This window comes from Sminthopsis crassicaudata, chromosome 2 (genome assembly GCF_048593235.1).
Source record: "Sminthopsis crassicaudata isolate SCR6 chromosome 2, ASM4859323v1, whole genome shotgun sequence".
NCBI classification, from domain to species: domain Eukaryota; kingdom Metazoa; phylum Chordata; class Mammalia; order Dasyuromorphia; family Dasyuridae; genus Sminthopsis; species Sminthopsis crassicaudata.
In genome coordinates, this window is record NC_133618.1 from 565784853 (window position 1) to 565856941 (window position 72089).

A 72089-nucleotide genomic window follows, 5' to 3' on the forward strand; every position below is an offset into this window, starting at 1 on the left:
TGGATCTAATTCTGTTTTGACACCAGTTCTAATCACTGCCCTCTTGCCCTCACCCTGGTCAGCTTGTTTCCTCTGTTTTAATTCCACAGATTGAAAGGAGCATTGTGTGAGTTTTGTAAAGAAGGCCAGAGGCTGGAGCTGAGCCTGTGTGTGGTTCATGTATAGAGGGCATAGGCAGGCAGAAGTTTTGAATAGGAAAGGAGTCTTTCTAGGGGCCTCTCTGCCCTCTCTGTATTGTCCCTCCCTATTCCATCAGAAAGTCTCCGTAATGCTTTGTTTTGATCCTAGATTCCTCCCAACCCTGGCCTCCCTCCCCCCACTTGCTCAATAGGTAGGAAAATAGATGGTTAGAGGAGAGGAGAGAAAAGGAAGAAGAGGAGAAAAAGGTTTGGAAAGAGGAGGAAAAGGGAGAAAAAGGGGAGGGAGAGGAAGAGAAAGGGAGAGGGTGAAGGAGAGGAAAAAAGAGAGGGAGTCCTATGAGCAAGAGGAGGGAAAGGAGGAGGAAAGAGATAAGGGAAGAAGGGAGAGAAGAGAGAGGAAAGTGAGAGGGAGGGGAAAGAGAGACAGAGGCAGAGAGAAAATTATGAGAATTATAGCAGATCAGAGAGAGAAAATTATAGGAGCCCAGAGGGAGAACTATCAGTAGCAAGGTTATTATCAAAGGCCAGAAAAAATGGAATGCAATGATTAGGATAATAGGATTTCAAGCTGGAAGTGATTATCTGGTCCAACTGGCTCATTTTACAAATAAGAAAACTAGGTTCATAGATATTGTAGGTGCTCTGACTCTGCTTGCAGACTCTGTAGACAGAAGCCAAGAGGCTCCCTTAGTGACCTTAGTGATAACTAAAGTCAGAGAGGAATTCTTCAGATCTGTGAGGTCCACAGGGCTAGGTGATTTAGTGAAAAGACAGATGCCCTGGGAGTTAAAAAAACAATACCATTCTGGCCACTTTGGCACCAAGGACAAGTCACTGGATGTCACCAAGTCTCAGTGCCTGAAAAATGAGGGTAATAGTATTTGTGTCATCGTCTCACAGGGTTCTAAGGAAATTACTTTGTGAGGCTCTTTAAAGTATATATAAATACAAACTATTAACTGAAGATAATAGTCACTGAAAAAAAATAAACTCAATGAATTGATTTGAAAAACTGATGGATGGCTTGGATGGGCCCTCTAAGAGTGGCCAAGGTAAACTTGCTGCTTCCTTTTTTTGAAATGGAAAATTATTAAATTATGATATCTATCAATTCCTTCGGCTGCATAATTTTTCTTGGCTGTTTCTGTTTTGAGAGAGTCCAATAGTCTAAACTTCCCTCCCTGGAAAAATTTCAGATCCAGTTACCCCAAGACAGACTAAAGGTCATCTCTACAGATCCCTTCTACAATATCCCTTAGATATCATTGTTGCATGAGTTTTATTAAGTCCTATGATTCGGTCAATCATTTATTAATGTACGGGGCACTGTGCCTAATAAATGCTGGGTCAGTCACCAGAGCCTGGACCTATGTTCACCCATAGACTGAAGGTGCTCAGCTGAAGCTTGTTGTTCATCCTTCCTTCTCGAAGAGGACAATGGCATCCCAAGGGTGATGACTTGACTTGCATGTGCACTGGATTTTAGACCTCCCAAAGAAGTCAGCCTCACTCACTCAGCCAATGAAATGAAGGCAGAGGATCATCAATTCAGGGATAAAGAACCTAGAAGTATCTGGTTCACCTCTCCTCTCAAGATGAAGTCACTGAAGGCGGAAGAGCACAAGTGATTTGCCCAAATTCACACGGATAACAAGTAGAAGTCCTGGGATTTTCACTCTGGGTCCAAACGGCTGCACACTAAGCTTTGAGGCTCCAGGTTCAAATGCTAACCCGGCTTCTTAATATCTATGGGACACTAACTTCTCCAGTTCCCAATGTCCTCATACATGAAATGAGAGGGCAGAACCAGATGATTTCTAAAGTCCCTTCCAGCATTAATCCTATTCATCTTTCGACAACCGGTCCACCCAGTCTGTCTTGCCCAGAAATGGCTCTCTTCTCATCCCAAAAGACACCTTTAAGATGCGAAGCTGGATCTGTATCCACTAATGGTTTCCTCTAGGCATTTTGTGGTGGGAATGCAGAACATGCTCAAGATCACTCAGAATAATATGAATGAAATTCATGATTCTTTCCTGGCAGCAAGCCATCCAAGTTGACTATGTGTTAGCATCCCCATTTGACATTTGTGGAAACTGAGGTACCATCAAGTTAAGTAAGCTGTCCAGGGTCAAACAGTTATTAAGTTCCTGAGATTGGATTTGAACCATCTTCCTGATTCTACTTGATATTTGAGGAAACTGAGGTTAAAAGATTGTGTTAAGGCTTTCCCAAGCCAGTGTTATTTCTGCAATGAGCCATTAATCTAGGACTGGAAGAAGTTCAACTAACGTATTTTACAGACAAGCTCACTCATCTCAAAGTGACTTGCCTAAAGTCACATGGGAACACCTGTGAGGTGTTGATTTGAAGCCAGGTCCTTCAACTCCAGAACTGTTTATACTGTGTTTCCTGAAGATACTGAAGGCAAATTGGTGTGGCAAAAGAAGCCCATTCTCAGAGACTCACAAGAACTATGAACTATTCCCCACCCTCTCCCATTTAGTCCCAGACATTTTATAATTTTGGGGACAGGAAAAACTGGTCAGGTTAATTTGTCTAGGCCTTTAATAACTGTCGTTACCCCAAACTTGTTGATTAGGCTTCAGATCCCAAGGGAAATGGAAGTTCTCAGAAGTTTAAAAAAAAATCTGGTATGCCAGGTATTCTAGGAACTAGTATCACCTCATGGGCTTGGAATGAAGGCATGCAAGGCAGGTGGTATAAAGTGGTTAGGGAGATCTGAGCCTATTCCTTAACCCTCTCCTTGACAGGGAAAATCTTAATCTCCAAGGGTCCTCCTTTACAACAGGAATCTACCTGCTGCCTGCCCAAGGGAGGAATTGGGGGCAGGTAAGAGAATGGCTATGAGGTAGGTAGAAAGCCTGCCAAGAAAATCTTTAGCATGCAAGCCAAAGTCCTGGGCTCCCCTCCAGGCAACAAGTGGGAGACAAAGCGGGTGATATGCCAAGATCTGGAACCAGTTACATGAAGGAAAAAAAAAATTTACACAATCATTTTCTTGTATATTTGAAAGGAATAGCAATTGTGCATTATAGAGTTGCAGTTTCATATGCAATCATCTTTTATTGTACTGTTATTGAAATGCTTGTTTTAATCCATAAATTAAAAATAAAAATTTTTTAAAGTATCTAGCATTTATATAGTACTTTTAAGGTTTGCAAAGCACTTTACAAATACTATCTCATTTTATTCTCATAACAATGCTAGGATATAGATGCTATTATTCTCTCCATTTTTATAGATGAGGAAATTGAGGCAGTTAAGGGACTTCTGCAGGGCCACGCAGCTAATAAGTATCTCTCAATCTAGCATTCTATCATCTGCACGGGCCCTTAGAATCTCTTGCTCTCTTCCAGGCAATTCATATGCTACATCTTCCTGGAAGGTTTTTCTGATTGCTACATACACATACCTCCCTCCCCCTCCTCCTTCCTTCAAACCACAATCTAAATACTTGGACCTTTCCATAGGTAGCTCCCCCAGTAGAAAATAAGCTGAGTTATGGCTTTTGTGGTTGTGTCTCTAGTGCCCACAGTGCCTGGCCCAGGATAAGCAGGTGAGTGCTGGGTGGGAGTGAGGCAGGGACTCTCAGCTCTGGAGTATTAGAGCTGTGCACAGAGAACAAAAAAATGGCAAAACCTGTGGTCCGGGCAAGCAGCTGGTTTATGGGAGGGGGCGATTCCTTTCTCCCTCCTACACAAGGCAGCAGATTGGGGAGACCACCCTTCCAATGAGACATGGCACCAGAAAACAGAGGAGTTGGTAAGTATAAATATAATATATTTTAGAAATTGCCCACCCTGTGTTACACTCATGGGGGTAAGGAGAAGGCGTCAGTCCCTGCATCCACCTGATCCTTCCTGATCACTTTTTAGGGTAACAGACTAATCCTTTGGCCCCAAGTGATGTTCCTCAGACTCTTTTCCTAAGCCCTATAGCAATGTCCCCACTCTCAACCCAGCTCCTTCTTGAGATTTTTTTTTTTTTTTTTAATATCCCCTTCTCCTGAGAATCAAAGCAGAGGCCTGAAAGGAAACGGGAGAGTCTGTAGGAGATAAAGGGGTGGGGGCAACTGTCAGCCTGTTGGAGGACTCCTCCCCCTCCTGTCACTCAGAACGCACAAGTGACAGAGAGGGAGAGGCCGGACCCCTGCCAGGGGTTATCAGTACAGAAAGTCACTGCGGATAATTTTTCCCTAGAGAGCTGGAGGAAGGACGGCAGGAGGATAGTGGGAACTCGAAGGGAAAAGGGGGCCTTTCTACCATCAGCTCTCCCTACATTTCTGGCTCTAAAAACAAGCCTTAGAGGGTAAAGAGAAAGGTAGAGGGGGGACACAGAAGTGGGCACAGTATACACACACACACACACACACACACACACACACACACACACACACACTCACACACACACTCTCCCATTCTCCACAGCAATTTATTACACACAAACTGTACTACTTATACATGTACTTGTACATATTATCCATTCCCACACACATAAACAAAAACTTTTTACATACCAATCATACCCCTCTACGCAGGGCTCTTTAAGATTTCTGAAAATGATTGAAACTAAACAAATCTGGAATAATTCCCAATGTAGGAGTTACAGACTCAAATCCCCAGTGTGCAACAGCTGTGGAGGCCACAGCAGCGTGAGCGTGAGGGTGAGGGTCACCCTAGGCCAAGCCTGGCCCCTACTGAAAAAACAAGGGGCCTGAAGCCCCTCCCACCCCCCACCCCATTCCCACTACAATCAGGCGGTGAGCCTCCGCCGCTCATCCGGTGCCCAGGCAGGGACCCGTCGGTGGAGGCGAGGGAGGCCGAGGCTGGAGGCAGGGGGGGCAGGAAGGAGGCCGGGCCTTGGACCCCACACCCGCTGCGGCCCCCGGCCCCCCAAGGCTGGGGCTCTACTCCTCACAGCCCAGCAGCTCCACCCTCAGCGTGATGCGCCCGTGCCAGGCCACAGGCAGGATCCGGACAAACCGCGAGTAGAAAGGGGTCTTAAATATGTTCTTCTGGTGGGAGTAGTTGTCTGAATTTCCTAAAAAGACCTGTGGGAGTGAAAAGCAGACGGTGAACACTGGGACTAGTCCAGGGGCTGAGCCCTCCTCCCGCTCCAGGATCGGCCACCTGTGTCACCCCCTTCCATATAACCCCCCTCACATGGGCACACAGTCACACACACACACACACACACACACACACCTCCTCCCTTTAGAAAGGAGCAAGTTTTCAGACTCCAGCCAACATCACTACCCTGGGGCAGGCCCCGCTGGCCCTGCCCCCACAGCCGGAGGGTTTCTGACCCAAGGGCCCCAGAAGACAAACCTTGTTGCTGTTTGTTCTGCTGTCCCTGTACACAGTCCAGGATTTTCCATCATTACTGTAGGCCACTTTGTATGCTGACACATACTGGATATTACCAAAGTCCCGGGCTCCTTGAGTGATGATACCCGTCACCTTCTTCGGGGTGCCCAAGTCAATCTGCAGGAAAAAACAACAAATATATCTTTCTGCTAGCAAAAGTGGAAAACCACTGGATTTGGATCTGGGGTGCTGGGTTCAAATCCTTCTCTGCCACTCACTACCCATGTGACCCTGGTTTTTCTGAAATGCCCTTCCTAAAGTCAAACAATAAAAAAGTCAGCAGAATCAGTGGGGAGCTTATTTCTTAAGGAAAAGATAAATTATTTCCAGCTAGTTCAATGAGAGGACTTGGAAAGTTAGAGAGAGATTAGGACAAACCTGCAGCCACTCAGTGTCCTCCTTGCTCTGAGCTGTCCAGGCATTGAATTTGCCTTGTTTGTCCAATCGAGCATAATAGGGGTGCCAGCTAAAAGCATCCAGGCCAAAAGTCTTGAAGGTGCTGGAGGCGGTGATCTTGCTGTCAGGGATGATCTCAGACTTCATCCCCAGAGGCTCAGAACAACCTGCAAAGTGAATACAGGGCATGACCCAACAGCATGCACCCGGAGCTTGGGGAGGGCAGGTGGGGAGAGAGGACCAGGGGAGGGAAAGAGCAGAGGGAGACCAGTAACAAGCTCACTCTAGGGAAGGGAGGGGCAATGAGCAGTTAGGAAAAGCACTAGCTCCTGCGACTTTTCCTTCATTTTCTCAACCAAACCTTGTGGTTTCCCATTTATCCCAACACCATCATGTGGTTTCTTCCCAACCTTCTCTACATCCACCACTGTACACAAGCAGTGCTCTGCAAAGCCGCCGGTGATTTTCTAACCACCAAGTCCAGTGGCCTTTTCTCAGTTCTTGACCTCTACAGCATGTGACAGTGCTAATCACCACTGAAAACTCTTCTCAGCTTCTGTGACCTGGCCCTATATAGAAAGCCAGGTTTTCCTTCTGCCCTTCTGACTGCTCCCCCTTCATTAACTCTTCATTCCTTCGCTGGCCAAGAGTGGGGATCTGAACAAGGTCCTCTGCTCTCTCTTCACACGTTAATTTCTTTAAAGATTTACACCATCATTTCCTGATAACAAGTCCTCCCTACTATCTTCTAGTGATCTCTTCTTGGATGATCTCCAGGTTGTCTATTTCTTCCCTTTGTTATAATCTCTTTTTAAAAAAAAATGCTTATTGATGGATTCAACTGCGGCTTGTACAATGGAAATCTGTATTCCAAAGGGAGACTGACAGAGGTATTTATAGAAGAATTAATGTTTCAATACACTATTAGCATTGAGGCAGCCACGCCATGATCTCCACAGATGCATGTCCATGTCCTCTCTATTGGGCTCCATGTACCTCTCCAACCTTCACCGCCATTATTTGCTCTGTGAACTCCAGGCTAATCCAACCAGCTGTCTTGTGATCTTGCGCTTTTGCTCAGGCTCTATTTTCTCGATCCCTCTATCTAGGCTTTGGGACACAGGCTGAAAGCCACAATGCTTCTTGGATCCCCCTGCAGGAAGTAGGATCCCCCGACCTCCTACAGCTCCTTGTACCCGTTATGTAGCATTTGTCCCATACTGCCTCTTACTGATATCGCTCGTACCTTTCATCCTACCCTACGGGACTATAGAAATCTCAAAGAAAGGAATTTTATATGTTCCTTTCTGAATCCCCAAAGACTAAAATAGCAACTGCCCCTTCAGGAAATGTTAGATAAATGAAGAGGTAAGTAATTATGAACTAGTCCACCAAAACAAGAGATTATTATCAATCCCAGAGCATTATTATACCTACAGTTAAAAGACGCAGCTTTTGCTCTTTAATTATTTCCTATTTATTCTCAATTTGACTTGCTTTGTCAATATTTGTTTGCATGTTGTCTACCCCCAATAGGTTGTAAGCGTCTTGAGAGCAGGAATTGTCTTTTGCTTCTTTTTTCTATCCCTAGGGCTTAGCACAGTGTCTGGAAAATGGTAAGTGCTTAATGATGTTTATCAAACTGAACTTCAGTATTTTCATTTAAAAAATTTAAAAACTGGTTAAATCAAACAGCTAGAATTTGTTGGACACAAGATTCAAACCCAGGAATGAGTAGTAGAGGAGTGAAAGGGGAAAGGAGAATAGAGAGTTGGAGAGGTGGTCAAGAAGATACATCCCACGCTGAGTGAAACCAGCAGAACCAGGAGATCACTATACACTTCAATAACAATGCTGTATGAGGATGTATTCTGATGGAAGTGGATATCTTCAACATAGAGAAGAGCTAATCCAATTCCAGTTGATCAATGATGGACAGAATCAGCTACACTCAGAAAAGGAACACTGGGAAATGAGTGTGTAAACTGTGAGCATTGTTTTTTTTGTTTTGTTTTGTTTTGTTTTGTTTTGTTTTGTTTTGTTTCTCTTCCCAGATTATTTTTACCTTGTGAATACAATCCTTCCTTTGCAACAACAACAACAACAACAACAAAAGAAGAAGATAAGACAAGAAGGCACAAGAAGAAGGAAAGGAATGAAAGCAATCGTGACTTCATGGAAAGAAGCCCAGTGTTACAAATCAGGGAACAGATTGCAGTTCTACTAGTGGCCATGAGGTGTCAGTGTGTCCACCAAGGGAGGAAAATGATTTTATTCTAACTTGGAGATGAACTCTAGAAAGAAATGAGGATGGAGGGAGTTAGCCTTTACTCAACTTCTTAGAGAAGAACCTGACTATTAAATGGCCTGGAGATATTCCAGAAGCCTCCAAATTGGCTCTCTCTATTTGTTGATTGAGAAAAGCCTTAGGTAAACCAAGTCTCCTTAGTTATTTTAGAAACCTTTAACCCCTCAGGCTTAATGGATTACTTATCTCTAAATAAATCTCCTAATTGTGAGGGATTATATGGTTTCTCATAAAATCATTAACTAAGGTAGATTGAACCTATAACCTAAATTTTAGTTTTCGGAAGGTCTGAAGGGTTTGGGAAAACTGAAATCCTTTGTATAAACATTACAAATGAGTGCTCATATCACTCAAGCAAGCATGAGCAAACACTGTAATAAGTCAGCCACAATAAATTTAGGCAAACACCTGCAAAAAGTCAACTATATCAGCTTGACTAGAATTTAGCAAACCTTTGCTACCTCCACTGGAGCAAGCATTGAGCAGGCAGTGAAAATTAACCAGATAAGGGAAGGGGGTCATGGGCATAGTCTACTATTTAATCGACTTTAACTGTAACATCGGCCTCCTTTCTTTGAACACTCAGGGAATAGACCGGTCATTTCTGGTGAAATTCTAATAAAACTTCTAATCTTCACTTTGAGTAATCTCTGAGTAGTCATTTTTGGTCAGGGATCACACTGGTCCACACAATTATAATACTAGACCATTATTTGCATATTAAAATATTCCTCTTCTTCAATTACACATCTATGTAAAACCAAATTTTTCCATATATTTCAACCAAAACATCATGACAGATTGACTGTAGAAGTAAATATGAAAATCTACTTGTCTTCTATTAAACCAGATATTAAACATATTCATAAAAATATGTAAAACAACGCCACTCTTCTACTTTGTTTTAAAAAAAAGTTATTTTCATAATATGTTTTATTAACATGTAATGGATTTATTACTGTCATTTTCATGAATTAACAATAAGTATTTTAAGATTTTATCAGATTGTACATGCATAGCATGTCAAATTGCTAACCAGGGAAGGAAAGAATCTAGAACTTAAAATTTTTTTTTAAATGAGTATCAAATATTGTTTTTCATATGATTGGAAAGATATTTAAATTTATCAGTTTCAATTTCCAATAAGACAAATATCAAAAGACATAAGTTCTCTGAAGTACTCAACTATTTTTAAAATTTGTAAAAAAAAGTCCTAGGATCAAAAAGTTTGAGGACCACTGGACTAGATGACTTGTACAATTCTAAAATTCTGTAATTCCCTCAAGAATATTCATTTGCTCCACCATAAATACATCAAAACAAAATGAATTGTACATCTCACATCCTTAAAGATTTACACCCACCTTTCCAAAAAAAAAAAAAAAAAAAAAAAAAAAGAAGGGTAAGGATATAGCAATCATGTCCTGTCTCATATTGTTTTGAGCAATGAATCCCCTAAGAAGATGGAATCATAGAGAACCAAAACAAGGATATGAAAAAAAAACAGAAAAAAAGGGTACATCCAAATTGTTGCATGTCTACTAGTCCTTAGAGGACATTCTAGATTTCCACTTACAAATTGGCCCTTAGTTTGTTTCCATAAAGAGAAAAAAAAAAAAGTTGACCAAAAATAATTCAGAATTCCTAGAAATTGTTCTCTTAGAATGCCATCAAATAGACGATCAATTCCTTGGATTAGGTTACACCCTTGATCTTTAGGGCAAAAGTCTGTAGGCCTTCCTATGACTCCAATTAATGTTCATTTGTTTTAATCATTTCCTACTCTTTGTGACTCCATTTGAAAAAACTCTGTGTCAGGCCATATTGGAATTTAGAAGTTAAGTCTCCCTGACTTCAGATCCAGCACAATTTATATAGTGCTATGAGATTTGCAAAGTGCTTTACAAATCTTATCTCATTTAATCCTTTTAACAACCCTGGGAAGTAGGTGCTCTTTTCCTCCTCCATTTTTGTTGTAGTTTGTCCTTCTCTGGGAGGTGATACCAAGACTTACAAAAGAATTAGATTTAAGCTAGAGAAAGCTGTGCAAAGCCACCACTTTCCCCTCCATAGTCATCTGGGTCCAATGGTAAGCTATAGATCAGGACAACTGGAGATAGCCCTGATGCTGTAGAAGACCATGACCTTTTTAATTTAAAGTCTTTTAACAGGTCTCAGTTTGACTGAACAATACTCAATAAGTGATTAAGTATGGGTAAGAAATGAGGCAGAGAATGACCTTTTCTAACTAGTCTATATATATATATATATATATATATATATATACACACACACACACACACACACATATATGTGTATATATGTATATATATAGGTATAGGTATATGTATTTATAAATATATAATATATAAGGATTTAAACACACACACACACACACATACATATATATATATATATATATATATATATATATGTGTATATATCACATAGACAAACACACCCACACACACATCTGGGAGGGCAAGACCCTCATGATTTCTGGACAAAACAGAAACAACTGCTATTTACATTCACTTTGACCCAATCAGGGCCCAATGACCTAGTGTGCCTTGACCTGGGACCTGGGACCTCTTGTAATCAATGAATCCCAGAGTAATCTGTATAGCAAATGTTTTCCCATTTTTACAAATAAGGAAACTGAGGCAGACAGAGGGTAAGGTCACAGCTATTAAGTATCCAAGGTCAGATTTTGATTCAGGTCTTCCTGACACTGGATCCAGGGTTCCATCCATTGTGTCACCAGCTGCCTATTCTATTGGTAGTCCTAAGAGTCTGGAAACCCCCATGCCCATAGCTGACACCCAAAATCTCTCTGCCTGATCCTGACTCATTCTACTTAAAAATAGATGAGAACTTTCCCACAGATTTTCTCCAATCATGCAAATAGCAATACAAGCCTCCATGCTTTCTTTTCCAGTGCATTTCTTGTTCATGGAAGATATCTATCCAGTAGTCTAGAGTCCTTAGTCTAAATTTTTTTTTTTTTTTTTGCACTAATTACCAAGGGGAAAAAAGGAAGTAAATTCACAAAATATTTTTGCTTTCCCAACTCCCACTCCCCACCTCCACATCCCCAGTGACTCACCTTCCACTTCACAACCAAAAAGCTCAAACCGGAGTGTACAGGCCCTACGACAGACTACAGGTGCAATCCGCACATACTGGGCCACCAGAGGTGGATCAAAAACATTGGTTTTCTGGCCATTGTTGTCCATGTTCCCCACAAAGACCTGGCACAATAGGAATTATGTTCATTATATTATTAATATAAGCCCCCAAACCATCACCTTCCTATGGATAGTCCTGTGTGCTGCTCCCACAGCTAATGAGCATCATCCTTCAGTCTAGCACGTCTCTCTTCCTTCCATTCTCCTGCACCAGTCTGTCTCTTACCTGGTCTCTGTGTAGATTTGGATCCTGAATGAATTCAAAAATTTGTCCATCATTGCTATACGCCACTTTGAAGGTACGTAGATATTCAGCACTGCCCGTCCGGCTGGCACCCTGTGTCATAATGCCTGTAATTCTCATCTTCCGCAAAAGGTTCACCTGAGGATAGATCAGGGAATTCTGAGTTTCAGGGAAATTTTCAATGAAGGATATTCTGGCCCAAAACCTTATTTCTCAGTCTGCCATCTCATACTCTTCCCTGCTGCAAAGGGATGTCAATTATGCTAGGCAAGTCTACTGGGTGAAATCTGTTTATTACAGACCACTTTCCAGAACTCTTGATATTTATCCCAAAATTCCTTGCAGGATGAACCCCAAGCATTCCACTGGTTACCTCTGCAGACCTCGAGAACACTTTCCCATTCCTCAGTGAATTAAGTAATACCTTGAAGTCTACACCCCATCCATTCTTCTTTTTCATGCTTTAACAATAACCCTGATGATCATTCTAACATTAGAACTCACAGTTTCTTGAACTAAGTTCCATCTCTGTTCTACCTTAGACATTCACAGGGTTGCTTCCACCTGAGATCTCAGAATCATTTGAAACTAGTGAAAATTCAATTTTATGAACTCTAAAACTCCCACTCTACTCAGATAGAAACTACCCTTCCCCTCCCATTGGTTCACGATATATTTGGTTTTTTACGCTCACTTTGGCCGCTGGTCCCTTGATTCATCCCTTTTCTCTTAATATCTCTCTATTTGACTTCACATGCTTCCATATTCAGCCTTATTCCAGTGGCCTATCATTTTGATGATTCACTAACCACTTCCCTGGAATGCCTCACCACCACCCCCACAACATTTCAACCTGTCACTCTCAGACTCAACCCTGGATAACCTCCATTGTGTAAATTCTCCGCTCCTAATTCTAAAATACTGAAATACTAAAATATTTGCTAGGCAAAAGGTCATGACAGTGAACTGGTTTTACACAGATTAATGGTATAATCTCAGTGGGGTCCTCCTATGGGACTTTTAATTGCCTCCATCCCTCAATCTCCACAGCAATTTTTCCAAATCTCTTTCCCTCTATTCTCAATCCCAAACTGTAAACCATGTGCAGTTAATTTGCCCTCCTACTTCATTGATGACTTTGAGATCTCAGCATCATTATCCATTCTCTCTTTCCTTGTCTTTGACCTTGATCATATCCCCTCAACCTCCTCTAAGCCCCTTATTCCAGTAATTGTCCCTTTCTCTCAACCATTTCCTTTCTTTCTTTGTAAATAACATTTTATTTTTTCCAATTACATGTAAAGATAGTTTTTAACATTCTGTTTTATAAGATCTTGAATTCCAAAATTTTCTCCCTCCATCCCTCCCTGTCTCTTTAACCAAGACAGCAGGCAATCTGATAGTTACATACATGTCACACACACTTTCAATCTCTACATCTCCACTGGTTCTTAGTCATCTGCTCACATTTTCAGGTATGTCCATACTTAAAATAGTTTTCCCTTAACCCTACAAAACCCAGATACAATTCTATCTTTCCTTCCCTTTGCTTCCAAACTTGAAAAAAACAAAACAATGTCTCTGTACATATAAGCCCCCAAACTCCCTCAGAGCCTACTCTTTTCTTTATTCTTTACAATCTAGTTTCAGATCCCAGAGCTACACTTAACTGGTCCTTCCTATGTCTCTCCAATTACTTCTTCTCAGTTGATAGCTCCTCTTCCTAACCCTTGACAGTAGAAAATTCTCCAAGATACAGGCCTTAGCCCTCTTGCCTCTCTCAGCAATCTCATTCACTCTTACAGTTTTAGCTATCATATTTACACACGCAATTTCTATATTTCTAGCCCTTGACCTTTCTTCCAAGTGCCAGACCCATCATTCTAACCACTCCCATATATTTTCTTCTAAATGCTTAAAAAGTCTTAAGCAAGGCTTATTGATTTTTCCTCTGAAGCTCCTTCTTTTGACTTTACTAGTTCTATTAATCTATCTCCAACTATTGTAATTTTAGCCTCTCTTGTCTCTTAGCCTTATTATATCCAATCAGTTACCAAGTTCTGGTTCTGTTAAGTCCACCTTTAAAACATCTCTTGCACCTGTCCCTTCTTCTCTATTCCTATCATCACCACCCTCCTACAGGCTTTCACTATTATCCTCTTGGAACGCTACTAAAGTTGTAACCCTGTAACTCCATTTGTGATTTTTTTTGGCAAAGAAACTGGAGTGATTAGCCATTTCCTTCTCCAACTTATTTTATGAATAAGGAAAATGGGGCAAACAGGGTTAAGGGACTTGCCCAGGGTCATACAGCTAGAAAGTGTCTGAAACTGGGTTTGAATTGATGAAGATGAGTCTTCTTGATTCCAAGCCCAGTGTTCTATCTACAGCATCACCTAGCTGTGGAAGACTGTAATAATTTCCTAATAGTCTTCTTTGATTCCACTGTTCACCTCCTCCACCCTTATCCATCCTTCTTACCACTAGCAGACTAATTTTTGGTATTCATAGATTTAGTTTTATGTTTCTTCTGTTCAAAAATCTTCAGTGGTTCCCTAATACATGACCCTCCAAAAATGGTACCACTCTACCTTTCTGGTCACATCTCACACCCTCTCCCCCATATATCTTATAACCCAGTAAAAATTAACTATTCTAAATTCTCCTGGGTACAGCTTTCTCATTCCTACTTCCATATTTTATTCAGTGTTCTCCAAACCACGAATAACCACCCTCCTTTCTCTAGAGATGTTTTATCTTTCAAAAAGCCTTCCTGGATGGTCCAAATCTTTCCTTGTCTACTAGCCTCCCCCCCCATTTCAAGCAGGGGAACTTTTCTGACCCTCTCAAATCCACTTTTCTATTAGTCTGTCTTATAGTTAGACATAGCTTTCAAAAGCTCAACCAGATTATCAACTTTATAAAGGACAGGGGTTTCCTTCTGAAAACTTTCTCTCCCAGAACCTAGCATAGTTCTCTTCACAAAGTGGATAATCAATTTGAGGAAGTGAATCATCAAATTGCATACAAATCCAGAGTTTTGACTTATTGTGCCAATTTATCAAGCCCATTTTGGTCTCATTTCTATCTCTTTTTGTCAACCAGGTTAATCATATATTCTCCTCCACACTTGAATTCCCTACCATTTCCATTTTGCACATTTTAAACATTATCTCTTTTATCTTATTCCTAAACCATGACAGAAGAAATCATGAAAAATAATTACTATCTAATAACCTTGATCAGGCTCTAATCTTTTTAGTGACTCTTACATTGTTCATTATGGTATTTCAAATCACCATCTTTTTCTTAGTCCTTTAGTCCCACCATCACCCTTTATTCTGAGCAGATGCCATTGCCTTCTACTTTACTGAGAATATTAGGGCTATAATCTTCCTACACTACAATAAATCTGATCATGTCACTCCCCAGCCCAAAAAGCATTCTGTGCATTCCTATTGACTCTACAATAAAAGATAAAAACAGCTTTAAGGGGTCTTCCCATTTGCCTTTTGATTCCCACTTGCCTTTCCAATATTATTTCATTTGATACTCTTGCATACATGCTATGTGACAGCCATACTGAATTACTTGTTATTCCCCCAAAGTTAACATTCCATCTTTCAAATTTATACATTTTGCATAAACAGCCCCTGAAGCCTAGAAAATATCTCATCATCATCTCTTCCTCTCAGAATCCTCCTCTTTCTCAACTGCCTCTGTCATAAAGACTTCCCTATTTTACTAAGTCCATGTTCTCCCTCTTCAAAATATTATTTAAAATATTATTATGTTTACTTATCTTAAAACAGTCATTTCTCCCAGTAGCATGTAAGCTACTTGAAAGAAGGCACTGTTTCATGTTTGTCTTTATATCACTAGGGCATAGAATAATGCCACGAACAAAGTAGGTGCTTAATGTTTGGTGAACCAAATACAGAGAAGTTTTGGGGTCAACATTGTATCTCATAGACTTGCATGAACTGATGCTGAGTGAAATGAGCAGAACCAGAAGATCACTATACACTTCAACAACAATACTGTATGAGGATGTATTCTGATGGAAGTGGATATCTTCAATATAAAGAAGATACAACTCACTTCCAGTTGATCAATGATGGACAGAAACAGCTACACCCAGAGAAGGAACACTGGGAATTGAATGTAAACTGTTAGCACTACTGTCTTTCTACACCAGGTTACTTATACCTTCGGAATCCAATTCTTACCGTGCAACAAGAAAATTGGATTTACACACATATATTGTATCTAGGTTATACTGTAACACATTTAATATGTATGGGATTGCCTGTCATCTAGGAGAGGGAGTAGAGGGAGGGAAGGGAAAATTTGGAAAAATGAATACAAGGGATAATGTTATAAAAAATTATTCATGCATATGTACTGTCAAAAAATATAATTATAAAATTAATTTTAAAAATATGTATACACACAAAAAAAATTGTATCTCATACAACCAATTCTTCTTCCCTTTAATCTCAGGAAGAATTAGTTCTCCTGCTGTATTTTTTAAAAATTTATTTTATTTTTAATTCATGGAATAAAACAAGTATTTCTATAACATAGATAATAAAAGGATGATTGCACAGGAAACTGCAGATTATAACTTGCAATTCATTTTAAATAAATAAAAGTTATCATGTTAATTTTCCCCCTCTTTTTTTCTTCCCTCCCCCTGCTTTAGAGATGGCTATTATTAGACACAAATATATGTGTATAGCACACATGTTGTCTGTACATATATGTTACACATACAAAAAAATCATTCTATACATACTTCTATATATATCAGGACATATAGGTGTAACTCTGGAGCAGGCAGCATCTTCATACATCTTTTGCAGTTAATTTGGATAGTTATAATAGTCAAAATGGCTAATTTTTGATCCTAGTCTTTCTAGTAACTTCAATAATCTGGTTTTATAAATTGCTGCTATTTTAGCATCTTTAATCGCTTCTTTTCCCCTGACTTCTTCCCATATAGTCTATACACATACTCAGCCTAAAACAAAACCCTCTTTTTCTTGACCCTGCTGCCCTCTTAAGCCATAATCCTATGATTCTCCTCCCCTTCAGTACTGAACTTCAAGAAAAACTAGTTCACATTCTGATCTGGCATTATCCTAACACTGTACAGAAAGTACTCTGCACTGAACATTGCACAAAAAGTACTTCAAGGTCACTGGTAACCTTATCATCAAAGTCAATGGGCTTTAAGTGTTAACCTCCTTTATCTCACTATAGTATTTTACATTGATTTTAGCCCCTCTGTGATGTCTTCCTTTCTTGGATTCCATGACACTGCACTGCTATGGTTGAATTCTTATGTCTAATTCCTTCCTTTACTGGGTCCTCATCTTCAACCCACTTCTCAGTCATGAATTCAATACTTTACTCAATAACCTAATCCAGTCCTTTGAGCTCAGTTACCACCTCTGTAAAGATGCCTATTTCCAGCCCTGATCTCTCACCAGACCTCTAGCATCATGACATTAGTCATTGATGAATTTGCTCTGTTGGTATATTATGGTTATATCAACAGTAAATTCAACAGGCTTGGAATTGGACCAATCATCTTTTCCCCCTTTTCCTCCACCTTGAAAACCTGCCCCTCTTCCAACCATCTCCATTTCTGTTGATTGCACTACCATTGTCCTAGGACTCAAGATCAAAAACATCAGATTCTTTGCTCTCCCTCATCCCCCACATCTAATCAACTGCCAAATCCTATCAATCCTATTTCCATGGCTTTTCTAACATCTGTTCCTTCCTTTTGCGCCTATCATTACTACTCTATTGTTTCCAACTTCAATCTACCCTTTCTCCAATCCATCTTCCTCATTACTTATTCATTTTTTCTAATGTTATTCCTCTAAACAAAACAAAAAAAAACTTTTTGCATCTTCCTATTGCTTACCAAATAAAGTAGAAATTCCTATTATTAACATTCAAAGCCCTCCATAATCTGACCCTGACCTATATTTTCTGCTTTATTTCACATTATTCCCTTTGATATAGTATATATTCTAGTCAACTTGGCCTGTTTACTGTTGTCTAGCATTCTTTTACATTGACATCTTTGATCTTAATATTCTAGATCTAGAATGTATCTCCTTCCTTTTTTTCCCCAAGGATCTCACTTCCTTGGTGAAGTCCTTTCTAATTTTAACACAATACACCATCCCCCCTTCAAAAAAAAATCTCTTCTTCTTCCTATTTCTAAAAGCACATTTTGGATCGCTCTTTTACATTCTGCCTAATATTGAAGTTCTTTGTAAATACATCTTATTCCAACTCTTTCACCCTCTCCAAATAAGTTTGCAAGATCCTTGAAAGTGTGTACTAGATTCTTATTTCATTCATGTTATCTCTAGCTCTAAGCTCAGTTCCTGGTACACATTAGATGCTTAATAAATGTTTCTTAAATACATCTCCTCTAAATTATAGAAAATAATTTCTGCTTTAGATTCCCAAGGCAAGAAGTCCCTATTAAAATTCCCTAAATGTGCAAAGAAGGACTGGCAAAAGCTTCTGACTTGCATTTTTATCGCGCTAATTTTTTATTATACTCCTTTCCCTCATTTCTGGCACTGGGCCCCCATGCCCAGCTACTGACTGCCCAGGATTCCCCCATTCCCCAGCACCTGTATCCAGGGGTTCTTGTCATAGTTGCTGGCAGTCCAGGCATTGACAATCCCTTTAGCATTAAGCCGGGCCAGCTCTGGCCCCCAACGCTGCATCCCCAGAAAGCTATAATGTACAGATGAGGCTGAAATCTGGAAATCAGCAATGGCACCTCCCTCCATGCCCAGGGGCATGTTGCAGCCTGAGAGGAGAAAAAACAAATGGTCAATCAGGAAGTCCTTAAGAACCTGAATGGGACAATGGACCAGGAACATAAAACATTTTCCCTTTCCTACATGAAAGAATAATCAAGATGAGAAGATACATATACACACACATATGACAATGTAAAAACATATAAAATAGTGCAAGTTGATTTATAAGTAGGAACAGGACACCAAATAAATGACATAACGAATCGGGATTAGGTAGAAGTAATTAAAACCTTGAGGAAGTAGTGTAAATCTGAAGTGAAAGAGACTGATCAGGAAAGCTGAAGGGAACAGGGAAGAACAATATTAGGGAAATAATGGGTAGGGGTCTGTGAAGGCCAAAAGGGAGAAATAACTGAGAAAAGCCATTTTAACTTGGTTTACTCACCACCCCCAAACCCCCACTCCTATTCTAGCTGAATTCACACTTCTTTCTAGTCCCTAGACTCACAGACACCTACCTAACTCTTCTTTCAGGATAAAGAAGTGTTTAAGACTGGAGGACAGGAAAAATAACCGGGACAAAAGAGACGGATGCCAGTCAAGCACTTACGGGACTGGCAAGACTTTCCCATGAACGGGGAAGGACACTTGCAGATGTAGCCTTCTTCCTGGTCAAAGCAGGTGCCACCGTTCTTGCATGGCTGTGTGCTGCACTCACTCACTGCTCAGGAATAGACAGGTTGGGGGAAGAGAACAGAATGAACTCAGCTCTACTTCCCACAGACATGGGTTTTCCTCCATTGACTTATTGTTCAGTCATTTCAATTGTGTTTGACTCTTCATGATCCTGTTTGGGTTTTCCTTGTCAAAGACCCTGGAATAGTTTGCCTTTTCCTTCTCCAGCTCATTTTACAGATGAGGAAACAGGCAAACAGGGTTAAGTGACTTCCAGGTTAAGTATAGGAAGCTGGATTTGAATTCATGATGATGAGTTTTCCCGATTCCAGGCCCAGAACTCTATCCATTGTTCCACCTAGCTGCCCCCCTCCACTGATTAAAAACACAACTTTTGAGCCCAATCTGTTTTCCTATATTATTATATAAAAATCCAACTTAACCTGGTTGAGAATGGGGAGCTATGAAGAAAAAAAGGTTCATTAGATATCCATGAACATGTAATATTAAATATTTTAAAAATAAATTTATATTTATCATTTTCCACTGTGAAAGTTTTATTCTCTTTCAAACCTCTATAAGTTTCCCTACTAGGCTTCACCTAAGTTAGAACAAAATAAGTCAACATTGGGAAGGATTCCAACTGGATAGTATTCCATTCTATATACCCAAGTGTGAGATGACTTCCAAGCTAATGAAGGAACTTTGATTCCCAAAATAAACCTCAAGGCCCACCCTATCCTAGATCTACAGTACCCTCAAACTGAAGTGTCACTTAGAGTGGAAATAAGAACTGTGAGGTAGAATATCTCCTGGAATTAAAAAGATAATATCTTAAATAAATGCCTCATTGTACCCTAAACTATAGCCAAATTAGAGCCAGGATGTTTGTAGTTCATAGGATCATAGATTTAGAACCAGAAGGGATTCATAAGAGATTACTTAGTCTATTTCTTTCATTTTCCAGATGAGGAACTGGGACTCAGAGGAGATGAAGGATTTACCCAAAGTCACAGAAGCCATAAATATTAGAACTAAGAACCCACATTCACTGCTTCAAAATCTAATATTCCTTTTATGGTACCATTTTTGCCTTCCTCCTCATTGAGAAAGAATCTCTCCAGTTTTCATGGAAGGCCCTAAAGGAATACAACTAGATGTGCCTTCATGTTTTAGCTCACCCAAAAATACACGACAGAAAAAGGAGAATAGATAAGGAGGATTGCTGAGGAAACTCCACTAGGACCTTACAAGTCACTGCTTGTGCAGCTACTCTTTATTCTCCATCTCTAAGTGCTTCCACCAAAACCACTTCCTCTGGGAAATCCCCAGACTCAAGGAGTGAATAGGGATTTTTATGATTAGGAATACACTGCCAGAATACCAGCAGAGGTTATATACTCCACTCTCACATCTTCCTCAGGGGAGAAGGCAATAAGAATCAAAAGCCAATCTCCTACCTGATCTACAAAATTGACATTCTGAATAGAATCACAGGATTTAGAGATGGTAAGACCTTAGAGATCTAAGAGACTTATTTTACAAATGATTTGCCAAAGTTAACATGATCTAAATAATTGGCAAAGGCAAGATATAAAATCCAGGGCCCTTCTAGACTTCAGTAAATAGTTTCTGACCCACAAAAAAATTCAGTGAAATTTTCTTCTTTAAATATGTTTAGGACTATCCTGGATCCTGTATCAAATCAGAGTAGGGAAGACTCAGCTCTGAGCAATGCTCTATAGCCTATCTTTTCCCCATAAGAAGAAAATAGTTTTCCAGATTACTCTCTCTGTGTAGCCATTCTATTGAAAAGGATTTATTCCTTTGGAGATGCCGAGGAGATAAAATCCACATTAGGCATATCCCCAATCACCAAAAGAAAGAAATCCAAGGTATATTCTTTGTTACCTCTAGGATTGGTATCAGTCAGCCAGTAAGGAAGAAGGAATCCCAGGGCTAAGGTGGCAAGATTTAAAAGTGGAATATTTTTTGGTAAGCATGATAAATGTGTAAATATATAAAGAATTGTACATGTTTAATATATATTAATTATGTTGTTGTCTTAGGGGAAGAGGTGGGGGAAGGAAGGGAGAAAAATTTGGAATACAAAGTTTTGCAAAGGTGATGTTGAAAACTGTCTTGCATATATTTTGAAAATAAAAAGCTATTAGTTTAAAAAAGTAAAATAAAGAGGGAATATTTTTACTAAGGTGGGAGAGAAAATAGACTATGGAGATAATTGTTCTCATCAACAGAGTTTGCTAGCAGTCTAAAACAAGTCTATATATCCCAACCCTATCAAAAATGGGAAAAGTTTTATTTCCCCAGTCGTCTTCTCCCTTTATCATGTTCTCATGACAAGGATGCTACAACTTTCTACTTTGGGTCCCAAGCTTGGAACTCTGACTTATGGTCCCTTTGAATGCAGCAAAGTTTTTAACATTTGTTTTCATTCCTGACTCCAATGGAAAAAATCCAAGAAAATTAAGCCTAATTCAAAGCTTTGGTCTTGGGCCCCATCAAATTAATCTCTTTTTAGATGAGACCTCTACAGACCTTCCAATGACCTCATGTCTCCAGGGCAACTCACCTGGGTACAGGAATTGGCCTGCTGCCTAGAGACAGGGAACAAGCCTATGGGGGAATTACCTCAAAGAGAAAAGATTTAATTGAATGGGAAACCTGGTTAAATATAGAAACTCAACTAGTAAGCCACCCATAGTATTGATCAACTAACCAGGTCCACAGAAAGCCTGTCCCCACTTCTCTCCTCTTCTGTACATCCTGACTTCCTTGGATTCTTTTAAGACAGTACAAATTCACACCCCACTCCCAAAACTGGCACCTTCCCTCTAAGATTACTTCTGATTTAATATGCCATTGTACATTGCTATTTACATGCTGTTTCCCCATTACACTGGAAGCTGCCTGAGGGCAAAGCCGGTTTTTGCTTTTCTTTGTATTCCCAATGCTTAGCCTGGCACATGGTAACACTATAAAAACTTGCTTACATGGCCCCTTTTTCTGTACTGCCAGACTCTGGTTAATCTAACCAAGCTCCTTCCATCTCCCTGGAAGATGGGCCCAGAATCCACCCTGGGTCAGCAGCATCACCGTTATATTCAGGGATACACTCTTTGTTCCTCCCCACTTCCCTAGCAACAACTCAGATGGTACTCACTGCTCTCTGATGCTCTTTGACAATGAGGGCCCTCATATCCTTCAGGACAGTCACAGACATACTGGGCAAAGACATCTCCTCGTCGAGACTCAGTCACCACATGGCATATGCCATTATTCTGGCAAGGATTGGGGGTGCAGGGACCTAAAAGAAAAACCAGGAGAGATCCAATGATTAGGTCAGATCCAGGAACAATCAGAGAACTGAAGGAATAACGGAAAAAAGGCACACTTTTCCTAAGAAGATCCTACACACCATCACCTCGAGTATTTCATTCAGCACCTGGCCCAGAAAATAGGACTAATGCATTCCTCAGCCCACTAGGAAAAAAGGCCTGGTGGAAATTAAATGAAGTCAGCACTCGTATGCTAATATGACTTGAGGGAGGAAATTTGACCATTCAATGAAGCAACTACAAGCAGATGGAACAACAAATGTCAACTCTCCTTCCCCACCTAGGTGGCAAGCCAGGCCCAAAAGCAATCAATCAATATTCATGAAGTACCCCCTATGTGCAGGCACTGTGCTTTGCACCAAGTATACCAAAAGGCAAAAACCAGTCTCTGTCTTCAATAATCTTATAATCTAATGTGGTAGTATGCCAATAATAAGCAGAGGGAACTGCCCTGCCCTCTAGAGTTCTCAAAAACTGGGTCTGAATTGGGGAAAAAAACTCAGCCAATCAATCCTTGCCAGGATACCTTGCTCAATCTCCTTGCAGTTCTGCCCAGTGAATCCATCAGGACAGAGGCAGTAGAAAGTGGAGCTCTCGCTTCCATTCAGGCAGGTACCTCCATTCAGACACAGGCTGGGATCACAATCCTCACCTGGAATGAAAACTGGCTGTTAGAGGCAACTTCCTAAACAGTGGTTTTGAAACAAGCCCCTCCATGAAATCTATTTCCTGTATACTAGGATTCTCCATAGCCCAGGCTTTATTGCTAGCCTTCCCCTTTTGCTCTGCACCTACAAGTTAATAACTCAAGGTGTCTACCAGACAGTTACCTGATGATTGCTTTTTAACATGTCATAGACTCATAAAGTATTGCTTTGAGGCTGCTCACATGAATTTACCTAGTAAGAGAGCTGGACAAATTTCAGGTTGGAGCTAGATTCAAAACGATGACTTAGCAATAAGAGACCTCAATTTGCTAAAAAACTCAGAACAGGTCCTTCTTTCTAGATCTGAGTTTCTTCAGCAATGAAAAGAACAATTTGGACTAGATGATGTTTAATGACCCTTCTAGGTCTAACATTCTATAATTGTACAAACTGTTTCCAAATTCACTCCACTCCAGGTTGATGGGATCTTCCATATTTTCAAGGGTCCCAGAAAAAGGGCCTGTCCCTTAAGTGAGAGGAATAGAGGAGGAATAGAATGTTACCAGCTCAGACATACAGGGCTCTGAACTTAAGTCAACTGTTAACAAGTTATTAGTCATTGTTCTTTAAATAGAAGGTTAATCCCATTTCCTGACCCTCCAAAGGGTTGAGTCTGTAGCAGATGGTCCAGACTATAAAGAAATTAGTAGTGACCCAAAGAGAACCTTACTGTTTTATTCCAAGGCTGTGTGGCCAATCCAAGCTCAGGTGTTCCTCAAGTACCTTAGCCCGAGGGCAAAGGCATTTACTAATAAGGTAAAGAAAGTGAAAGAGAAAGATTTCTATTATATACCTGAACCAGATAGCTAAGAAGGAAACACAGAATGCTTTTGATCTGGCCTTTTTTCCAAACAGATCAACTAAAGGCTCTTTGCCTGGTCTAGCAAAGAGGAAGAGGGGGGGGGTATTCTACAGCGAGGTCTCATTCTCTTGACCTGTGAAACTCTATGAAAGAATCACATCTTGGTCAGAATTTTTCATCTCACTCCCAAGTGACAGTGAAACCTCACTAACTAGCTAAATGACTTGGGCAACTCAAGTCATTTCTATATGTTTATAAAATGAGGAAACTGGATTAGATGATCTCTAAAGTTCTTTTTCAGGTCTGTTTTAAGTAATTAGCTCAAGGTCACAAAAATTTCTGACTTTTTGGTTTATTTTTTAGGGTCTTACATTCATCCTAAATTTGTTCGAGAAAGATAGTGGCTAGGATCAAAAACTCCTAAATTCAGTTGTTATCTTCACTGAAGGACTAATAGAGAACAAGAATTTCAATACACTTCCTGCCCTCCACTCCCCCCAAAATTGTTCACAAATATTGGAACATGCAGTGCTTCCCTTATATCTCTATTCCCTAGGCCCTGAGGACCAAACTAGAGCGTGAGACCTTCCCCTAACTCAGAGGGTTGGCCCGAAGCCAGGCTAGGCTCTCTCCCATCTCACTGAGAAGCAGGCCGCATTGGCCAGAGACCTGAGGTCAGGCAGTCCTGAGTTTGATTCCTGCCTTCGTCATTTACTGCTGGATGTGACTGAGGCACACTGAGCCAGGCAGTCATAATTTCTCCTCCTCCGTAAAGTGGAAGTGATAAATAGCATTCTCCTCACAAGATTGTCAATAGGACCAAATACATTTAGGTACGCTTGTGTGTAAAACGTATAAAATGCGTTGCAAATTTTAGATATTATCATATCTAGCTCTCCCATCACCATTTCACTCAGAAAGAAATGGATGCGCTGGCAAACGGAACTCCGGGCTCCTTTCCTCTTCCTCTTGCAGCTCTTTAATTCCTCGCCTCTTTGTGCACACCTTTCCCAGACAATGGACTGGAAAAAAAATCTTCTAACCATCTAAACACGATCACTTATGGCTGACCCACAATAGGGGGACAGAACGCTTTGGGGAAACCAAAGAATGGAGCGGCACAAAAAAGGAGCCTCACTCACACCTAAGTCTGCTCAGCAAAGCTGGAACCAAACAACCCCTTATCCTTCTTGCAGCGGAGGCTGATGGGCTCGGAGAGGAGAGCGGGACTGACCAGGAAGCAAATCTGTGGCTTCTGGAGCCGGTCACATCCTCGAGCTCACTCTTCACCTAGAGTCCCGACTCGGGATCCTCCCCCACTCCCGCCCTCGTCTTGGGCTTCACTCCTAGCTCTGCCAGGGATCATGCCCTGCTAGACAACAGACCCATCTCTGTCCTGCGCTCTGGATGGGGAAGATGGAAAACGCTGGGCTAGAGCTGAAACATACACAGTTTGCGTCACTCTTCTCTTAAGAAATGTACATTGGGAGGGACCCTACACGGCCCATCACTTCTCATTAGAGAAAAAAATCAGACTCGGAAAGCCAGAGCCACTGCAACCATACAAATCTCCCGTCCTCTCTGAGCAAGATAGGAAGGATGGTCCCGGCCAGAAAGCAAGCGGATGAGAGGAAAGTGCTCCACCCTTACCCCCACCCCCACCCCCAGCTCCCCTCTCCCCAAGTGGCAGCTGTTTTCCTTGAGAGCCTCCAGACTATCCAGAAGTTGGGAACATTTCCGAAATCCGAGGGAAGGTTAGAAGAGAACGCTCCAACTCACCAGAAGCGGCCAAGACCACAGACAGGGAGAGCAAGAGTCTCCCAAGTGTCTGGAGGAGGCGGAGGCCCTTCATGCTATCTGCAGGAGCTGAGGAGGCAGCTCTTGCCTGGGCTTGTGCGCTGTGGCCCCGCTGAGCTGACTCGGCAAGCTCTGGAAGCCTGTTTGTGTTTTGACTTCTTCTCCGGGGACGGGAGGCACGGAATGAGTCAGTCAACGGGCTGCTCCCTCCCCTACTGCACGCTAAGCCTGGATATTATAGGGCCCCCGGTCCCGCCTCCTTCCCGGACGGACCAATGACTGGAGGGAGCTGTTTAGGATGGGCTCCGCCAGCTCCAGGGGCTGGACGGACTGCTGCTGTGGGGGCAGGGTGGGGGCACGCCTCATTTGTGCAGCTCCTGCTGAGCTAAGCCCCCCGGCTCGGGGAGAAGCAGGGGTCGTGGGGAAGGAGGGGCACTCAGTCCGAGAGGTTCTGCCAGCTGGAGGAAAAGTTGTTGTCCAAGTACAGAAACGCAGCCGGATAATCCTGCTTGGGACCAAGATCATCTGCTTTCCGATCATGAACGCCCATCCCTATCTGCTGCTGCTGCCCAGTTCTGGGCATGAATCAAACAAAAGTTCTCGCTAGGAGGGTCCTGAAGAGGAGGCAGATTTTGAAAAGGATGTGCAAACCTTCTAAAGAGGGAGGCCCTGGACAGTTGATTACTGCTGATGAATGTGACCCCAATTCAAATGAAGATTTTATACCAATTTTCTACTATACTTTATGATTTATCTAGTTATAAATATACCTCTCTACAGGTAAAGATTTGCTGCGTGCTTCCTATGTGCAAAACCCTTCGCTAGGTACTATATAGAATATCGAGATAGATAAAATCTGGTCTCATCCCTTAAGGAATTTACAATCTCATTGGGGCAAGCTCACAATACAAGGCAGCCAATCAGTGACAAAGAGGGGCATAAAAACTGTGGGTTCGGGATGATCAAAGAAGACTTCCCAGAGCACACAGGAATTAAACTAGTCCTTACAAGAGGGAGAAAACTCAGATAACTGGAGAAAGAAAGGAAGCAGAGCCTCTGTTCTTGGCTCAGGGCTGACAAGTTTTTATCAGACTTGGAAGAAGTCTTAAGTCATTTCTTTCACATTTGTGGATAGCGCAGTGAGGATCTAGCTAATATGTTAAATAGAAGAATTAAGATTCTAAAAGGTCTCATGGGCTAGAATGCTAATTCCAAACTAGCAAGGTGAAATTTAATATAAATATAAAGTTCTGCTTTTAGTTTTAAAAAGTTAGCTATGCAAGTACAAGTGGTAGGAAACTTGCTTAGAATTATTTCCTGAAAAAGTCAAGCCAAATTTAGTCATTAATAGCATTTATTTAGCACCTATTTGCCAAGGGGTACAAAGGAAGACAAAACAAAACAATAAAACAGTCCCAGATCTCACAAGGAAGACAACATGCACACATATATGCACAAACAAAATATACAAATGATAAGTTAGAAGTGATCAACCGAAAAAAAAAATCAGCATTAAAGGATATCATAAAAAGACTTCTTGTGGAAGGGGAGATTTTAGCTGGGATATAAAGGAAGTAAGATAGCCAGAAGACAAAGAGAGAGGAAAAGCATTCCGGATGAGGGACAATCAGTGAAATTGCGTGGAGTCTGAAGAGGGAGTATTCTGTGGAAGAAACAGCAAGGAGACTAGTGTCACTGGATCAGTCTTCAGAGTATGGTATTGAGGTGAATGAATGAATGAATGGAATTCCTTTGCTCAGAGACTCAGGTTTGGAAGCGAAAGAATTCGCTAGCCCCAGAGGCAGTGACAAAAATAGGAGGTTTTATTTTTCTGTAAGAAGCTTTTTTCTCAATGGAGAAAAATCTGCAATAGTTTCCAGAAGATCTATTTTATGAGTAAGTCTAAGGGAAGTTTGATAATTCTCAATTGAATGTGAAGTCTTTCTTGAGACTGACTTCCCGAAAGATCAGTAGTTTGATTTGCCCTTGAATGGTTTTCCTTATCTCACTCTGAAAGGGTTTGGAGTCTGGACTGATCTAAAAGGGACATGAGTTTTGTGATTTTACATAATTTTACAGAGTTCACTCAGGTCATATTGAGTTCACTCGTGTCGTATGAACAAGATTGGAAAGGTAAAAAGAATCCAAGTTATGAAGGATTCATATAAAGGATTTTAGAATTGTGTTCTGGAACTGATAGGGAATCTAGAAAGATTGGAGTTTATTGAATGGGATGAAATGGTCAGACCAGTTCCATTCAATTCAGATCGAAAGATCCATTTGATAATTAAATGGAGGACAAAGATTTTTGAGATAACGAAATACTTCTGCAAAACACTGCAATTGTCCTACTGTTTCAAGTGTTAAAGACTTAGAATATGCTTTTTTCTTTATGAAGAAGAGGTGCGAAGAACAGAACATTATATACATTGCCAAAGTAAATATTTTTGCTTAATTATCTCCCTTTTTAAGTGCAGCTAAATGGTGCAGTGCATAGAGTGCTGACCTTGGGGTCAAGAATATTCACATTCCTGAGTGTGGCCTCAGACACCAGCTTATGACCTGGGCAAGTTATTTAATCCTGTTTATTCAGTTTCCTCATCTGTAAAATTATCTGGAGAAAGAAATGGCAAATTACTCCAGTATCTTTGCAAGAAAATCTGGATAAGGTCATGAAGAGTTGGGACTAACTAACTCAATAACAATAACATCTCTCTTTTTCATAAGAAATGGTTCAATGGAAGATAGGTATAAAAATAATTGTGATATAAAGATATAAATTACATCATTACATATGTTTCTTTAAGTGTTTTTAAGTGAATCTGTAATGTAATATCAATCAAATAAAACAACAATAATGCCCTCCCTCCTCTTCCAAAAAAAAAGTTATTAAAATCTCCAATTGCATTGCTAGAAGTGCATGGGGTGCCAAAAGTCTTAGTGAAGTTTTAGACCATTAAAGCTTGTTGTTATTGTTTGCCCAGCTTTAGGTAGGTAGTAATGTATTTACTGTGTTTGTAATGTATTTGAGAGATTGTGCTTGCATGCTAAAAGTTCATGTGATAAATGTTTTCCTTAATTCTAGAAAGGATTGAAAAGAGGAAGATAGGGAAAAAAATCAATTCTATTCAATTCAACCAAAATTTTCTACTGTTTATAAGAGCACGTAGTGTAAGAAGAATTCCTAGTGGGCTGGAGTTCCTTTCCTTTCTTCTCCTTTCTTCTCTGCTCCTCTTCTTTCTTTTTTCCTTTCTTTTCCTTTTTCCTTCTCTTCCCTTCCCTGTTGTGCCACAGTTCCCTTTTATTGTTCTGCCCCAGTTTCCCTAATTGTCCTGCCTCAACTTCCCTAATTGATCCTGCCTCAGTTTCCCTAAATTGTTCTGTCTCAGTTTCCACAATTGTTCTGCCTCAGTTTCCCTAAATTGTTCTGCCTCGGTTTCCCTAACTTGTCCTGCCTCAGTTTTCCTGAATTATTCTGCCTCAGTTTCCCTGGTTGTAACCCCCTTTTCTGATCATTAGAACTGAGATAATTAGGGCTGTGGAAATCTGACATTCCAGAAGATAAAACTCCAGATGTCCTGTCTAAGATACCTAATTGTTAATTCTAAGTCCGGACTTCTTGGCTGTAGTTGGACATCTCCTTAACTCTCAATTTGTTAGAATTTATGGTCCTACCCCCAACCTGTCAGAACTGGATTGATGGTCCCTGCCTGGAGATTCCAGCTCACAAGATTTGGACTCCACTAACCCTATCCCCCCCATTGTTTATATATATATATATAGCTAAACATATGTCATTGAGAACTCACATTAGCTGGATGCTTAGAGACATCAGCCCTGAGGACAACATGTCCCTAGCACAATCTCTCCCTCTCAGAAATCCAAATAAAATATTAAAAACTCTCTAATCTCTATCTTGCCTCAGTTTCTATGGCATTATACCCTTCTCCTTTTCCTTTCCTTTCCTTCTTTCCTTCCCTTCTGTAGTAAACAGCTTTGAATCCCATTCCCACTATTCATCAACCATGTGGGCAAATGTCTTAAACTGGGCCTCTTTTCCTTCATCTACAAAATGAGAGAATCAGACTAAATCATCCCTAAATTCCCTTTAAATTCTAACTTCATGGTTCTCATTTATGGAGAGTAATAGATCCACTGAATTCTCCCCAGTCAAACTACATCTGAAATATTGAGCTCTGTTTGAGGCACCTCACTTTAAGATAATGGAACCTCTCCAGAGAATCATGACTAAAATGACAAAGGGTCTTGAAATGATATCAGATAAGAAATGAAGAAACTAGTGATGTTTAACCTAGAGAATAAAATATTTTGGAGGAAGGGATGCAAGAGTTGTTAAATGTTTAAAAAACTATTGAGTATAAGAGAGATTTGACTTCTTTGGTGTAGTACTAGCAATGAGTTAAAACCCAGGAAGGTAAATTTTAGCTTGATATAAGGAAAAACTTTCTTTTAAAGAGCAGGAACTCTGTAGGATTGTTTTAATCCTACAACAAGGCGTCAACTCAATGGAATTGATAAAACAATGGTTATCTTTTTTAACATGTGAGTTCTCTAGTTCAGTATGAATAATTAATCCTAAAACAAGATGTCAACTTGTAGAACTATCCTAAGTACTAGAGAATCACTATCTTAATTCTACCTTGTTTTAAGTATACTTCTCCAAAGTTCTGGGAGGTGGTGATCACCTCTTTTTTGGTGTTTTGGTGTGTTCACCCCCTTTTCTGAGAAGTCAAGAAGGGCATGATCATCTTCTTTTTGGGGTTCTCACCTCCCTGAGAAGTCAGGGAGGGTGTGACCACCTATGTTCAAAAACAAAAGAAAGTGAGAGATATAGAAAGTCAGAACTTTAGGATTAAAACAATCATAGAGTCCCTACCCTGTACACGTTCTCTTAAGAATGAAATAAAATTTCATTTGAGGTAGTGAATTTCCCTTCCCAGAAGCATTTGAGAAGAGGCTAGATAGATATACTATTCCATTGAGGATATTGTACAGGCTATCCTAATATTGGATGGGAGATTCACTAAGATCTCTTTCAACTCCAAGTTTCTACTTAAAGTTTAACTAACTCTGCAGGAGAGGAAAGAAACTGAGACTTTCCAGATGCTCCACTTTCAAATGTTAACACATTTTTATTGAAATTGAATCAGACTGAATTTTCCCTTTCCCTCCCTCTCCTCCCAGCCTCTTCTAGTATAAATGAAAGCATTCATCCCTTGAGTTTTAACATACAAGCATAGACTCTCTAGCAATTCAAATACAGCACTACTCACCCAAAATCATACCCTGACAGCACACATATTCATCCACAAGCAAATATATAAACTCATGACCGAACAGCATCTTTTTGTCTCAAATGCAGAGGCTGTGGGCTAAAGACTTTGCTTTACAAAGAATAAATATTCATTTCCTTGGTTTAAAAGATTTTTTAACCAGAATCCATGTCAGTTAATTAAGTATTTACTTAGACAGCTTGATTTCACTTTCCCTGTAATAATTTAGACCTGTATTTTTCCTCTAGTGGATTTCCCCATGATTTTTATTCTATACACAATTCAGCGGTTTTCTTGAATTATCTGTTGTTAGTCTTGACTCCTCAAAGAAAATATAAACTTGATGTTTTAATTTCTGCATCCCTAAATAATAGTATTATATGTCCAACAAATAACTCTTCTTTATTTGGTTGATTAATGGTGTCAACTTATCCCCCTCCCTTTAAAATATAGAATAGAATACAGGTTATATATGGAATATAGGAGGTAGAAAAGGAAGGTCTTCCAAATAGTACATTACAGAAGGAAGGGGAAGAAGGGACAGAATCATCTGCAATCTACTCACAAAGATATACAAAACTGAAACAAGATCTATAACCCAGCATATAAATAACAATACTTGACCCACCGGGGTTATCATAGGATAACAGATATTTAAGATAGTACCCAGAGTTTGTATAGTTTAGAAATTTAGTATATATTCGGAGATTTGGGGAGTAAAGTTTTGAGAAATTCTAGGATCAAACTACACCTTGTTAAAGATTTTTGAATATCAAATATGCACTAGACCAGTTCACAATGCATGCTGAGTAAGCCATACTAAAAGTTAATCTTAGAGATGTAAATTATCCCCAAGATATCAATGGAGTATGAGAAGAAGAGTGCAAGTGGTGAAAAAAAGTCAAGCATCCCTCCAAGCAAAATGTTCCCTCTGTTGGCTGTCCAATTTCATACAGTAAATGACTGTGGTCCCATTGGATCATTTCTGTCAGTGCTCTTTGCTTCTTCATGACACTTATTTATCTATGTAAATGTTGTATCCCCAATAGTGTGTATACATATATATATATATATATATATATATATATATATATATATATTCTTTAAGAGCAGGGACTGTTTTGAGTGTCTTTGGATCCCACAGCAACTTTGTACGATGCCTGGCATATAATAAGTGCTTAATAAATGCTTATTGAATTGATTTATTAATGTTGGAAGGAGTTTTGCCTGTCATATAATTCAATAGTCTCCTTTTTGAGAGTTGGAAAATTAAGCCAAGATTCTGAAAAAATCCAAATTGATTCTATTTTGTAATTGAATCTATCAATTTTGACATTTTGCATAACTGCCTAAGTCATGTTTCTGTCTTTGAATTAAGTTCAATTTTTAGGTTGAGAAGTTCAGTCTTCCTCTCTGAGTTGTTTAAAAGTTCAGCTTCCCTACAAATCACTTTAATTAAAAGAAACTTATTATCACTATAATATTAGCTGTCTTTATACAATTAAAGGAAATCTGTTATCTACACATCATTAGTTATACACACAGGTGGACTAAATCATTTAGAATTTCCTAGCAACAAGATAGAAGGAGGAGCTGTTGCTAGCCCTGAACTCCCAATCATATTGTAACATGATACTTCTAACTTTGTAATCAATTATTTTCCCCTTCTATGATACTGACCTCTAATTTCAGGATGCTTATTTTTCTCTACCAAAAAAAATTGGTCTTCATTGAGGGTCTTTTAGCTCGATGAGGTGCTAACACTCCTTTTACTGATAAACTGCTAGCCTTACCAATAAATTGAACATGCTCAGAGCTTTGTTGTCTCAGTTTCCCTTAATTTAAATTCTGACAATTCCTACCTTTTATGTACTTTCTCAGTCTCCTTTGCTGGATCATCATCCAGGTCATGCTCATGGATGTCCCCCAAGATTCTGCCCAGAGCTCTCTTCTCTTCTCCCTGCATACTATTTTACTAAGTAATTTCATCAACTAATTGTTATGAGCCAGAACTTGAAACAAGGTGCTAATGCTTATGTACTTAGTTCATACCTTTAAAGGAGTTCACACATTAGACTTCACACCTTTAGAGAGTATATATAAGGAAGAGTTCACAAGCCCACTAGAGGACAAGCCCACACATAGACTTCCAGGAGATTCACAAGTCAGAAACCCACAAGCCCACTCTCTGGAAGGAGGAGTCAAGATTCATTCTAACTTCCACCTTTGTGCTGGCTGGAGACATTCGGAGAGAGCTCTCAAAACCAAGAAGAGAGATAGGCCTCTATTAAAGCTAACTGGGCCCCAGGAAAATATTCAAGACTTTGAAGGAAACAATAAAGGATTTGGACTTTAACTCCTGGCTGCATTTGAGGTGATTATTGAAACTGAACTGAAAGGAAGGCTGCCTCCAGGAGCCCTCCAAGAAACCTGCTCCCAGAGAACTTTACACTTTAGAGAAGGAAACATTACACTTTGGCGCCCAACATAGGGCCAAGAACCTTCATCTGTGACCCAGAAATTAGAGTGGGTACAAAAATAAACAAGGAAACTTTGTTAAAGAGCTAAAATAGTATTTCAGTTAAAATGGGACAGATGTTTAGAAAACAGCCTTCTCTTTCTCTTCAAGGAAAATGTGTTGAGAGCATTGTCAGGGTTATGAAAAGCCAAGGTTTGATTATAATTTGGGAGCAGATCACTGAATTTTTAGAAACTGTACAGCACATATCTTCTTGGTTTTCAATGGAAAAAAAATTGGATCTAGAGGAGTAGAAATTAATAGGAGAGCAACTTTGTCAATACTACAATAAAAATAGACCTGACTCAATTTCCAAAGACACACTTAATACATACAATTTAATACAACTGGCTTTAGGAAATTATATAACTTATAGAATGAGGAAAAAGAAGAAAGAGCAGGAGGAGAAGGTGCCAATTAAACTAGGTGAAAAGGATGAAGAATCAGATTAGAATTCACAGCAGGAGAAATTAGATAATTTCCAATCCCCTGAACTATCTCCCTCAATTAACCCATCATGGGTGGAAGAAGGAGGAGGAGGGGAAGGAGCAGAAACACAATTAGCGTCTCCTATGAAGCAGCCTATGACAATATTAGAAAAGGCATTGATTAAGGCAAAAAGTGAAAGAGAGGATATATCTGATTTAAAAATAAATGCATACCCTGTAATTGAAGAGCTTGACTCTTCAGGTCAAAAAAGGAGAAGATACACTCCTTTTGATCTGGAAATATTAAGGATTTGAAACAAGGTTGCACTCTTTATGGGGCTATATCTTCTTATGTTAAAATGTTACTAGATTTAAAAAATGTTACTAGATAATTTGGTTTATGAAATCCTAACCCCTAGTGATTGGAAATCCATAGCAAGGACATGTTTAGAACCTGGACAAAACTTGTTGCGGCTTTTGGAGTATCATGCATTATGTAGGATTCAAGGCAGATGCAATAGACAAAATAGAAGTTAAAGTACAAGTCACTTTTGACCAACTAGCTGGTGAAGGTCAGTATGGAGAGAATTCAGCACAGATTAATTACCCCATAACAGTTTATGAACAGATCGCTGCTAAAATTATTAAAAATTATTGATCTCCTTTCCTTAGTCTTTCCCTGATGGAATATATCTACTCAGCAAATTGATCTTTTTAAAGCATAGTACTGACAACATCACCCACACCTCACTCCATTCAATCAACTCCTGTGGCTTTCTATCATTTCCAGTATTCAACTCTAAAATCTTCCATTTGACTGATAAAACTCTTCATAATTGGCCCCTTTCTACCTTCCCAGTCTTCTTACACTTTAGATTCTGTGATCTAGTGATACTGTTTATTATTTGCTGTTCCTCCCAACAGGACAATCTGTCTCTGGATTCCATGCATTTTCACTGGCTGTCCTACATACTCCATGCTTTTTCTTGTCATCTTTAACTCCTGGTCATCCTGGCTTCTTTCAAGGAATCCCACAGCCATGAAAGTGGCTAAAGCAGGCATTGTGGAGTGATTAGAAGATTTTGCACCTACTGAATAAAAAGCAATATATTAGATTTTAGTCATGCACATTAAAAAACTTAATTTGTTATTCAAAGTTTCTACTAGAAGTCACCATTAGCTCTAGAATAGGAGAATGCGTAACTTCAGACACAGGAGAAACTGATTTGATGAATTAAAAGTAATATGAAAGAAATTTATTTTTAAATCTATTTTTAAAAGTTCCTTGGTCAGAGACCTTTTAACATGGCCAGGTGAACATCTGGAAAATCCATTTGGCTCCTGCAGCCTACAGAGAAGCCATTCTGGAAAGAAATCCAAGTTCCTTTAAAACATCACAGCCCTGGAAGAGGTTTAGAGAGCTCTTTTGGTCTATGTATCTTTTTTAAAAAGGTTTGGGATTGGGGCCTAGGTTTCTGAGTATGGAAAAAGGAGTAATGAACCAAATGAAAAGCAGTAGAGACACTTAAAATGGGGATAAACCTGTGAGGGAATTTGAGGGAAATAATGTGAGTAAGGAAAGCACCTTTTAAATTGCAAAGCTTTGCATAAATGTGAACTATGATTACTGGTGTGTGCCCACTCTTCATCATAGCTACTTTGTCCACAAATCCCCACTCGCATTTCATAAGCCATAAAAATATCAAAATGGGTATCAGTACAGTCTAGAAAAATGGGGCACTATGGGACTAAAAGAGGGAATAAGTGACATCATACCCCAATTTACTAGAGAAAATTCCCATAGTGCCAGGGTTACTGGGAACAAATGAATGGCCTAGAGGCTTATTATTCCAACATTTCTATCAGGGTATTTAGGGAATCTAGCTGGTATATATTGATCATATGAGTTCAATCTGTGTTGGTGAACAGAGCACACAGTGAGATAGTAATATTGATGAAAGTGAAGATGGGAGGAAATTACCACTAGTGTATTCATACTGTAGGGATCTAAATCTTTTGGTTTTGTGTTTTCATCATAGTGGCGGGGAGATGATGTGATGTACATAGGTGAGTCAATTGGTTCTGGGTCATGGATCCTGGTACTCAGTACATGCTCAGAGACCAGAAAGCAAGTGATGATCATTGTATCAGCCTGTATCCATCTATCTAAATTGTAGCAGCTGAGCTTGTTCCTTATACTTTGTTACTAAGGAGGGAGGACCCAGATCAGGATAGGCAGCAGAATATAACTGACAAGTCTGTTGAAGTCACCATGTCCAATCCTGTCATTTCAGAATTCTGAAAGGCTTCTTAGAGGTTTTTATTTACAGAGAAAAAAAGCATCTAATCCTTTTTAGAAGCAGAAGGACTTTATCCCTACTTCTTATGTCTCTCGCCCTAAATAATGTGGGAAAATAGGGACATTTTTCTGACACATTTTTTTTTCAGTTCTTCTTATGGCTTTCTCCTTTCAAATGATTAAATCTAAGAGAATGGGTTTTCAAAATTTGAGTTCTTTTATTCTGCAAGTGATTTGCTTTGACTAGTACAGCTGTCTTAATTATTTTATGTAACAAAAGAAAATGGGGCTAGCAAAAATAGTATCTCTCACAAAGTTAATGTCAATTCTTGAGTAGACCTATGATTTTATAGGCTATGGATATTCCCTTAAAGTATAGACTGTAAGATATCTTATCCTGTCCAATTCCATGCATCTCCTCCTTCTTAATGGGCTGCCCAATGTGCTTAATGGCTTTCCCCTATGGTTTTAACATTTAGCAGGTACCAATACATCCCTGAGACTATCCATCTGTTATCCATTGGCCAGACTATATAACCAGTCCATCTTCTTTTTTGATCATACATTTTTGAGACAATGTCATTCATGCCGCTTCTCATAAAACAAAATAAACAGATGAAAACAAAAACTAATTATAATTTATAAGTAGAAAATTAAATGAAGTAATTATGTATATGTATGTATTATATATGCATATATTGTGTCAAAAAACAAATGTAACCTGTCAGCCAATATTAACCGATGGCACTGTGATTTTTAGACCTGAGTTTTGACTGTCCTAATACCTAATTTGAAACTCACTATTCCTTGTAAATGAGTTTCAGCCAATTAGGCAGCACAATGGATAGATGCTGGGCCTGGAGTTTGAAAGGCCTTAGTTTAAATCTGGCTTCAGACATGTACTAGTTGGGCAACGTAGGCAAGTCACTTAACCCTGTTTGCCTCAGTTTCCAATATTTTTTGCCAAGAAAACCCCAACTGGGGTAAAAAAGAGTCAGACATGACTGAAATGAATAAACAATAAGAAAAACAACAAATGATATTCATTTACAAGGAACCATTTACAAGAGTCTAATCTCACTTCTTCCAACCCATCACTTGTGATCTATGGCCTTGGAAAAAGTTTCTAGTCCTGAAGCTCCCCTGCCTACATTCTTTCTTGGCCCTACAGCATCAGTTTGCTACATGCCCAGTTTGATCATCTAGAGTACACAAAAGCTTTTTGTTTGTTTGTTTTTGCAAATAACAAAGGCTGATCAGGATGAAAATTATGCACAGATAACACTCCAAAATAGAAGTGGCCATTTCTATAACATTTCATGGACATGGTATCATTTTACTTTCACAAGCTAGACAGACAAACAGACAGAGAGGCAGAGAGAGACAGAGAGATGGAGAAAGAGAGAAAGAGATAGAGACAGACAGACCAGCATCACAGAAACAGAGACAGAGACAAAGAGAGACAGAGACAGAGAGATAGAGAGAGGGAGGGAGGGAAGTAGGGGAAGAAAGAGAGAGAGAGAGAGAGAGAGAGAGAGAGAGAGAGAGAGAGAGAGAGAGAGAGAGAGAGAGAGAGAGAGAGAATAATAAAGTGACTAGATAAGGGCATTGCAGACAGGAAGACCATAGTTTCTGTCCTGCCTTTGACACATACTGGCTATATAACTCTAAGTAAGTAACTGATCCTCCTCCCAGTGCTACAAACAACTCTGAATGACTAAAAAGTTGTAAAGAAGATACTGGACTTGGCATTGGTATAAGAAATTATTTTTCTTTTCTATGAGTTCTACATATTACTGCAATCACAGTAAGTAAATGTATGAGGCAAGACTACACTCAGATCCGTCTGACACTATATCTTGACAGGCAATCTACTACTCTTCATTGCTTCAATTATAATATTGATAACAAAAGTTCTGCTGTGTACAATTTAGGATGAATCTAACAAAGAGATTCTTCAATTCTGAATGTTTCTGTTCTAGTTTCAGAGATCAGGTCTTTTGGAACTCTTTTGGAACTCCTCTCTCTCTCTCTCTCTCTCTCTCTCTCTCTCTCTCTCTCTCTCTCTCTCTCTCTCTCTCTCTCTCTCTCTCTCTCTCTCTCTCTCTCTCTCTCTCCCTCTCTCTCTCTCTCTCTCTCTCTCTCTCTCTTTCTCTCACACACATACACACAGAACACTCCTTCCCTCTGCTCTGAATCAACAAGTCAACAAATCCTCTGAAGTTGGTTTTCCAACCAACCTAGATCAAAAAAATACCTTTTTTTGTTCTCCCTGCCTTCCTTCAGGCCAAATATCCAAATCCAATCCAAGGGGCATTTAAGTGCCTACTATGTACCAGGCATTGTGCTAAGCATTGAGGAATAAGTTCTCTAAAGACTCCAAGCAAATCTAAAATGGAAGAGAACCCGTCTGGATTTTATTAGCAAAAGAAGCATCCAACTCCCAGAATCTTTCAATTTTTCAGACCCTGGATTATCAGAATTCATATATGTCTTCAGAGATAATTTGCTGGCCAAGAGGGATCTTCATTATCATCAAATGTTTAAAGATTTATATTGTTTTCTCCGTATCAAAGTTTGATTGAAAACCTACCTAGGGACGAAGCAGTGAATGGCACATATAGGAAACTCTTCTCTTAAACTTCCAAGTCCTGGCTCAAGGGCAAAATCCTAAATCCTTGACCTAGTTGAAGTTTCCAGTCCTATTGTTTTCTGTCTTTCTCGAATTAAAAAAAAACATTAGATAAACAACCTTGTAAGATTAGGCTGCCATAAAAATTTTATAGATAGTAATTCCTAACAAGTAGTTACATAGTTGCAAAACTGTGACTCCTAAAAGTATAGAGGCATAATTTATAAAGCAGTTCATATCCAGCACTCCCTTCCTTCACCTCTCTGATGTCATGGTCCTCTTCAAGAATCAAGGATAAACAATCTCTGTGAGTAAAACTCAGTTGGAAGACCTTCTTTCCTTCCTTCTTTCCTTTCTTCCTTCCTTCCTTCCTTCCTTCTTTCCTTTCTTCCTTCCTTCTTTCCTTCCTTCCTTCCTTCTTTCCTTTCTTCCTTCCTTCCTTCCCTCCCTCTTTCCTCCTTCTTTCCTTTCTTCCTTCCTTCCTTCCTTCCTTCTTTCCTTTCTTCCTTCCTTCCTTCCCTCCCTCCTTCCTTCCTTCTTTCCTTCCCTCCCTCCCTCCTTTCTTCCTTCCTTCCCTCCTTCCCTCCTTCTCTCCTTCCCTTCCTCCCTTCCTTCCTTCCTTCCTTCCTTCCTTCCTTCCTTCCTTCCTTCCTTCCTTCCTTCTTTCCTTCCTTCCTTCCTTCCTTCCTTCCTTCCTTCCTTCCTTCCTTCCTTCCTTCCTTCCTTCCTTCCTTCCTTCCTTCCTTCCTTCCTTCCTTCCTTCCTTCCTTCCTTCCTTCCTTCCTTCCTACCTTTGCCTAAAAAAGCCAAAATCTCCCATCTTATCCAGGGCCATCTTCAGTAATCCTGATCTATATCTGGCTACTAGATCCATGTGGCTCTGGAAGAGAAAGTGAGGCAGGTGACCCCTCTCTCACTTAAATCCAGTTCATTTACATATCATGACATCACCTCCCTGATGCCATGGTCCTCTTTGAGAAGGAAGGACAAATAATAACAGTTCCCTCAAGTTCAAATTCTTCCTACTCCTAGGAGCCCTCATAATCATACCAGCCAGGAGCATGAGCACTCTATGTGTATGTTTGTATGTATATGTGTGTGTGTCTGTTTCTATCTCTGTAACTCTTTCTCTGTCTCTCTTTATCTCTCTATGTCTGTGTGTCTGTCTCTCTCTGCTTCTGTCTCTGTGTATGTCTTTGTCTCTCTGTATCCCCATTTGTCTCTCCCTCCTTCCTCTCTCCCTCTGTCTCTCTTTGTCTCTCTGTCTCTCTGTCTTCCTGTCTATCTCTCTCTCCCCCTCTTACTCACTCCCTCTCTTCCTCCTCTCTCCCCTTCTCTCTGTCTCTGTCTGTTTTTGTCTGTCTTCTTCTCCTACTCCCCTTCTAAAGTTCTATAGCATTTTGACATATTTATCACCCTATCCAGTATGCTTCGTTGCTTTTAGTTAGAGAGTTACAATGGAAAGAATCATGGATTTGGAGTCATGGTAATGGGGTGCAATTTCTAGGGGAGATGTAGCAATATCCCTAAAGCCACCTGACCTTGGGAGTGATGTAGTTTAAAAATGATATATTTCTTCCCTTAGCATCTAGGCAAGATGTAGGGATAACACTAAGGTCCCTTGGTCTTGGGAGTGCTATAGTTCTACAAACATTGCTGGCTGTCTGATAGTAATCTGTTGGTCAGTGATAAAGTTTCTGAGATAATAATAAGGTGCACACCAGGTCATTCCTCAAATCTACTTCTAAGCCAGAAAATTAGCATATCAGTGACACAAAGCACCTGGTCTCTCTAACTTATTCCTTTAAATTTATCTTATTGCTCCCAGTTCTTTGCTGAATTCTATTAGAACTTAGCCTGCTTTAATTAGCATTGTAATTATAATAAGTTTTGCCCCTTGACTTGGAGCTGGGCCCAAAACTGCAAATTCTTTTGAGACACCTCACAGCACTGATCTGGAACTCTCACCTTTTGGGGGTCTTTGAACCCCAACAATAGGACCTGGATGAGTCCTTGTTCACCGATTTGCCATCTCCATGATCTTGAACAAGTCCCTTCAATTCTCTGGACTTCTGGTTCCTCATTTATAGAATGAAAGATTTGGCCTAAATGACCTCTAAGCAGTTAATGACATTCTTGCAGCAAATCAATAGCTAAACTTCCTGTGTCTCAGTTTTCCTTCTTTGTATACTGAAGAATTTGTCTGAGATGACCTCTCAGATTCCTTTTAGTTATAACTTCCTGGAAGTCAATTTCCTCATTTGTAAAATTAGGTGATTGGACTCTATGACCTCTAAAAATCTGTTCAGCTTTAAATCTATGATCCTTGGTTTTTGTCATTTGAATTAAATTGTCATTTCTTTTTTATTTAATTTAATAAGAATTTGTTAAGTGCTTAATCATGTTTTGGGCATGAAAATACATGACAAAAACCATGTCTTGAACTTCTTAGCATCTCTGACTAATTCCTGATGTAGGAATTCAAAACATAAATATTGATAAAAACAGGAATGAAATCTGATTGCATATATAGCAGAAAAGAAGGCCATCAGTAGACAAAAAGAGCAAACATAATGTTTGGTTATTATTTAATTATGTATTATAAAAAATAGCTTGGAGTTTTTTATTTTGTATGAATTTACTTTTAAAATTGTGTTGTATAACAGGGCAACCCCATAATCTATTGAATTGGGCCTTGCCTTAGAGTTGAATATTCCCACTCTAGTGGAGACATTTATTTGAATGTTTGTTTTATTGGCAGTTACTGAATATATAATAAAACAATATTGATATCAAAATTAAAATTAATAGATAACTACGACACTAAAGAGAAAAATATCAATAAAGTTATTCTGATTGTCAACAAACTAAAAGAAGTAACTACTTTGTGTAGGGAAAATTTTACTGGAACTTTGTCTTCCCAGAAGCCGGAGTCAGGATTACCAAAAGTCTTTATTTTTGGTTTCTTGAAGTCACTGTCAAGGGATTAGATCTAGTAATCTCCACACCACCTTCCTCTCTCAACTGCCACGAGAGAGTGTCCCTCAATTTCCTCCTCCTCCTCTCCCCACACACATCACTTCCCCCTCTTTGTCCCACCAATCAAGTCAGCACAGAACAGCTGGGGAAGGACAACCTTCAAACAAGTTAATAGAGAACCGTCCAATTGGCAATTAGTCTCACGTGCTCCATTATCCAAGTGTATTTGCTCAGTTCTAGCCCTTTACAAAAATTGAAAATCAGAGGCAGAGTGACTTGATTTGGCCTGAAGAAGGAATAAAAGAAAGAGGGATGGAGGAGGCTCTGTGGATGCTTCTGTGAGTAGGAGAACTTCAAAGACATGCAAACCCTTTGGTTATTTCAGTTGGAAATGAGTCAGCAGTCTAAATCAGGACAATCATCCTTAATAGGAACAGGGCTGAATTAGTGGAGGTTCTGTAACAAGATAATAGGAAGAAAGGAAACAAGCATTTATTAAGTACCTATTATGTATATACACTGAGCTTTACTCATATTTTTCTGCTTTACAAATATTTCCTCATTTTAACCTTACAACCTTGAGAAGTAAGTATTATCCTCATATCCATTTATAAATAAGAAAATTGAGACAGACTGACTTGCTCAGGATCATATGGCGAGTGTCTGATTTTTGAGCTGATTGCAGAGATAATCTAATCTCTCTCATTTTACCGAACATGAAACTGAGAATTCAGAGAGACTAAATGAGTTGTGCAAAAGTCACAAAGTTAGTAAATGGAAGAAAGAAGATTAAAATACAAGTCATTTGACTACAAAATTATTTCCACCACATCCCTTGAGTTTCAAGTATGGATCCTAGAAAACACTTTTTAAAATTCAGTAATATAATTTCAATATTTTATGTGCATAGAACTGTGATAGGTCTCTTTCTAACCTTGAGGCTTCATGAGATAGGCTGTGTAAATGAGTGCCACACTTGGGACTCCAATGGAAATGTTCCTCCCATTATATCATACTGCTTCTAGCATAGGCAGAGAGGATTGTGGAATCATAAATTTTCAAACCTGAAAGGGGTAGGTCATAGTCCAATTTCCTCATTTTTTGCAGATGGGGAAACTGAGTCCCACAGAAAATGAAGTGGCTCTCTAGGTCACATGAGTAGAAAGTGGCAGAGCTGAGATTTAAACCTACATCCATTGACTCCAAATTCAGTACTCTTTCCATAGCACCTTGTCACAGTAGCATAGAATTATGGTTTAATAGAATCTTAACATGATAGAGCTAGAAAGGACCACAGACATCATCTATTCCAACACTTTCCTTTTTATATTTGGGGAAACTGAGACATACAGAGGTGAAATGACTTTTTTTTTTCCATTTTTATTTATTTAGTATTTTTCTCAGGTATATTCAAAACAAATTTATTTTTACATTTGTTTTTAAATTTTTTGAGTTCTAGGTTCTCTCTCTTATCCCCATCCACAATTAAGAAATGTTGTGAAAAAAAATAAACATAGATCTTCCACCCTAATGAAAATAAAACCCTCAAGAAAAATTAAGTTTGAGAGAGAGAGAGAGAGAGAGAGAGAGAGAGAGAGAGAGAGAGAGAGAGAGAGAGAGAGAGAGAGAGAGAGAGAGAGAGAGAGAGAGAGAGAGAGAGAGAGAGAGAGAGAGAGAGAGAGAATATGCTTCAATCTGTATTTGGATACAACCAGTTCCTTCTCTGGCATGGATAGCATTTTTTTTTTTATCATAAGTCCTTCAGAGTAGTTGTGGATGATTGTACTATTGAAAATAGTAGTCATTCATAGCTGGTCATCCCAGAACATTGTTATTACTTTGTATACAATACATTTCACTTTGCTTGAATTCATGGAGGACTTCCCAGGTTTTTTTTTTTCCCTGAGAACATCTTGCTCATCATTTCCCATAGATTTTACACACACTATAATTTATTGAGTCATTCTCCAATTGATGGACATCCTCTCAATTTCCAATTTTTTGTCCTGAGAAGAAAATTGCTATGAATATTTTTTTACATATAGATTATTTCTCTCTTTTTTGAATCTCTTTTAATATCCATACCAAGTAGTGGTATTGTTAAGTCAAAGGATACACATTAATTTATAAATCTTTGGGCACGTCAACTCTTTTGATCATTTATCAATTGCGTCATGACTCTTAATATTTTTTATAAATTTGACTCAATTCCCTCTATGTTTGAGAAATGCAGACTTCTCAGAGAAACTTGCTTTGGAATTCTTTTTACAATTACTATTGCTAACTATATCCTCCCCCTCCCCCCATTTATTGTCTCTCTCCTTTCACCTAGTCCCTCCTCAAAAGTATTTTAGTACTAACTACTCCCTTCCTCTATATGCCCTCTCTTTTGTTACTCTTCCTCCCTTTGCCTTATCCCATTACCTTCCTATTTTCCTGCAGGGTAAGATAGATTTCTATACTTTTATTGCATATGTATATTATTTCCTCTATGAGCCAATTCTGATGAGAGGTTCTCTCTCTCCCTCTCCTGCCCTCTTCCTCTGCATTGTAAATGCTTTTTCTTGCCTCTCTTTTATGGTAGATAATTTGCACAATTCCATTTTCCCCTTTCACTTTCTCTCAGTACATTCCTCTCTCACCTCTTTATTTCATCATGCTTTTTAGAAAGATATTATTCCTTCACATTCAACTCACACTCATGCCCTCTGTCTATATATACTCTTTCTAACTGTCATAATAATGAGAAAGTTCTAATGAATTACAAGTATCATCCCTCCATGTAGGAATGTAAACAGATAAGCCTAATTAAGTCTCTTATGATATCTCTTTCCTGATTACCTCCTTATGCTTCTCCAGAGCCCTGTATTTGAAAAATCAAAATTTCCATTCAGCTCTGGCCTTTTCATTATAAATATTTGAAAATCCTTTGTTTTATTGAATGATGGAGGTGAAATGGCTTTTCCTGGGTAATAAGTGGTAGAACTATCCAAGCCCTTTCATCCAAATCCAACACTTTTTTCTTTTTTTAAAATTTTTTATTAAATATTTTTATTTTCAAAACATATGCATGGATAATTTTTCAACATTAACCCATGCAAAAACCTTGTGTTCCAATTTCCCCCCCTTTCCTCCCACCTCCTCCCTTAGATGATAAGTAATCCATTATATGTTAAACATGGTAAAAATATATGTTAAATCCAACATCAGCATACATATTCATACAATTATCTTGCTGCACAAGAAAAATCAAATCAAAAAGGAAAAAAATAATGGGAAAAAGTAAAATGCAAGCAAATAACAATAAATAAAGTGAAAATGCTATGTTGTGGTCCACACTTAGTTCTTACAGTCTTCTCTCTGGATATAGATGGCTCTCTTCATCACAAGATCATTGGAAGTAAGTAGCTGAATCATCTCATTGTTGAAAAGAGCCATGTCCATCAGAATTGATCGTTATGTAATCTTGTTGTTGCTGAATCCAACACTTTTTTTCTGCTGTACTTCATTCCCTTCCACAGTGATATTAGTTTAGTACATGAGATTGGTATAGAGACATGACCTGTTAGAATCATAAGAGACCTTAGGGATCATCTCTTCAAATTCCTTTATTTTATAGGTAAGAAAACTGGAGGCAGCAAGGTGAAGAATCCATTCTAAGTCATACAACTAATAAGTAGAAGTGGAACCTAGGTCTTCTGGCCCTCATTACCAGGCTAATTTTAATTCACTCCAATAAATGTATCACAATTTATGGGGCAAGTAACTGGAATTTTTAAAGAGATTTTAAAACTTAATTTTAATTGATTTTTTCATTTCATTTAATTCTAATTAATTTTAAAGGAATTTTAAAAAGTTGTTCCTACATGAGGCTGTTCACTAGAGACAATGCTTGCAAAAGATGTCTTCCTCAAGCACTAAGCTCTACAAATGTGGCCAAGGCAGAGTTTTTGAATTTGTGGATGTTCCTCTACAAATGTAGATAGAGCCTGTTAGTAAAGGAGTTTAGCTCAGGAAGCATTACAGGTAGCCATTCAGCCTGAATTGTTAATGAGAAAAACAGGGTGATAGGGAAGCCAAAAATGAGGCTCATTGAAGAAAGCATAAATTTAAAAAATTGTCTCTTCAAATGCAATCTTCTAATTAGTCAAGGCTAAGCATCCCCTATCCCATGCATTAACACATCATAGCTGCTAAGTTCCCAGAGGACCTGGTTTGAGGATTGGGTACAATGGCCCTTTTCCCAGAGCAGCAATTAAATCCAGCTTGAAGAGCAGATGAGCATTCACTGAGAGGCAAGGCTTCCTTTGCCCCCTGGCAGGGGTCTTCCTAGCTGTCCATCTCCCAGCATGAACAAAAACGAGGTCTGAGAGCCGGGCCTTGGAGGGGAATACCAACTGGACAGGACCGCCTTCAGGGCTTGGCAGAGAGTCTCTTTTTGCTCTTATGCAGAGGAAAGAGAAAGCAGGCACAGCCAGGCAGCCCCACTCCTGCCAGCCATAGGGGGAGGGAGCAAACAAAGCCCTCTTTCTCTAGGTCCCCAAACCCACTGCTGAGCCAAACCATTGGTCAAATCTGTGCCACCTTCCTTTGGCACTGTGTGGTCTGGAGATCAGAGCTTACCCAGGACCTAGCAAAGGGCTACCCCTAAATAAAAGCTTCAGTTTGCTATGGATGCTTGTCTCATATTCTCTGCAGAATCGTTAGGTTACTGAGAGGGGCTGACTGGTTTGTCTAGGGTAGTTTCTCCTTCTTTATACACCATCACCATCACCTTACATTTATAGAACTGTTAGGCTATGCTATGAAAGGTTTATAGTTATTTCAAAGTACCTCTTATTTAATTCTTAAAGTTCTGTTAGGTAAACAGGACAGATATTGTCCTTCATTCTACAGATTAGAAAACCGAGGATCAGTGAGATTAAATCATTTGCCTAAGATAACACAACAAGTGGCAGAGCCACTCTACCCCCAAGCTTCCAACCCTAGGATCCAGGGACCATTTCTGGAAATAGGTAATATAAGTATCTTAACTGAAACCAAAGTCCAAATGAAAAACAACTCAAGTCTGACATTCAACATTACCGAGGACAATGGAGAAGTGAGCTTTTGGGAAGTAAGAAATCCAGAAAAGGAGTGAGTTATTGGCGTGATATCACCTGAGGCTGGACATAAATAATCCCATGCCAGTTTGTTCAAATCCCAGCAGGGTCAATTAATAGCATAACCAGATTCCTCTCATACAAGTTTTCCTACTCTCTCTCCTCAGGTTAATCCCCTAGTCCCCATTACTTCATCTCCTAAAGATGAATCCCAGATGAATGGCTTTCCACACACAAGTATACATTACTTACATGGACATAGACAGACGTGTATATATGTATGTAATATGCATATCTATAATGCATAGCATATATGTAGATATGTATAGTATATATGTAGATATGTATATATACATATATGTTCGTGTATATAAATATATTTATACATATATATCCCTAACTAATTAACAAATTCATTGGTTGATAGTTGCAACTGTTTACTTTGCTTTTTCAAATTCTTCCCATCATTATCAATAGTATCTTCATTTATTGAGGACCACCTACTATATGAGCCATTGATAATACAGGTCTTAATAACCTGGGCCCAGCTTTTGATCATCTTACAGTCTAGTTGAGGAGAAAGGACATAAGCTAGAAGTGATCAATAATAGTACAAGGAAGCTTGCCTTAATTGCCAATGATTGATACAGACAGTGAATGTTCCAGGGCTTCAGAAGAGGAAGAGATGGTTGAGAACTAGAGAGACCAGGAAGGTGTCAAAGAGGAGGCAGGACTTGAGCTGGGGAAAGCAGTGTGCTGGAGCCAGTTCATACTGACAATATCCTTTTGTTAATGTTTCAGTGTGAATATTTATATACTACAAATCAAGGCTTGATTAATTGTTTTGTTGATTTCTAGACCAAACAAAATGATGGAGAAAATATTAAATTTTAGCAATTTTAATTAAATTTATAATTAGATTTAAAAGTGTGTCATGAATACATTTCTCCCCCTGGAAAGCCAGTTGTTAAACATTTACCAGAGCACAGAAACTACTTAAAAGATAAGAAGACAATGGGATAAGGAGCAGAGAGGATCTTGTGGTATTACAGGGAACTACCTGGAATTTGCCAAGCATATATCCAGTCTACATTTTCTTTGCTGAACACTTGCAGTAGGAGTGTTAACATCTGACCTGGAACTCTTGCTTTCTTCATACTATTGACCTCCACTCACCTTAATCATCTGTCTCTTTAAAAGCCTTCTTCAAAGCCTCTAGCTTTTCTGAGTTCTGCAATGTCTCCTTTCCATTGCCCAGCAGCTGAAATCAAAGCAGCCAGAAAGACCTGTGTTAACTAACCTATTATCCACATCTCCAGAGTCAATTTCCAGAACAGGGAGAAATGAAAACTCCTGGAACATCAGGAGGGGCCTTACCAAGGAAGGCCAGGGTGGAGACCCAGAGTCTTTGGAGAATTCAAGTCCTTCACTGCCTGCAGGACAACAGGATGTTCCTGCCCACATCTATGTTCAGAAGTCAACAGCTGCAATCATTCTGTCCTCCCCAGAACTACTAATTTCTAGCTGATAACAAGCAGGCAAACTATTTATAGAGCTAGCAATCTTTTGAAAGTAATATGGAATTATACAACTAAAGTTACAAAAGTGTTCATAGTCAAGTCAGTGTTCTGAGTCAGTGATCTCACTTTTTGTACTATACCTTAAGAATGTTATTGATGGAAGTGGATAGATTTCTCTGTACAAAAGTATTCCTACCAGCCTTATTCATAACATTATTCTAAAAGTTGAAAGCAATCCACAAATGCAATCATTATGAAATACAAAAAAGTTAAGTATACAAATGATATAGAATGATGCAATGGAAAGAATGCTAGGTTAGGGTATCCAGAGGCCTGAGTTTAAATCCTGTCTTTGTTTCTTACTACCTATGTAGCTTTGGGAAAATCATCTTATTTCTACACGCTTCAATTTCCTCATTGGTAAAATGAGGAGGTTGAATTAGGTTTAATTCTAAATTATGATTCTATGAATATTCTTATAATAAATGACAAGAGGCAACACAGAGTAAGGCATAGAGGGCATTCTATCCTGGATTCAGTTCCTTCCTCTAATACATACTAACTGTTATAATGGACAAATCACTTAACCTTTCAATGACCCAGGCAGCTATGATCATATCTTATAAATATGCTGTCCTCCGTCACATTGATAAAATCATAGATCCAGATACTCCACCAAAAAGTGACAAATATAAAATGATACAATGAAGAAAGGGAAAACAAAGCAATAATATACTGCACATACTATCGTCTGAGAGCTCATCTATTTGGCATTGCCTCTAGTAATTTAGATTACAACCTATCCATATCTTTAAATCCCATGCAACTCTTGTCATTGTGTTCTCATTAAATCCTCCATGGGAATCTACCAGATAATATGGAGACCTTTTGTTAGGCCATTCAAAATTATGTGACTTCAAGTTCAGGACTTGGGCTATCTGTTGCCTCAAGCTATATATAAGTTTGCTATGTGATCAAGTTACCCCCCTTTTCCCACCACATATTTTTAGGGCCATATCTTTTGCACCATTTCTTGCAAGTAAGTCATTGTTGGTAGCATACAAGAGCCTATTTGTGTCCATTATGTGTCCATTGCCTTATGGGTCACTCATATTTGTGATTCCTTGGAGATTGTGCTATTCTATGGTTTACAATCATATGGTGTCACCAGAAGAATATTAAATTGTAAAAGATGTAGAGGATTTCGTTTGTTTCGAAAGCTGCTTGGGCTCATGGAAAGCACCATGCTATGTTCAACAGAGAAACCTCATTCACTTTCTCTCTCTGCAGTTCTGACTCTCAGCTCACCATTTCCTGTGTCTGCTTACAAAGGCTCTCTTAAATTTTTTGGAGTTATGAATCATTTGGAAATCTGATGCAATGTTTAGATTCTTTCTCAAAATAATGTTTTTAAGTGTAAAAATAAGATATATAAGATTAAAAAGGAAGTCAAATATGTTGAATACAGTTATGAAAATATTTTAAAAATAAATTTGTAAACCCCCAGGTTAAGAATCCTTGGTCTAAAATAAATATTTGGATATATGGTTGTCCAGTCATTTTTCAATCACATCCAGCTCTTCATGACTTCATTTGGAGTTTTCTTGGCAAAGACACTGAAGTATTTTGATATTTCCTTCTCTAGCTCATTTTACAGATATGGAAACTGAAGCAAATAGGATTAAGTGACTTTCTCAAGGTCATACAATCAGTAAGTGTCTTGAGATCAGATTTGAACTCAGAACTTACTGATTGCAGGTCTGCCACTTTATCCACCGAATTACTGAACTGCCCTTATTCATAGACAGACCAATTCAATAGAAATGTTATTCAACAGAATATGACAATCAAGGTAAGAGACATTATCTCTTAGTTCTATTTTTAAGTCAGATTCTACTGAGTGGTTGTGGATATCATTTCCAGTAGGATTCCAGAACTTGCTGCACTTTACAAATCTCAATTCAATTACAAATCTCAACTACAATCTCACTTTTTATCTGGAATCCCTCTTCCGTGTTTTTATGCTGGGAATTTTATATATGGCTTTGTAAAGCATGCCTTCCCCTGTCTTAAACCATTCTTGACTTTTTCTATTTAGAAATCTGTGGAAGAATTGTATGTGTATAAAATGGGTGTGTATATTGTATATATCAAATGTATGTATATAAATATATGTGTGTGCATGATATTGTATCTATCTCCATCTATATCTATATCTATATATATGTAGCAGTAGAGGAGAGAGTGAAGGTTCCATGTGTATAAATAAAGTGGTTCTACATGTTGTGAGGGTCTGTCATTGTGTGTGGCTCAAAGGGAGATAGAATACATAGATGCCTTTCATCTCTTTTCCCCTCATACTTCTCCAAGGAAAATTTTCCTTCCTGTAAAGAGGGAAACAACAGGTCAGGTCAAAAGCCACCAATCTGGTCTTCTCAGAGAGAGAGGAGAATACCCAACTAGAATTATGTCTATTTGCTCCCTTAAACATTATTAATCTCGGGGGAATCATTGAGTTCCATTTAGCTTTTGATCGCTTTGCTATTTTAGGGTAAAGGAGGATCTTAATCTATATATCTAAAATCTGATCCCTGCCCCTACCTATATAGGTTTCACAATGAATACATACAGAAAATAGAAGAAAAGCCCCTTTATTAAAAAGTCATAGCAGAAATCAAGGAAGATATACACAGATAATATAGAATGGAAGAACTCTCCCATTGGAAGTAAGATAACTCAATTCAACCAAGAAAGAAGGTTTTAGATCTCACCCAGAGAAATTATTACCCAAAGTCTCTAGAGAAACAAACTGGAAAAAAGGACATGTTGCAGACTGCCTGCTATTCCTGTCTTCCCAAGAGTCTTTTCCATTGGCAACTCAAAATGAAGTTTACTCTCTCCCAAATTGTCTTTAGAACTGGAAGTCACAACTGCCTCTTGAGGAATCCCCAAAGAGAGAAATGGCTGATCAGCTCCCTCCCTTCCTTCACACAGAATTTGGCCATCTTCATCAATAGAGTCCCATGCCAATTAACTTTGGGACATTTTTTTCAGAATCAAATGATTTTTTTCTAAATAATCAATAAACAACAAACATATTGATCTTGTATTCTCTGCATTTTTCAATCAGCCATTTATGAAAATGTGACCTGACATAAAATTTTAAATTATGAGAATCTGCCTGTTTACTTTTCATGCTTTCATAAAGGATACTTTCACTATTAGGGATCCCAAAAGTCTTAGCTTCAAACTAAGCTTGAAATTCTTGAATATTAAGACTCTTGAAAAACCCTAAATATACAAAGAATGTTGTAATAAAGATTTTTAGAGATGTAATTAAGATTTTTAGAGAGTTTTAGTCCTACAGATCAATAACAGTTATAAATGTCATTTCAATGACTTCAACTCTGTAAATAATAATAACAATAAAAACAAAGTCTAGAAAAATACATAGAAGGGAAGGAAAAGAAATTGAAGCAGAATGGTTTTCTTGCTACTTAGTTAAATTTAATATACATATTTAAAATTTTTAATAATAGTTTTTTTATTTTCAAAATACATGCAGAATAGTTTTCAACATTCACCCTCCCAAAACCTTGTATTCCAAATTTTTCTCTCTGCCTTCCCTCATCTCCATTCCTAGACAGCAAGTAATCCAATATAGGTTAAACATGTGCAATTCTTCTAAACATATTTCTACATTTATCATGCTGCACAAGAAAAATAAGATCAAAAAGGGAAAAAAAGAGAAAGAAAACACAAAGCAAGCAAACAGCAATAACAACAACAAAGGTGAAAATACTATGTTGTGATCCACATTGAGTTCCCATAGTCCTCTCTCTGGATGCAGATGCTTCTCTCCATCACAAATATATTGGAATTGGCCCGAATCACCTCATTGTTAAATAGAGCCAAGTCCATCAGAGTTAATCATCACATAATCTTGTTGCTGTGTACAATGTTCTTTTGGTTCTGCTCACTTCATTCAACATCAGTTCATGTAAGCCTCTCCAGGCCTTTCTGAAATCATCCTGCTGATCATTTCTTAATATTCCATAACATTCATATACCATAACTTATTCAACCATTCCCCAAATGATGGGCATTCACTGTTTCCAGTTCCTTGCCACTACAAAAAGGACTGCCATAAATATCTTTGCATATGTGGTTCCCTTCCCAATATACATATTTTTAATACAAATTGAATAAAGTTTATAATTTTGTGTGTAAGTTTTTGTCCTTATTTGATGGGTTAAATTAATAGTTTTAATTTATTTATTTTTAAAAAAAGAAAATAAAATTACTTCTCTAGGGTTTACTGGCCTTTCTCTGCTTTCCTATCTCTCCATGGTCCAAAACTAGTCTGAAACTCCAATTATAAAACCCACTTATTTCATCCTCCCAGAATGGTGATGAAAGTGATCAATCAGATGGTGCAAGATCCCTTTGGTTTGAGGTTTATTGAATCTACAAGTTTAATCAGTTAAGAAGAGTTTATTTAGGAAATGTTATGTGCCAGACACTTTGACAAATGCTATGAAAAATGCAGAAATGCAAAAATTATCCCTGTTCTCAGGGAGCTTACATACTGATCAGAAAAAAAAGATAAAAATAAATAGGTACATCCTAACCAATCTGGCATATAAAATCCTGGTTTCTAGTATACTGCCAACTCAATAAATAATAAGACGTCATTTCTCTTAGTTGGATCTTCATTTTCCTATCAGAAATTTAGGGGTGATAACATTTGTTCCTTAAAGATAACATTAAAGATATGTTCCCTTTAAGAAAATCCAGCTGATTTTTATCCAAATTTCAAAAAATAAATCACACTTAAGGATAATTTTACAAAATTGTTTATTATAAGATCTTAATAGAGCAATTTAAATTTTCATCTTTTTTCAGAAATTTTATAAATTGAGATGCAATTTGAAATCCTTAGATAAAAGATTTTGGGAAAGTATTTTTAAAAAGGAAAGAAAAAGGAATGTGATCATCCATGTACTTGAATTGGTGTACAGTTAATTAGAGGGTAGGGGAGAGATGGACAATTGGACTTGGAACTATATAGGTCCTTCAATAAAAACATAAAATTAATAAGAAAACTCTGTTCTTTGCTATCTAATAACAAAATATCCTATGCCCCTTCCCCGTGTTCCTGAAGTCCTTATTTCTCTGAAACCAGTCCCTCCATTTGGGAGTTCCTGGAATTTCAGCCTGAATCCACCCAATAACAAAACACACAGCAAAACTGATCGGATTTTGAAATAGGAATTTCCTGTCTGGGTCTCTTTTAGCTTAGAGAAGAATTGACACAAGATGAAAATAGAGATGTGAAATCAGACATTTTATCAGGCCACAGCATGACCTATGTTTTGTCTAGCTGATCAAATAAATCAGGTCATTATACATGTTGCTGCTGGCCACACACACACACACACACACACACACACACACACACATGCGAATGAAAATTGTCAGTATGATTAGCATTCCTTGAATCCCAGAGACTGGGTCAGTGCTTAGGTTAACAGGGTCATCCCCAGAGTCAAAATCCAGGTGGGAGCAGACTCTTGGATGGTTTCTCACAACAGTAACCCTATGCTTATACTAAGCCAATAGTTCTCAGGATGCTGGGAAATTTCTAGAATTTCCTTCAATAAATTAGGATTGTCTTAAAGAGGAAATAAGATTGTCTTTTTTTTTTTTTCCAGAGAGGAAACCCCCGTGAGAAATTAGCTTTGTTCCCCGTGGCACAAAGAACTAGAACTATCTTGACCTTTGAAGTTTGGACTAAATGTGATCAGTGGATGAGTGCAAAGAGGCCAGAAACATCATCATTAACTAGTAGTCAATAATATAAACTAGAAAATGTAGTACTCCCAAGGAGACGCCGTAAGGTCCAAGGCCATGTTTATTAATTAGAACTGAATACTAGCTAACTAGTGTCCTAAAAGATGTGACCTCTCCCATCTAACATTTTTAAATTTTAAAATGAACATCAAAGGCCACTTTGAAAGCAAAGATCTGCCCAGCCTGAAGGATACATGTGAGAACAGAGAAAAACAATATCTGTCATATTACTTTGGCAGTATTTGGAAAAAGAATGCAATAGTTATATAAATGAAAAGTCTATTCTTTGTTCCTAGAATAGACTCTAGCAGGGAAAAGAACCAGATAAAAATCACAAAATCCTAATATCTTAAAGTTAGAAGAGATTTTAGTATTATCTAGTCTAACCCTCTACTCAAAGGCCCACTAAAAACTCTCTGAAAGATGGTCGTCCAGTATCTTCATGAACACTTCCAATGATAGGGAGTTTATTTTCTAACATTTTTTACATTATTAGATAGCTCTGTTTTATAAGCAGCTCTTCCTTAAAGTGAACTCATCTCTGCCTTCCTATATTTTCCATCTGATGGTTCTCATTTTACTCCCAAAGTCATTATAAAAAATTTTGATCTCCCTTTCACATAATGTCTCTGTAAATATGTGAAGATGATTATCATGTCCCATCTAAACTGTTTCTTCTCCAAGTTAAACATTTCTAATTCCTACAATCATTCCTCACCTGGCAATTAGGAGTACAGTAGAGAGAGCACTGGACCTAGAATCTGAAATGGCAAAAAGTTCTAATCCTGACTCAGATATTTACTAGCCATGTGACTGAGCAAATCTGTCTGCCTTTCTTTCCTCATCTATAAAATTGAAATACTAATAGTCTCTCAAAGTTTTTTTTTGAAGTTAAAACGAAAACTTTTGTAAAGCTCTTTGCAAACCTCAATTTGTTGTCATTGAATCATTTTAGTCTGGTCCAACTCCTCATGATTCCATTTGAGGTTTTCTTGACAGGGATACTAGAGTGCCAATTAGGGTTGCCATTTCCTTTTCCAGCTTGTTTTGGGGTTGAAAAACTTATATAAACAGGGTTAAGTGACATGTCATTTAGCTATGTCCAGGGTGATATAGCTAGTAAGTGTCTGAGGCTGGATTTGGACATAGTTCCTCCTGATTCTAAACCTGGTGCTCTATCTACTGTGCCATCCAGCTGCTTTTAATTGCTAAAGTATTTTATAAATGTGTGCTAGTGCTGGTGCTGGTTCTGGTGGTGCTGATGATACTGGTGCTGGTGGTGCTAATGTTGATGCTAGTGCTGGTGGTGCTGGTGGTGCAAAGATACTGGAGGGGTTTGCCATTTCTTTCTCTAGTTCATTTTACAGATGAAGAAGCTGAGGCAAACAAGGTTAAGTGACTTGCCCAGGATGAGTATCTGAGGCCAAATCTGAATTCAGGTCTTCCAGATTTCGGGTCTAGCTCTCTATCTACTGTGCCATCTAGCTGTCTGGGATTATTAATTATTAAGTATTAATTAGATACTATCCTTCTATTAATATAATGAAATTGAATTAGCTTTATGTCATAACTATAAAATAGTTAATAAATGTTCAATTTGAAACCCAGTATAATTTCAAGTTCATAATGTATTAACACTGTTTCATAGCTATGATATAAAAAAGAGTGCTAAGTTGAATGTAGTATTTTAAATGGATACAAGTATATTAGAAACAAATATGTGTTAAATTTGGATTAAAATGATCAAAAATGTATTTCTGGTTAATTTTCAATAATTGCCTACCAGGTGATCTTTTCATTGAAATTTAATGGTCGTAGCCATCCCCTTCCTTTTACTTCAAGAGGGCTTTAAACGAAAAAGGAAGAAAGAGGGAAAAAATTGTCTGTGTAAAACTACCTATCTATATACTATTAGGGTGGGAGCTACCCTAGAGTCTCTGAACTTATTTTTTAAAATATTTTGATAACTATATTTCAAAACAATTGGTTTTCTTTATAATATTATTTATCTAATGCATTTTAAAAATGCTGTTCTGTAAAGAGATCCATTGTCTTCACCAGATTGCCAAAGATGTCTCCATGCAAAAAAGAAGAACAAAAGATGTTGAAGAATTATAAACTCTAACTCGGAGATTAGCTTCATGGTATAAAAAGATTAGAAAGCAGTAGTGTCTAGCAATTTTCAAGAGACAAAATCTAAGAAAACAAGTCAAAATCTTTAAATCTGCAGTGTCAGGCAAGCAAATATAAATGCATAAAGAAAACAAATCCAGTAAAATTAGATCAATCATGGAGGCAGATTTTACTTTGTACGTATAACTAAGACTTGGTGGAGTACTAGTACTGGGGTACATCTCTGGAATAGTGTATCTCATTCAAAAAGCTAAATAAAAGTTCAGGGATTGAGTAACATAATAAATTTTAAAAATATACTAACATGACAATAAGATTAACTCAAAGGGGAGAAATCTAGGAGAGAATGTTTGGATAAAAATAAAAGGAGGGAGAAAAAGATGCACTATTATGGTAAAAGTATGCTATCAACTAGCTAAAAGAAAAAAGTATATGAAGAATTTGGGAAACAGATTATAAGCCTGACAGGAAAGCATACTATTTCATGAAAGAAAATTTAAATTATCTGAAAATATGGTGAAGTTTTCCCTCCATCAAGAGCAAAGTGGCTGATATATTCTTATATGTCAAAAGGTAGAAAAATTACTAAGAGGAAATACTATTCTGGACCTAAATGGCCAACAGAACTAGTTTCTGAAGTAGCAATTATGAGAACTTTGGGGAGAAATGACTGCTCCATTTTGGAATTTGTGGCAGAAGAAAGAAAAGCTGAGCAAACACCTTAGATTTTTGAGAAATATTTTGAAACGTTCAGAGAAAAGATAGATAATATTTCTTGGATTAAATTCTTTTTTAATAGTAATTTTTCCAATTACATGTAAGCATAGTTTTCAACATTTATTTAAAATAAGATTTTGAGTTCTGATTTTTTTCTTTCCCCTCTTTCCCCTCCCCATAATTGCAAGCAATCTGATACAGGTTATACATGTGCAATCATGTTAAACATATTTCCACATTAGTCATGTTGTGAAAGAAAAAAGAGCATAAGGGAAAACCCACAAAAAATAAAAATAAAAAAGTGAAAATGGTATTCTTCAATATGCATTCAGATGCTATAGTTCTTTCTCTGGATATGGATAACATTTTCCATCATGAGTCTTGGAATCGTCTTGATTCATTGTATTGCTGAGAAGAACTAAGTCAATCATAGTTGATCATTATACAATGTTGCTGTAGCTTATTCAATGTTCTTTTGGTTCTGCTCACTTCACTCAGCATCAGTATGTGTAAGTGTTTCCAAGTTGTTGTTTTTTTTCTGAAATCTACCTGTTCATCATTTCTTATAGTACAATAGTATTTCATTATATTCATATATGATGACTTGTTCAGCCATTCCCCAACTGATGGACATTCCCTCAATTTCCAATTCTTTGCTACTACAAAAAAGCTATTATAAATATTTTCGTACATTGGACTAAAATTTAAAGGAAAAGTAGACCCAAGAGGAATGGAAAATTCTCAAGAATGAAATCCTGAATATTCAAAGAGGAATAATTTTGAGGAGGAGGAAGAATTGTCTGAAGGATATGATGTGCATTCACAGTGAATTAATAAATCAAATAAGGTTTTTAAAAGACAACCATAGAAGAATAGAGATAAGAGCAGATAATGAGGAATTAACACAAAAAACATAGACTAATCCTGTCAAAACAATGTCAAAATAATGCTCAAGATGAACTGATGCTGAGAAGAAAGCTAAGGAAAACAAAAATATCTTGGGCAGTGAATATAGAGTAGATCTTAAATCAAAAAGACTTGAGTTTGAATTCTACTTCATATACTTATTAGTTATATGACCCCTAGACAAATCACTTAATGTCTGTAACTTACTTTCCTCATCTGTAAAATGGGGAGAAGAGTGCCTCAAAACAGTAGCTCAAATTTACCCCACTGGGTTGTTATACATATTGAGTTAAAATGTGTGTAGTACTTTGCTAACTTAAAAACCCTCTATATGAATGCTAATTCTTGGGGTGGTGGGTTTTATTCTAAGGAAAATAAGAGGTTCAAAAAGAACAGTGTAATAGAATGGAAAGAATGCTAAATTTGGAATCAGTAGTCCTTGGTTTAAATCCTGACTCTTTTACTACTTATGTGACCTTGAATAAGTCCCTTAATATGACTGCTAGGTTTCTATTTATAAAATAAAGGGGTGGGATTAGATTACTTCTAAATTCTCTTCTAATTCTAAATCTATGATTCTTTAAAAAAAAAAAAAGACATGGAACTACATATCTAGTTGGATAAGAGATGGTAATAGATAAAAGAAAGAGAATAGAACTATTTAATTCATGTTGAGTTTGCTTTCTTTGCCAAGAATGAACTTAAAACTGGAAAGGTCAGAGCAAAAGTAAGGAATTGAAACCCAGCATGAGATGCTAATAAGGAAGACTCAGATTAATGAGTTCAAATCAATTTGATTACAAATGAAGATGAAATATATCCAAAGGCTATAAAAAATTAGGGAAATGAGATTGCTGAGCTACTCTATCTTTTCTTTAAAAGATCAAGGAAAACAAAAGTGGCACAGGACTCTGTAAGGGCCCTTTAAATGGGCGGACACAGTGCATCGGGAGATTGAGGCCCGGAAGTAGTAATGGGTGACTCTCTCGCTGATTGGCTGTGTGTGTGACCTCACAGGCCCTATGTAAGCCCACTGCAGGCAGCAACCGCCCTCTTTAATCTCCTGCTGTTCACCCTGGCTCCTAGCCTGGGTGGCCAAGCCAAGATGGGTAGCCGAAAGAGGTAAGGATTTTGGTAGTGAACACGTGGGTCTTCTGACCAGGTGTTCACTTGGGAACCAACAAGTCAGGGCATCAGCTAGGGCATTATGTGAGTAGGTATAATAAAGGCTTTTAAGATTACACGTGGCTGTTCTTGAGTGCGCTACCGGTTACTAAGCTATAGATTCAAGAGATTGTGGCCAGAGACCTTAGAAGGCCTCAGAGGAGGCGAGCCGGGTAGAGCTCACACTGCAAAGGACAGTGGTCAAAGGTACTCTGGTGGGTCTAGGACAGACTAGTAATTGTAACTGCCAGGAGAGCACGTTACAAATGGCGCCCAACGTGGTGGACGCATCAGGAATTATCAGGTTTTGAAAATATTTAATATTCAGAATTAAGATTCTGAAAGATCCGGTAGAAACGCCACTTAAGAGGGAAGACAGAGAAGCAATATGGACCCAGGTAACTCTGGGATCAGGCTCAAGGACACAGCTGAACATAATGCTTATTATATAAAGAGGTTAAAGAGCCAGATGGAAGATCTTTTAACAAAGATCACCACTGAAGAACAGCAGGAAGCTTGTAATCAAGCTCCCAGAAGGCTATCCCCACACCTATTAAATATATCTTGGAGAGGGAGCAACCTAGAGCTAATGCGATTGTATGACAGTAGAGAGTATAAAATGCCACAGCAAGAGCTGCTGGAATTGCAGGTTAAACTACAGATGGAGATAGAGAAAGAAGAAAAAGCTAGGTTACTACAGATAGAACAGGAAGAGTTCAAACCAGTGGCTGAAACTAAGGAAGGAAATAAACGAACCACATGGACTTCAGTTGTAGAAATTCTTCTTAGCATTTTGTTGGTTTACTTCCTGCATTGTTGTTTTAAGGAATTTATTGATTACTCTTCCATTGAGAAGAAGTTTAGTTCTTTTTATGTGCAAAGCTCAGGTTTGATTTGGAATCAGCCTTTGGGGAATTTTCCAATTCTTCTTCCCTCTGCCTCACCTTCTTGGGCCAAGGGAGAAGGGGGAGGAGGAAAAGGAAGGGCGATAATACCATCAGCACTGCCCATTAATCCATTCAAAACTCCTGTGTCTTCTCAAAGGACTGGAGTAGGCTTTATGCCCCAAGGCAAAAAGGAATTGTGGGGTATTGACTATAATCAGAAAAGTTTTAAAAATACAGTTCAGTTAATTTCTAAGAAACCTTACAGGGACAAGATCTTGCAGTTAGAGAGAGTGGAGTTTTATACTTGTAAAACTGCTGGGATCGTCTTTGGAGAGTTGGAACTCCTCTTTTCTTACCTCGTGGATTTTCCACTTCCACAGGTGAGCTTGATTTCCCAACCCCCTACAGGTACTTATAAAACAGTGTTTATGTCTAGAATGGGTTGGAAAATTGCTGTTTTAATCACTAGAATAAATAGACAGTGTGTGATCTTTGACCCAGGAGGAAAATATCAGATTTATTGATTCACACTCCTGAAGTACAATTCGGTATCAGAAACTCAAACTTTGATTTTTAGGCAAAAGAATTCAGGGATATAGCCGAGTGTTCTAGTAAAGTCATTACTGCACAGACTATCCCCAAGATCTTCTTTTCTAAACAAGAGAAGGGAATTTTGGGATATGTGATTGCTTACAATTTTTAAATTTTGATTTTACCTTTTTAAACATTTTTGATTTTACATCTTCAAAGTATTTTGATTTTACATTTTAAAGTTATTTTGGTTTTACATTTTTAATCTATTTCGGTTTTACACTTTTAAATTATTTTGGTTTTACATTTTTAAGTTCTTTGCATTTTACCTTAGCAATGCACTTCGGGCATACACAGAAAGTGCAGCTAAGTGACAGACTGACTAACTTTTGTCTGACTTTTGATCTTTTTGACAACAACTTTGTTTCCACTGTGATGTGGAAAAGCCTGGATGGCATTTGGAAAGGCCCAAGTTGGGCCCCGGGGACATTCCTTCCTAGGTGCAGATCCAGCAGCAGAGTTCATCCCCACCAGAGACATTTGTAACCTGGGGATCCAAGAGAAGGACCAGACAACCAGCCAGAGGGACCAGCCAGATGTCCGCAGCCCTTCAGACGCTGATGGCAGCAATGCCCCTCCTGACCGTGACACCAGAGACACCAGACACAGTTCCAATGTTGCAGCTGAAATGGACTGTTTCGGGTGATACGCAATATAAAGACTGTAAATGGACAATGGGCCTGCTTGCTTCTCCCGTGGCCACTTGCCATATGGTGGCCTGGGGAGAGGCTTTGCCCTATGCTTTCTATTGAAGGACTATGCTTTTAAATTAGTGGGTGAAAAACCAACACACCCACCTGCCATTGTTATTGAGACAATGTTACTGGACATGACTTTGCTTATGTGCACCTGTGAAACTAGAATTGTTCTAGGATTGTGACAAGTGCAATTGAGAATTGTGATAAGCTAGAATTGCTCTAGAATTGTGAAAAGTGCAATTGAGAATTGTGATAAGCTAGAATTGCTCTAGAATTGTGAAAAGTGCAATTGAGAATTGTGATAAACTAGAATTGTTCTAGGATTGTGACAAATGCAATTGAGAATTGTGATAAACTAGAATTGTTCTAGGATTGTGACAAATGCAATTGAGAATTGTGATAAGCTAGAATTGTTCTAGAATTGTGAAAAGTGCAATTGAGAATTGTGATAAACTAGAATTGCTCTAGGATTGTGACAAGTGCAATTGAGAATTGTGATAAGCTAGAATTGTTCTAGGAGTGTGAAAAGTGCAACAGAAAATTGTAAGAAACTAGAATTGGTCTAGAACTGTGATAAATGTAACTAGAATTGTGACAACCTACCTACTGATATTTGTTAACTAGAATTGTGATGTTTTACCTTGTTGACTTCCCACCTCAGTGTTGACATCCTACCTCATTGGCATCCAACCTCTTTGGCTTATTATCTCGAGTATGACTTTGATGAATGGGTTGAACATTTGGGCCACTGTTGAGCCTGGTTCTCATTGTCATACTTCTGTTTACGGATCTGCTGCTTTGTACCTCCTTGGGCATAACACTGTCATCTCATGGATCAAGTGAACTATAGCTGGTGCTAAAAGTTTAGCTTGGTGAGATGTGCGGTTCCCGCAAAACAAGAGAAAGGGAATTGTAAGGGCCCTTTAAATGGGCGGACACAGTGCATCGGGAGATTGAGGCCCGGAAGTAGTAATGGGTGACTCTCTCGCTGATTGGCTGTGTGTGTGACCTCACAGGCCCTATGTAAGCCCACTGCAGGCAGCAACCGCCCTCTTTAATCTCCTGCTGTTCACCCTGGCTCCTAGCCTGGGTGGCCAAGCCAAGATGGGTAGCCGAAAGAGGTAAGGATTTTGGTAGTGAACACGTGGGTCTTCTGACCAGGTGTTCACTTGGGAACCAACAAGTCAGGGCATCAGCTAGGGCATTATGTGAGTAGGTATAATAAAGGCTTTTAAGATTACACGTGGCTGTTCTTGAGTGCGCTACCGGTTACTAAGCTATAGATTCAAGAGATTGTGGCCAGAGACCTTAGAAGGCCTCAGAGGAGGCGAGCCGGGTAGAGCTCACACTGCAAAGGACAGTGGTCAAAGGTACTCTGGTGGGTCTAGGACAGACTAGTAATTGTAACTGCCAGGAGAGCACGTTACAGGACTCCATGCCTAGTTCTAGTTGTACTACCAAAGTGCTTCTTGGGCTCTCTATCCTCTTAGCACACTGATTTCATCAGCCCATCAATTATCTCCTCAATACCAGTGATTCTCAGATCTGTACTTAACAGCCCTAGCTCCAATCCCTGAATTACCAACTGTCTATTGGACATTTTCAACTGAAGAGATATTGAATTTATCATGTCTGTCACAGAGCTCTTGTGTTTCTCTCTCCTCTCCCAAACCAACCTCTTTTCCTAATTTTCCATTTCTATGCAGGATACCATCATCTTTTACCATCATCTTTCCATTCACTCAACTTTTCTATTTAGGAGGAAAACTCAGATTTTCACTCACCTTCTCCCCACTCCCATATCCAACCAAATGTCAAATCTTGTTAATTATACCTCGACAACCTCTCTTACATCTGTCCTTTACTTTCTACTCTCAGTAATATTATAGTTCAAGCCCTAATCCCTCCTCAATGCTCTGTTGCAATAGCATTCTAATTGGTGCCCCTGCCTCTAGCCTAAACCATGTTTCTCTAAACATGTTTCATACAGCTGATAAATTAATATTTCTTGAGAATAAAATGCCACTGTCCCTCTCAAAATGATCCATTAGCAATCCATTGCTTCTATGGTAAAAATAGAAATCTCATGATTTGGCTTTTAAAACCCATTTCAATCTTGACCCAGATTGCCTTTCCAACCTTATTATACATTAAACTCCAAGCTCCATTTGGTCATTGTTTTGGCCCCATTGGCTCAGTGTGAATGTAAATAGGAATTGTTTCTATTTTGGCCAGAAATCCTTAAGAGACTTCCCTTCCCAGATTGGTGTGTGTATATGTATGTATGTATGTATGTATGTATGTATATGTGTATATATATGTATGTGTCTGTGTATATATATGTATGTATATGTGCATATATATAATGTCTGTGTATATATGTGTATGTGTGTATATATACATGTATGTATATGTATATATATGTACACATATATATATATACATACATATAAAACTATTTTAAAAAGATCATTCTGTGTCTCATTTCTTACCTAGCCTTAATTACTGATTGGTATTGCCCGATAGTTGTTAAAGATCTTAACTTGAAAAAGCCAAGCTTTCCCATTGTATCCAAGTCGTAATGATCTATATCTGGCCACTGGACCCAGATGGCTCTGGAGGAAAAAGTAAGGCTGGTGACTTTTCCCAGCCCTCCCTTCAAGTGGATCCAATTCATTTACTTGTCATGTCATCACCCTCCTGAGGTCATGGGTTTCTGAGAACACTAACAATATACCCTTTTATGAATGTTATGTTCAAGTCAGACAGGCCTATTTACTCTTCTTCCTATGCAATATTCCATTTTTATCTCTGTGATTTTGCATAAACTGCCTCCAGGGATTAGAATGAATCCCCTTCTCATTTCCACCTTTTATAATCTTTAGCTCCCTTTAAAACTCTGCTTATATGTCACTTCCAACAGGATGTACTTCCTGATTCCCTCAGCTAACAACATACCCACATTATAGTGTAATAAAAATGTATACATACATATATATTTATTAATATTAGGTACATATTGTTTCCCATAATGAAATGCAAACTTCTAGAGTTTATTTTTTGTCTTTTTATCTCCATTGTCTAGCACAAGACCCAGCATAGAACTTGGATAAGCATATTTAATAAATGCTTGTTGATGGGTTGATTAAGGAAGGTAAAATTAGTGATTTTTTTTTAATAGAAAAGCATGGAATTGGTGAACAATAGGAGAGTAAGTTTGACTTTTAGCTCCTGGCAAAATTCTAGGGATGCCTAGAAAAGGAAGTGATTAGTGATTCCTAGAAAAGGAAGTAGTGATTGCAGAGATAACAGGCTTCATGTTATCAACCATGGCAGCCTAATTTCATTTCCTTTTTTGACAGAATAACTAGATTTATGAATTATGGCACACAATACACATATTCAATCCACATTTTAGCCAATAATTTGACAAAGTTCCTTATTTTATTATCCTTTTGAATATGAGACAAATTTAAAACTAGGTGATGATGGTGGGTAAATCTGGAACTGGTTAAATCATCTGACCCATAGAGCGGTCATTAATTGTTGGGTCTTTCTAGAAGGTCTCTAATATGATGCCCCAGGAGTCTCTCCTTAGTCTTGTGATGATGCATTTATCAGTGGCTTGAATGAAGACTTCATTAGCATGCAATTTATAGATGACACAAAGCTAAGAGTGATTGCTAACATGTATGACATAATCAGAATCCAAAAACACCTTGAAAGGCTAGAATATGGAGCCAAAGCAAAGTGAAATGTAAATGTAAATCCTTTTCTTACATTTAAAAATATCCTTTACAAGTACAAGATGGGCGAATTAAAGCACGATAGTTTGCTGGCAAAAGGTGCAGGACCTTGTAACGTGCTCTCCTGGCAGTTACAATTACTAGTCTGTCCTAGACCCACCAGAGTACCTTTGACCACTGTCCTTTGCAGTGTGAACTCTACCCGGCTCGCCTCCTCTGAGGCCTTCAAAGGTCTCTGGCCACAATCTCTTGAATCTATAGCTTAATAACCGGTAGCGCACTCAAGAACAGCCACATGTAATCTTAAAAGCTTTTATTATACCGACTCACATAATGCCCTAACTGATGCCCTGACTTGTTGGTTCCCGAGTGAACACCTGGTCAGAAGACCCACGTGTTCACCACTAAAATCCTTACCTCTTTTGGCTATCCATCTTGGCTTGGCCACCCAGGCTAGGGAGCCAGGGTGAAGAGCGCCAGGTTAAAGAGAGCGATTGCTGCCTGAAGTGGGCTTACATAGGGCCTGTGAGGTCACACACACAGCCAATCAGCGCGAGAGTCACCCATTACGAAGCTATCTCAAAATGGACAGGATCCCACCTACAAGGCAGTCCTAATATCCACAGAAATTACTTCCGGGCCTCAATGATGCGCTGTGGCGCAGCCCATTTAAAGGGCCCTTACAGGACTTAAAAGAATAACATTATAGCATTCTGGAGTGGACATCAGAAAGCCCTAAATTCAATTAGATGTATATTCTTGGACAAATTATTTAACTTTTCTGAACCTGTTTCCTCATCGATAATGTGGGAATAATATCTATCTTATAGAGTGATTGTGAGACTCATGTGAAATACATACAACATATATTATAATAAAGTATCATTTTATGTCATGTTGCATGCCATAAAGTGATATATAGGATGTTTCAAAATATTTTGCCCAGTTTTAAGCTTTAATAGCTTGAATTACTTAAACTTTCACAAATTGCCTAAATCAGTGCTTCATACTGCATGAAGATTTCTGCCATACTCTGGGTAAATGTCTACTATTATTGTTTGGTGTAGTTGATTTAATCTCTACAATATCTCTTGCACCCGTTCCCTTTTCTTTACTCAATCAGCCATTTGCCATTTTTTCCTGGCCTAGACCAATAGTCTCCTAACTTTCCTCTCTTCCTCTAGCTTCTCCCCACTCCAATCCATTTTCACAAACCTGCCAAAAAGGTTAACATAAGAAGCAATGTGGTACAGCGCCAAGAGTATGGGGTTTAGAGTCATATGACCTGTGTTCAAATCCTGCTACAACCTCTTACCATCTGGTAACCTTTAATGAGTTTCTTAACCTTAGTCTCAGTTTCTTTAACTAGAAAATAATATAGAAAAAGAGGTATCAGATTATTCTTTAATCTTAATGAAATCTTAGTCTGCATTAAAAGGGCCATAATGCGCCAGAATGAGGGACGTTATAATCACAACCATATTCTACCTTGGCCAAATCACATCTAAAGTACTGTATTCAATTTAGGGTACCACATTTTAAGGAAGACATAAACAAATTAGACCATTCTAGAAGAGGGCAAAAGAATGGTGAGAAGACTAGAAACCATGCCATTCAAAAATCAGTTGAAAGATCTAGGGACATTTAGATCAGAGAGCAGAAAACTTGAGGAAGAACTGATAATGTCTTCAATTATTTTAAGGATTGTAACATAAAAAAAGGATTAGAATTATTTCATGTTCCTAAAGGAAGTATTAGAAGGGAGACCTATTCAACAATGGAAGGGATTGTCTCAGGAGGTTGTAGATTACTTATTTGAGGTCTTTAAGCAAAAGCTACATGATCACTTTTGGGGGATATTGTGGTTGTTCACTTGTTGAAGATGCTGTTATCCCTCCACCACATTCTCTCCATTTTGAACTTTCACTATGAGTTTTCCAAGAAATCTCATACAGAAACTCAGAATAAGGCTGTGTTTACCTACATATTGTACCTACAGAGTCGGGGACATGGGACTTGTGCATATGGCATCTGAACATACAACATTATATTCACTAAATCACATTCCACAGTCCTCCCACCTACATAGTTTATAGATGTCATTCCTCCCAAAATATTATTCCATCACCTATCCTGGATCTCCCTTCTTAGTAACTATCATCATGAAATATTGAAATGTATGAACATTGCCCCTGACCTTGTCTCTGGACAAGTTAGTTTCATCTTGGATATAGTCATTCTTTTTTCTTATTGTTTTTTTTTCCTCTCCTCCCTTTTCTAATCTTACTGATAGAGCAAGTCTTCAACCCTTAGAATGTAGCTACATGTCCTGCCAAACAAGCGTTAGGGAGGGGAAGGAAGAATAGTCTTCAGAACTTCCTCAAGCTACCAGGTGCATTATCAGACTTTTTGTCCTTGGACCCAAACCAATTCCTGTCTAAGTCTAGTCTTTAGCCAGTTAACTCCTTGGCCAAGAATAACAGATTCTTAGGCAGATATGAATTGAACTAAATGATTTTGCATGTCCCTTTCAACTTGGAGATTCTGTGAAAAATGACATTTCCTAGCAAATTTCTCTAGAGACTTAAAGAACCATTTTTATAGAATCCTTGAAAATAGATTTGTGTGATGATTATCAATATAGATGGAAAGACTGAGGCATGGAAAAATTCAGCTCAATTTAACAAGCATTCATTACTTATACAAAGACAAAAAAGGAAATAGTTCCTGGCCTCAAAAATCCTATTTTCTACTAAGGAAAAGCAACACATAAACAAAAAATCCTAAACAAACATTTACTAAATACCTACTCCTTGTCAAGAATTGGACTTGGTATCAGTGATACAACTACAAAACTGAGACAAAACTCATTCTTCCAGACGTTTACAATCTAATGAGAGGATAAAAACATGTTCATAGATAAATATAATAGACTTGAAAGGATAGGCCAAATTGTAAAGGGCTTTGAATTCCATATAATTTTGTATATTATTCTTTAGGAGGTAGGGAACCACTGGAATTTCTTGAAAAATAGACTAACATGATCAGACGTGTTTCAGGACTAGTACTAAGTCAATTATTCAAAACCAGATTCGGGTATTCCTATTAGGTTATTATAATAGAACTAGCAAGTGATGATGAGGATCATTGACTATATGAGTGGAGAGAAGAGAACAGATATTGAAAAGGTAGAATTACTACAGTAAGGTAAAAGTAATAAGACTTCACAACTGGTTTAAAATAAGAGAATTAAGGAAAGTAAAGAATAGAAGATGGTTCCTAAAATGTGAATCCAGGTGACAGGAATAATGATGGTATCTTGGACAGAAAGAGAGAAGTTATAGAAGTAGATTTAAGGTTTTTTGTGGCTATTTAGTGAAAAGCCATGCTAAGCAGATTTTCAGGAACCACAGGATAGCTTCTAGAAAACTAGAAAAGTTCATCTGTTGTAGGAATAATTTTTGAATCAAAATTGTCCCTCTAGATATTTTCTTGAAATGCTCTTTTACATATCTTGTTCCTTATTGGGTCAACCTCCCTTCTTTTCTTTCCTTTTATTTTCTTTCTTTTATTTGATTTTATTTATAAACTTATGGCATGTCATAGTAGAAAGAGCTAAGCTATTTTTCCTTCATCTCTCTCCCTGCTCAATGCAGCACATGACTTAAAGTCCTTTTGCATAAGACTCTTCTCTTTGCTCTATGCCTGCTAAAGGGGGCAGAACTGTGGAGAACTGGGGGAAAAAGACATTGTGGTCTCTCTTTCTTGTTTTTGTTCTTGTTCTTGTTCTTTTCTTCTTCTTCTTGTTATTGTTCTTGTTCTTCCTCTTTCTCCTCCTTTTCCTCCTCCTCCTCCTTTAGTTCCTCCTCTTTTTTTCCTCTTCCTCCTACCTCTCCTTCTCTCCTCTTCCTCTTGCTCCTCTTCTTCTTCCTCTTCTCTCTCTCCCTCTCCCATTCTCTTTTCCCTTTTCCTCACCCTTTCTCTCATCTCACTCCTAGTAAGAAAGCTCATTCTCTCTATGTATTGTTTGATATACCTCATCTGTATATTTTCCCTGATTTCTGTTTGCTGTCAACTTAGATAAATATATTTATTTCCTATTCACTATGAGGGCCTTTTGTGCCACTGGTATTTGTGAAAAGGGAGTCAAGACATATATATATATATATATATATATATATATATATATATATATATATATATATATATATATACACATACCTTGCAAGATTTTTTTCCCATAAAGAAATAGTGATTGGGAGATTAAACAAAATATTTTCCCTAGACTAATAAAATAGATATTGTAATACAAATTTAATTCAGGTAAGTCTAACTCTGGCTACCCTTTTTCTGAGGAAGTGAGAGTGGCTAGCCTGTTTTCCTTCTTGGCAGGACTCAAAAGTCTCTCTTGGAGAAAAATGTGCAGAGGAAAGGAAAAATTTATGTCTCCCTACAATCCATGTATAGATAGACACACTATATAGAAGCTACATGGGCAAACCATAGCACACATCCCTGCAGTAATAAAACTTTTGATTTGTACTGTTTAAAACAAAGCCCGCATGTTGTTCAACATTTCTTTTTTCTTAGGGAAATTCATACAAAGTCCCTCCTGAATGGGTATCCCCTCTCTAATCATATTATATCTGACACCATTTTTTCTTCTTTCCCAATCCTGACACTCCAATATGCATCCTCTAGCTAAGCTCAATATTAACATGTGTTTTTGCTATTGATGGAGAAATCTACTCATTTTGCCTTCAATTTATTTGGCTCTAACTTCCATAGCTATTTCATAATCCTTGTGACTTTTCTATTAGGACATAATAGGAGATGCTGATATTTATATCTTTCTCCTATATGTCATGAGGCTCCTTAGGGGGGATGTTTACCTTATAAAATTGTTGTAAAGCAAGGACCTTGCAAAATAAATATAGATATCATTATTGTTAGTTGTAATAGTTGTAGTAGTATTGTTCTCTTGAAATGAGCCAGTGATATATACCAAGATAAGATTAAAATGGGTTCATGATTTAGACATAATGGGTGATACCATGAGCAAATTAGGAGAGCATAGGATAGTTTATTTGTCATATCTATAAAGAAGGAAATAATTCATGACCAAACAAGAGATAAAGAGTATTATGAAATGGAAAATAGAAAATTTTGACTACATTAAATTTAAAAGCTTTTGCATAAATAAAACCAATGCATCTAAAATTAGTAGGAAAGCAGAAAACTGAGAAACAATTTTATAGTCAATATTTTTTTATAAAGACCTCACTTCTCAAGTATATAGAAAACTGAGTCAAATTTATAAGAATACAAGTCATTCCACAATTGATAAATGGTCAAAGGATACGAATAGGTGGTTTTCAGATAAAGACATTTATCTATACTCATATGAAAAAATGTTCTAAATCACTATTAGAGAAATTCGAATTAAAGCAACTCTGAGATACCCCCCTCACCCTTATCAGATTGACTAATATGGCCAAAAAGGAAAGTGATACACATTGAAGATGTGAGAAAATTAGAACATCAATGCATTGTTGGTGGAGTTGTCCAACCATTTTAGAGAACAATTTGGAACTATGCCTAAAAGGCTAGAAAACTGTGAATACCCTTTGATCCAGCAATACCAGTCCTAAGTCTGCATCCCAAAGATATCATAAAAAGGGAAAAGGATGCACATGTACAAAATATTTTAACACCTTTTTTGTGACAGCAAAGAATTGGAAATTGAGGGAATGCCCATCAACTGGGGAATGACTGAACAAATTGTGGTATGTGAATATAATGGAATACTTATTGTGTTATTAAGAAATGACAGACAGATTTCTTTTTTTTTATTAAAGCTTTTTATTTTTCAAAACATACTTGTGGACAATTCTTCAACATTAGCACTTGCAAAACCTTGTGTTTCAATTTCCCCCTTCCCTCATGCCCTTCCCTAAATGGCAAGTAATCCAATACATGTTAAACATGTTATAAATACATGTTAAATTGAATATTTCCATACATAGTTATACAATCATTGTGCAATACAAGAAAAATCCAATCAAACCAGTTTAAAAAAAGGAGAAGCAAAATAAAATACAAACAAACAACAACAAATGAGTGAAAATGCTATGTTATGAACCACATTCAGTTCCCACAGTCCTCTTTCTGGGTATAGATGGCTCTCTTCATCATTGAACAATTGGAACTGGTCTGAATCATCTCATTGTTGAAAAGTGCCATGTCCATCAGAATTGGTCTTGTTGTTGCTGTGTTTAATGATCTCCTGGTTCTGCTCATTTCACTTAATATCAGTTCATCTAAGTCTCTCTGAAATCATCTTGCGGGTCTAAACAGACAGATTTCATAAAAACCTGGAACAACTTATATGAACTTACATAGAGTAATGTGAACAGAACCAGGAGAACACTATATACAGTAAGAGCAACATTGTGTGGTGATTGATTTAGCTCTTCCTAGCAATACAGTTATAAGACAATTCCAAAGGACTTAGGATGAAAAATGCTGTCCACATCCAGAGAAAGGACTGATGGAGTCTGAATGCAGATGGAAGCATATTACTTTCACTTTCTTTGTTTTTTTTCCTTTTGATCCGTTTCTTCTTTCACAATATGGCTGATATGGAAATATGCTTAACATGATTTTACATATATAATTTATATCAGATTGTTTCCCATATTTGGGAGAGGGAAGGTGGTGAGAAAGAAAAATTTAGAATTCAAAATCTTATAAAAATTAACTTTGAAAATTATCTTTACATAGAATTGGAAAATACCATTTAATTTTTTAAAAAAG

The 72089-nt window shown here is 38.2% G+C and overlaps 1 protein-coding gene across 3 annotated transcripts; it reads right to left on the reverse strand.

The window, feature by feature from the left end:
- Positions 1-4612: 4612 nt before the first annotated feature.
- Positions 4613-26024, reverse strand: MFGE8 (milk fat globule EGF and factor V/VIII domain containing). Of its 3 annotated transcripts, none has more exons than XM_074295124.1 (10): positions 25789-26024; positions 23027-23152; positions 22326-22469; positions 19077-19187; positions 18332-18513; positions 11649-11804; positions 11341-11485; positions 5909-6093; positions 5492-5647; positions 4613-5214 (listed from the first exon to the last, which is right to left on the reverse strand). In XM_074295124.1, the coding sequence occupies exons 1-10, from the start codon at positions 25859-25861 to the stop codon at positions 5071-5073; spliced, it is 1422 nt and encodes a 473-aa protein (XP_074151225.1). In that variant the 5' UTR covers positions 25862-26024; the 3' UTR covers positions 4613-5070. The 3 variants fall into 3 exon arrangements, with proteins under 3 accessions (XP_074151225.1, XP_074151228.1, XP_074151226.1); XM_074295127.1 differs by having other exon boundaries at positions 4613-5261; positions 5452-5647; positions 25789-26018; XM_074295125.1 differs by lacking the exon at positions 19077-19187 and having other exon boundaries at positions 25789-26022.
- Between the last annotated feature and the right edge of the window lie 46065 nt (positions 26025-72089).

Bases quoted from the DNA above. Each gene is read 5' to 3' on its own strand.
- MFGE8 (XM_074295127.1), bottom strand. From the start codon at position 25,861: ATGAAGGGCCTCCGCCTCCTCCAGACACTTGGGAGACTCTTGCTCTCC. The intron at 22,470-23,026 runs GTATCCTGGCAA...TTTTTCTTTTAG, and splicing joins CTGCAAGGAGATTGAGCAAG to GTCCCTGCACCCCCAATCCT. The intron at 6,094-11,340 runs GTGAGTCACTGG...TTCACTTTGCAG, and splicing joins TTTTGGTTGTGAAGTGGAAG to GTTGTTCTGAGCCTCTGGGG.